Genomic DNA, 71,302 nt, shown 5'->3' on the forward strand with positions numbered 1-71,302 from the left:
CTTCAATGAGGGCAACGGGCTGGTGGCCGAAGCGGTGGAACCAGGAGAGGACGATGAGCCGAGGAGGTTGCCGAGGTGGAGAGATTGAGCATTGGGGTTAAAACCACAGTAAACTTTGAGAGCTGAGGAGAAGAGGAGGAAACAGCGGTGGCGGTGGCGGTGTCGTGGAGGTCAGGGCTGGTTAGGGATTCGATGAGGCCGCGTTGCTGGAGGATTTCAATGACGTTGTTGTTGTTGTTGAGGCGAGGAGGAGAGGATTGGGATTGTGTGGAGGAGTGGTAGCTGCAATAGGTGTAGGATTCTGAATCGGTGATGCGTTAGGGGAACAAATTTTTTTTTTTTTTTTCAAATTTTTTTTATTTTCTTTTAATTCTGAATTAAAAATAAAAATAAAATACAAAACGGCGTTATTTCAGTGGGTCTAACGGCAACCACTAACAGAAATGTAACAGAGCCTTACATTGACAAAAATTGACAGTTAAAGGACTGAATTGACAAAACTGAAAGTTAAAGGACTGAAATGAAAAAAAGTGAAAGTTAAAGAGTCAATTTTGCATTTTTACCTTTTTTTTTAGTTTTTTTTATGTTTTAGGAGGAGAGAGATATAAAAGAGTAGCAAAATACAAATTTACTACTATTTTTAACAGAGGTGGGTAACATGAGACAAATGAAGCTTATCTTAAGCGAGTAAAGTGTCAATTTTTAAACCACAGGTAGACAAAGTGTTTTTCGAGTATATCACAGGTGAACAAAGTATAATTTGCCCTAAAAATAATCTCTAACTCCTATGTAAAACATTGTCTACAAAATATGACAACTATCACATTAGTTACTCAACTTAGGAAAGAAAACCGCTCAATTTAGGCATGACTACCTCCCTTATTCGAGTTGTTATTATTTTTTTCAAATTCAAAATGTAAAAATCATAACTTCTCAAAATAACTTCCACAATCCTATACAATCTCATCCTCTTTGAAATTCGTATGTACTCATACTTCTTTAACGTGCAGTCCTGGCCAAGAGTTTCCAAACACTGCACAGTCACTCAAACGTACATCAAGAACATCTATTTTCTTTAATGTTGATAATTCCATCGCTGTAGATTCAAAAACTCAAATCCGAGGTTTTTTGTTTTGTGATTTTTTTCGCGGGTTTAATCATTAATAATGCTATATCGAAAACCATAGGTCACATTTTAGTTTTACGTTGTTATTTTTATGCACTCTGTAGATGGCTTTGTTGGTTTAGGTTCAGGGTATGTATTTTATAGAAACAAAGGAAGTAGAAAATTGTTTCGGTACGGTCAAATATGAATTTTTTTTTTTAATAAAAAAAATTTCCTTTTGCTGGTGTTAATATAGGTGATATGGTCCATATAGATAGAACAATGTTGGCTTAAATTGCATTTCTCTCTCTCTCTCTCTCTCTATTTTGGTATTTGACTTCATCTACATGAATGTGACAAATCACCAAGGAATTTCCTGAGCATCCAGGCAAAAACTTTGCCATTAATTGTCGAGAGCTTTTGAACCGAGGACTGGTTTACCTTCTAGAAAATTTCATTCAAATGGCATCTAAAGATCGGTGTCCACTATGCCCCAGTGCAAGAAAATGCATAAAATTTGTTTGGAGGGAAAGGATCCGGACCCAAATAAGTTCTACTGACACAATATTTGTCACTGCAAGCACCAGTAAGTTGTGTAGTGCACGAGCCGGGAGCACAAAGAGAGTATAATTTTCAAGGAGGATTTCTCTTCTTCTTCTTTTTTTTTTTTTTTTTTTTAAAGAAATAAAATGATTTTAGACATCCTACATTTGTAGACTTCTTTTCTGATTTTTTTTTTTAATTTTTTTCGAGATTTTGAGCCTGTCAATTTATCTTGGTTTTGTAATGGTTTCTTATCTAATTAATACATTATAAGATAGTCTAATTTGTTACTAGAGTAATTAATACACTCAAAAATTGCATAAGTTTCATCACACTCATTTTTCTCAAAAAAAAACCAAATAAGAAATCTCATTATCACACTCCTCTATCTCTTTATTGTGGGAGGAATTTTACTATATATAATTATTTGTTATTATTATTATTATTATTTTTGAAGTGATGTGTTTTTTTTTTTATGTTAAAGTTATAATTTTTTTTTTTTTTTTTTACAAAATTAGGAAGTAAAAACTTGGGCTACTACAAAAGCCTGGTATTTGTGAAGCATAGGAAAATAGGCGTCAACATCTATGGGTTCAGCACAACTCAATTGCACTAGCGGGCGCATTGTACTCTAGCTATACAACAGTCACAGTGTATATCAACGCCATGGAATTGCAAGTGATCACAAATAATTTCAATGTTATTTCGATTGTTTTAGTAGATCTAGATGCATATTATCAGTGGAAAAATGTGTAAGCCTCAAATCATATTATACATTTTCATTTGATGTAAATTTTTATAATTTATTTTTTGATATTTCGCTATTAAAAAAACTAGCATCTACACATTTGTTGCATGTGCTCAAATCAATCTTAACGACTCTTCTATTTTTTTTTTTAAGGGACAGCTTTTTTAAGTATACTAATTTAGGATTTTTGCATTTTCTAATCATTAAAATCCTGTAGTATGAAAATTTTATTTCAATCACAAATGCATAAATCTTATCACACTTTTAAATAATTTTGGTGACTGAAAAATGCAATAATATGCATATTATTAACTCTTACCTCAAAATACGGAAGACTGCTCAAAGGGTAGTAAAATATAATAATGTATTGATGGCGATATAAAAATAAATAAATAAATGTGTACTGACTCCTGAGAGGGTTTTCTACTTTCATTGGCGGGAATCTTGCCCCTAATTTTTGTGATTAAATTAAAATTAAAAATCTTGGCGCTAATTTGTTTGATTATAACAAAGCAGAGACAGCCGAACCAAAGACTGAAATTGAAATTGGGTTAGGGTTAGGAATGTCAGACTATCTCTCAGAGGAAGTGGTGGTGGAAATTCTTCACAGAGTTCCCGTCAAATCCCTAATTCGATTCAGGTGCGTTTCCAAATCATGGAACTCTCTAATCACAACCTCTGCCTTCATCAAATCCCATCTCACTCGATCAATTCCCAAATCCTCCAACAAATTAATTGTTAGGCACTGCGTTGATAGTCCCCATGTAGAGCACTACAAGTTAATTGACAACAACAATGACTCCTCATCTGATCAAATTCAACACATTGATTTCCCACTCACGAGTCGTCGTATAAACCATTTCCTGTTAATCGGTTCCGCGAATGGCTTGTTCAGTCTTTTTGAACAAGATCGCTTTGTTCTTTGGAATCCCTCTATTAGAAAATTTATAACCCTTCCAAAGCCTTGCATTACTGTCAAGAAGTACGGCCGTGTTACATGTCGTTCAGCATTCGGGTTTGATCCGCGGACTAATGATTATAAGGTGGTGAGGATTGCATTTCAATGTAGAACTGATACCTCTGAAGAGGCCAAAATACCTCTTGTTGAGGTTTACTCTCTTAGTGAGGGCTCTTGGAGAATAACAAGTGCTGGGGACTCTTTTTCACCCGGGATTAGTTTTGACGATTGGGGGCAACCATCAGCTTCTTTAAATGGGGCTGTCCATTTTGTAGCGAAGGATAGGGACAATAAATGGTGTCCATTAGTTTCGTCATTTGACTTGGGAGATGAGGTTTTTCGCGAGATGTCTGTGCCAAATGGTGCACTCACTGGGATTGATTATTTTCATACCTCAGTAATTGGGGGATCTCTTTCTCTATTATGTCATGATACTCATAAAAACACGGTCAACAAATTCTGTTCCATTTGGGTGATGAAAGAGTATGGCGTTGTTGATTCTTGGACTAAACTGTTCACTGTTAATCTCAACGGAGGACTTTTAAGGGTATTAGGTGTCCAGAAGAATGGTAATATATTAGTGGAGGCAAAACTACCACATCATTGGGGCATCGCTTCGTATGAACCTAAGAGCGAACAAGTTAAGAATTTGGGAATTGGTGGGAGGCCATACTATTTTTGTGTTGATAATTATATGCAGAATCTAGTCTTACTTGACAAACTGAATGATGCGGTTTCCAAAAGGGAAGCGAGCAGGAAGAGGAAATGCAGGTATAAGCTTGATTCAACTCAAGATACTGTACTGCTTTAGGATGTTAATTTGTTATCAACTTGCTATAAAGAGTGGTTAGAGCTGTTAAATGCAATTTTGTGGTTGTTGTTGACGATGAGCTTAAACATTTGCAAGCTGGAAAAATTAAATATAAAAGAAAGACTGATGTTATTATCTTTTTCTATATGCTGAACTTGTCACAGCTAATCCATATTCAATATCAAAATGTGTTTTACACTTACTGTTTCGTTAGACTTGCTTAGATTTTTCTGATATGATCAGCCATTGCTTTCTGATTTTGTGTTTTGTACATGACATGTTATTTTGCACTGTTGTACATTCAACAAAGTATAAGATGAAACTATAAAAATAAAAAGAGATGGGCCAAACATTTAAAAGTTTTTAGAACCATGTAACTGTAGCTAGAGTCATGACATTTTGTTAGGGGTTTTGATTGATTAAATGCATCACATTGTATTGAGTGTGGGAGTTGCATCAGGGTGGCCCCTAGTGACAACCCCAAGGTTTGTTGCAAAGATGTAATAAATATGGGGTTTGCCCAAAAATAAGTATTGTTTTGTTTAGCTGAATAAATGATATAGAATTAGCTTCAGCGCTGCATTTATTGATTTTGGTTGTGTGTTGATATGGAAAAGATTATTTATCCACATTGGTGTCTAGATAAATGTACTTTTGATAAGAGTGATCATTCCTCCTTTTGATAAATATTGCTTATTTCAACTTGCTAGTTTATTTTTTACCTTTTCAAAGATTTCTTTCCAAACTGGTTGTGTCGTAAAGGACAAACCTGGAGTAATCCCAAATATACCGTAGGTAGAGTCACCACCCTAAAACCCAAAACCAAGCCTAGCTTCATTACACACTCCACTTCTCCTGTTGGTACAAGCTCTGTTTTACTTAGATTAACCCTTAATTCTGAGACTGCTTCAAAACAGAGAAGGAAAACATCATATAGAGCCAAGTTGATCAGAATTTACGTCACAAATAGCATTGTATCATGAGCAAACAAAAGGGGAGAGCTGTCCATAACCCCTTCACTTCCTCCCTTAACTTGAAATGCAGCTAAGTACCCACCCTTCACAGCATTGTTTTAACATCCTATTATGTACTTCCAAAACCAAAATTAAAAGAAGCATGGAGAAAGGGTTTCATTGTCTTGGTCCTCTTGAACTATTAGAAAAGAAAAGTGTGGTTCTATTTACCATGGTTGACAACCAAATTGTCCAAATAGAAAACCAAACCCACTTCCTCCTTCACCAAAATTGAGTCTATCTAACAGATATATGAAATAACCCTAGCAAAAATAATCACATATCATTTTAGTGTACAGTTTACAAATTACTCTAAAAACACTGCCATCAAGTTTGCTTTCAAAGACATTTATTGGAAATAAACATCAAATAAGGGATTTTCCAACCTTTAATGAAAGCATTTGGATCTAACACAAGACACCTATCATTCACTTTTTTGAATTTAAGTGACATAAGCATTAAAGATTTCTCAAACTTGTAGTCATTATAGAGCTTCATTTCTACAAAACCCACTCAAGCCTCTTCAATAATAATTTTCTTTTTTTGTCTCACTGTTCTCTAACACTTAGTCTCTGGCCACAATCTTTGGTAGCCAAACTTTTCATGTTACTATTCTTTCTCTTAATAGTTGCATTGCACAGGGTTTAAGTGATAGCATAGTGGTAGTGCCATCCTTTGCGGTGCTTGATATCTCTGGTTTAAACCTCACCTCCTTCTCCCTCCCCCCCAAACTATAGATCTAGGCTGGAGATTACTCGATACACAATTCTTATGAGCAAGGTCATGTGTCCGAGGTTTACTCAAGAGGGGTTGCTTGAAGAGGTTCCTTGATTTTAAAAAAGAAAAAAGGATTAAAAAAAAATTGCACTACTTCTTGGTGCTTTTCTTTAAATTTTGGTCCCCAAAACGACAGGTACAAAAGCCAATCCACCACTCTCTAATCCACATTTTTCTTTTCTTTTTTAAATTTGATTTCACATGTCTTTATTCCTAATATTGTTTATTGACATTATTTGATTTTCCAAATTTTTATATGCTTTTCAGGTACCTATTTTTCCCAGGTTTTCTTTCCTCTTTTATCAATTACTTTGACTTGGTTTCATTGGGTTTTTGAGATTTATTAAGTTGATAGAGACATATGTGTGTTTGTGCTTGTGTTTCGGATTGGGGTTCTAGTTATTTTCTGGCAGGGTCTTGTATCTTTTTTTTCTTAAATAAAGCTTCTATTTGATTACTCTTCATGCCCGAAGGATTTAGAGGATTCTCTCTCTAGCTTCACCTTTTTTAGATAGAGGTCATTCACGCTTAAATTTGATTCTTCTTCATGCCCAAAACATTTGGAATAGGTAAAGTTATCCACCTCATTGCTTCATATGTTTGTAATTTTTCAGCTTAATATGCAAGAAATTTGAAAATGTAGACATCTTCATAACTTCCTTTTTCTCTTGTTTAAATGATTGATTGTGTGGATTTTCTATAATGGGTTGCTTTCTAATATGATATTTGTTGATTTTACTAATTGTTCAAATCATTTTTTGTATTTCAACCATCCAAGCCTTTTAGTGTATCTATTGCTACCAAATTTCCAGGTTGACTTCAGATGAAGAGCAGAGAGTACACCTGCTACAAAAGGCAAGACACCAGCTACAAGAAACAATACAAGAAGAAGAGAGTTTATGCCAGCAACTACAGCCAATAATACATCAACAGGAAACAATACTACATCAACTAGAGACAATACTAATGACTCTACAAGAGGCAATGATACACGATGAGAGAGAATGTCAGCCACAAGAGGCATCGCTATGTCAACAAGAGACATTACTGCAGCAGCGAATGGATAAAATAGCCTCTTTAATATCAAAAGTGGAGAAAATGGATACTGTAAAATCAGAATGGGTCTTTATAATTCAACAATTAAGGGGCCAGGTTATTACTTCGGTGAGCTTTTGTTATAAATATATTATATATTTTTTAATGTAAATGTATTACTTTATGCAGTATATAGAGTTGAGTTATATTGTTAATTGGAGTTATTTATCATATATTATAGGCTGAAGAAGAGACAATACTACAACAGAAGATGGAGAAAATGACCTCTTTAAAATCACAATTGGAGAGAATGGCCACTATAAAATCAAAAGTGGTATTTTTGATTCAACAATTCAGGGGCCAGGTTATTACATCGTTGTGCTTTTGTCACAAATATATTGCTTTTTTTTTTTAATGTAAATGCATTACTTTATGCAGTATTTAGAGTTCTGTTATAATGTTGATTGGAGTTCTTTATCTTATTTTTTAGGCTGGGGACATGTCTAGTGGTGCTGGAGATCAAAGTTCAACACAAGTACAACAAAGATCCTCTTCTGCAGGTCAGGAAATGTGACCTTGCAGGGGGAATGAGATTTTTTTCTTCATATTTTGTTATTATTGGGAAATTATGGTCTTGATTTGACACTCGTAAAATTTGTGATCGATATGAAAGGTTTTGTTTTATATGTTTAGAAGAAAAAAAAAAGTAGTTTTCAATGAATTTAGTAAATTATGTATTATGAGAGGATTATTATTTTAGATGGGTTTCTTGAAAGGTGATGTGTTTCTTGAAAAATTGATAAGAAGAATGGGTTTTTTCATGAATAATGGATATCAATTGTAAAGGAATGTCTCTATTGCTACTTTATTTTGTTATCTAAGATATCTTCAGACAATATAAAGAGGCCTCAGGTTAGATATGGTAATCTGTGAGAAGAAAATATATATTTTTAAGTAAAAATATATTAGTTGAGAGTCACGATGTAATCATAACCTTGCAAGGTGTTTGAGAGCACTGGATCAATATGAAAAATACCTCTTACTATACTACCCTCATTGAATTTGAAGATAAAAATATAAAAAGTAAAAAAGTGTTTGTTGAAATAAAAGAAAGGATATGGAAGAAGCTTTAAAAGCGGAAAGAGAAGCTACTCTTTCAAGCCAAGAAAGAGATACTAATCAAGGTAGTGGCCTTTGTCATTTTCCATTCCCAATGAGTTGTTTCAGTTTTAGGCTCACTGAGGAATTATGCAAGACTTGTGATTTCTAAGATGTGAAAATTCTAGTGGATTAGTATTGACAAAGAAAGGAAAATAAACTGGTTTAGATGGGACAAAATGTGGGTACCCAAGTCACAAGCAGGAATTGGATTTAAAGTACTTCGTGAGTTTAAATTAGCTTTACTAGCAAATAGGGTGGCAGTTATAATGAGTGATAGCCATTCACTTCTTCATTGAGTAAATAAAGCTAGATATTCTCTAACAAGCAAATTTATGGAGGCGAATATGAATGGAGCTAGTTTCATATGCTTGGAGAATTATCTTTGAGGCCACGAATGGTGCTCAGTATAGGTATGAGATGGGTGATGGAAGGAAAGTGATGATTTGGAGTGACAAATAGCTTCCCACCCCAATGCCTTATATGCTAGTCTCACCAGTAAAGCTCCACCCCGAAGCTGTAGTGAGCTCACTGATTGATCTAGATGAACATAGCAGCAGAGTGGAATCAAAGATTGATAGACTACATCTTCATGCCACATAGATGAAAAGCAATAAAGGAAATTCCGTTGAGCTATAGGTTACCTGAAGCTAGATAGATTTGGATGATGACTCTTTAAGTGGTAGCTACATACTCAAAGTGTGTATTCTATGTTGATAAAGGAGAAGGAATGCTGAAACTAGAGGGGGAATAAGTGGACACAAGAACAAGAAGTTACACGTGGAAGAAGTAAATGTAAACTCCTCAGATCGGTTAGAGCTCTTTGTCATAATAGCTTGGATAATCTAGAAGCATGGAAATGAGTTGCAAGGGGCAATAAGAGAAAAAATATTCTTTCACAGTAGTTCAGATTCATTATTTCACACATATCCATAATTGATTGGAAAGCCACTTTTTAACATATCGAGCAGATGTGGAATAGTGGATGTGTGAGAATCAAAACCCTACAAATGAAACCCCAAGTCAATGAAAAAGTTAAGCAGGAATAACAAACAAACACATAGTGGGAAGCTCCATTGGAAATGGAGTCTATAAGGCCAACTTTGATGGGCCATCTTCAAAGATGAAAACAAAGTTGGCATTGGGGTGATTATTCGAAACAGTGAAGGCCGAATGATTGTAGCTCTTAGTGAAAGGCACACCAATGTGGAAGATGCAAAAGCAGTGGAGGCTATGGCAGCAGGAAGAGAGCAATGCTCTGATCTTTGCGAAAGAAATAGGTGTATCAGAAATTGTCCTGGAAGAGAATTGAAAACCATAACAGTGGCTCTTTACAAAACGGGAAGATCACTCAAAGGGACTAGTTATAGACGACATTAATGAGGAGATGAAGTGCTTCAAGTGGTCATATAGACATACACTTAAGAAGGGAAACAATATAGCCCATGCACTTGCACATCGAGTGGAGCAAGAGTTGGTGTGGTTAGAAACTATTTTAGATTGTTTTATCATATAATAATGCTCCATACAAAACTTCTTTTATAACATTTTTCACAATTTATTGATGTGGATGATATATTGATATAATTTTCATAATTTATATTGAATAAAATGAAATCTGACTAGTAATTTCTAGTTTTTCTTATTAGCATGGGTTTAGTTTCACAATAAAAGTGGTTTTAGTGCTGGACCAAGGTGAAAGTGATGAATCACAACAAATTATAACAAAATTTCCTTTTTTAAAAAATCAATAATTGTAAAAATAAAGTTGCAAAAAGCCTAAATTCACAAAAATTTTCACAATTGCTAAGGTGACAAGTTCTTAATGGTAGGTGATAAAGTGGTGTTAGTCATGAATCCATATGAGAACTATCAAAAATTCACCAAGTCAACTGCTATGAAAAATACTATGAAAATTATTATACTTGTAACATTATTAAATAAGTTGTGAAAAATATTATTTCTCTCTTGAAAAAGGATAAATGACAACATGTAAGGACTATAGATGCAATGATTACCACCTATTCTATTCTAGATTTTTGGGGAAAATGACATTTTACTACTTTAAACTATACTCCTAAATACACTTTGCACCCTAAACATTTCGAATGCACATTTTGCACTTTAAACTATGATTTTTGTTACACTTTGCATTCTGACATTAATTTTATTGTTAACTTGGATTGAAAAGTATGACATCACGTGAAAAAACTTAATTGACCTTTCCTAGTACTTTAAAAACAAAAAATAAGTTACACTTTATCACCCTAAAATAAACTTATGATTACACTTTGCACCATAAACTTTGAATTTCCATTCAACTTAATAGCAAGCTTAATGTCGGGAGCAAAGTGTAACAAATGTTATAGTTTGGAGTGCAAAATGTGCATATGAAAAGTTTAGGGTGCAAATGTAATATGGGCTATAATTTAGGGAGTTAAAATGTAATTTCTCCAGATTTTTGCCTTGAGGAAGTGGAAAATGAAGGTTCTAATTATTTTCTTTAGTAATTTGTTCTTTTTCTTGTTCAATAAATTATACTATAAGGGCATTCACACCAGCTTGTGTAAAAATTATTGTTTATTTTGTGAAAAATAATTTGTCCTTTTATTTTAGTCAATCATTTTTCAAAATACTCACACCTAATTATCTATTCCACGCTCTATTTACACACAATATGCATAATTTAGTTTCTTTCTTCACCCTTGAGAAACACAAATAAATAAATTTAAAAAAAATCGGAAGATGAATAAAAATAATTAAAAAAAATCATTTTGCATAAGCAATAGTGACTTGTATATTTCATTCTTAGAGAGAGAGAGAGAGAGAGAGAGAGTTGGACCAAAATGGTATCACATAAAATGTCTAAAGCTAAGGCTTATCATTCATTATTACTATGCTTATGTTGAGCTTACACCAAGGATCATATCAACTTTTTCTTTCCATCCATTATATATATATATATATATATATATATATAGTTTCCAAGACAAGGTTGAGGAGCCCAATTCCACTCCTACTTGAAGAAACACATGTCATTTTCATCAGTTTCAAGAATAAAGATAACATACCCATTTCGGTCCAGTTTGAACCAATACAATTCATTATTCCAATTTGGTCAAATGCAGTTGAATTCAATCCATTTTGATTCATTTGGTTGATCTTACTTTAATATATTCAGGGTGAGTACATACTAAAAGTCTGTTTGAGATTCACTTATTTTGTTGAAATAGTACAGTGAAACCTACAAATAGTACCAAAAAGTGTAGTGAGACTCATAAATAGTAGCAAAAATAAACTGATTTTTTAAGCTAGAGCCAAGAGCATGCTAAGCGTGAGTTTGGATAGAGTTGAAACTTGGTTTCAGCTACATTTGCGTCCAACTTAGTGGGTCCTGTGCACTGTTCACAGGACCCATAAGTATTTTTTTCAACAAAATTTTCACTAAAATTGGGTCCCACGATACTATTCACATATTTAAAAATTATTTTCCTACCGTCTTTTCAGTTTTCAACGATAAGCGGTATTCAAACAGACCTTAAATATGCGTTTGGGTTAAGATTAAAAATTAAAATTATTTCATTATTCAGCTTATTTTTGTTACTATTTATGGGCCTCACTGCACTTTTTGACTTTATTCATGGAACCCATTGTACTATTTCAACTAATTTTTACCTTTATTTATAGTACTTTTAGTAATAATTTTTTAATTTCAACAAAATAAACGGTATCCAAACACACCCTTAAGAGTATAAATGATGCATAGATGAGGATATAAAAATAAAATAAAATAAATAAACGTGTACTATGTACGTTATAGGGTTTTCAACTTTCAATGGTGGGAGTCGGGATTTTCTTAAAAAATAACCATAAATCCGAAACTATATTATTAATTAGGCAACGTTTTAAACTATTTTCGTTTCTAATAATTCAAGTCTAGAGGACTCAATTTTGCCATTTAAAAATGCACTTAGAAATCGAGTGTGAGAAACTCAAGTTTAAAAATCGAGTGTCTCACACTTGATTTTCAAATGACAAAATCGAGTCCTCTAAACTCGAATTGTTAAAAACGAAAATAGTTCGAAATGTTGCCCTTACTATTTTATTAGTAAGGGATTTGGTTTTTTTTTTTTTTTTTTTTTTTTTTTTAAAATCCGGCGGGAGTCTTGCCCCCCAATTTTTGAGATCAAAGTTAAAAATCTTGGCGCTAATTTGTTTGATTATAACAAAGCAAAACAGTGCAAAAAGGAAACAAATAGAAACAGTCGAACCAAAGCTTGAAATTGAAATCGAAAATTTCAGAAAAAGCTTGAAATTGGGCTAGGGTTAGGAATGTCAGACTATCTCCCAGAGGAAGTGGTGCTGGAAATTCTGCACAGACTTCCCGTCAAATCCCTAATTCGATTCAGGTGCGTTTCTAAATCATGGAACTCTCTAATCACAACCTCTGCCTTCATCAAATCCCACCTAACTCGATCACTTTCACTTTCCTCCGACAAATTAATTGTTAGGCAATGCGTTAATAAACCCTATCCCTTTGTAGAGCACTACAAATTAATTGACGATACCAATGACTCCTCATCTGATCAAATTCAACACATTGATTTCCCACTAAGGTGTAGTCGTTTTATATGCCATTTTAATTTAATCGGTTCCGTGAATGGATTGTTCAGTCTTTTTGAGGAAGACCGCTTTGTTATTTGGAATCCCTCAATTAGAAAATTTATAACCCTTCCAAAACCTTGCATTCGTGTCAAGTCAGTTGTTCATGAAGCATTTGGGTTTGATCCGCGGACTAATGATTATAAGGTGGTGAGGATAGCTTTTCCACGTAGAACTCAATCGTCTGAAATGGCCAAAATACCTCTGGTTGAGATTTACTCTCTTAATGAGGGCTCTTGGAGAATAACAAGTGCTGGCAACTCTTTTTCACCCGGGTTTAGTTTTGTTGATCGGGGGCGACCATCAGCTTCTTTAAATGGGGCTGTCCATTTTGTAGTGAGGGATTGGGACAATAAATCGGATCCATCAGTTTTGTCATTTGACTTGGGTGATGAGGTTTTTCGCATGATATCTGTGCCAAATGGTGCATTCAGTACGAGTGATTATGTTCATACCTCAGTAATTGGAGGTTCGCTTTCTCTTTTATGTCATGATTCTTATACTTACGGGCATGCAGTGAACAACTGCTGTTCCATTTGGGTGATGAAAGAGTATGGCGTTGTTGATTCTTGGACTAAACAGTTCACTGTTAATCTCAATGGAGGACTTTTATTAGGTCTCCAGAAGAATGGTAATATGTTAGTGGAGACAAAACTACCACTTCATTGTGAGATCTCTTCATATGATCCTAAGAGCAAACAAGTTAAGAATTTGGGAATTTGTGGGATGTCATACACTTTTTTTGTTGATAATTATATGGAGAATCTAGTCTTACTCGACAAACCGAATGACAAAGTTTCCAAAAGGAGAGTGAGCAGGAAGAGGAAATACAGGTATAAGCTTGATTCAACTCAAAATTTCAGCATTTACTTTCCTCAGTTCTATCTTATTCTTGGCATATACTAGAAAATGTCTTCAGATCTCAATTTACTGCTTTTGGATCTTAATCTCTTATCAACTTGCTATAAAGAGTGGTCAGAATTGTTAAATGCAATTTTGTGGTTTCGTTGATGATGAGCTTAAACATTTGCAAGCTGGAAACAGTAAATAAAAATGAAATACTGATGTTATTATCTTTTTCTATACGCTGAACTTGTCACAACTAATCCATATTCAATATCAAAATGTGTTTTACACTTCATGGTTCATTAGACTTGCTTAGATTTTTCTGATATGATTAGCTGTTGCCTTCTGATTTTGTGTTTTGTACATGACATGTTATTTTGCACAATTGTACATTCAACGAAGTATAAGATAAAACTATAAAAATATAAAGAGATGAGACCAAACATTTAAAAGTTTTTAGAACCATGTAACTGTAGATAGAGTCATGACATTTTGTTATGGTTTTAATTGATTAAATGTATCACATTGTATTGAGTGTGGGAGTTGCATCGGCATGACCCTAGTGGCAACCCCAAGGTTTGTTGTAAAAATGTAATAAATATGGGGTTTGCCCAAAAATAAGTACTGTTTTGTTTAGCTGAATAGATGATGTAGAATTATTTTCAGCACTGCATTTATTTATTTTAGTAGTGTGTTGATATGGAAAAGATTATTTACCCACATTGGTAGTCTAGATAAATGTACTTTTGATAAGAGTGATCATCCCTCCTTTTGATAAATATTGCTTATTCCAACTTGCTACTTTCTTTTCTACCTTTTCAATGATTGCTTTCCAAACTGGTTGTGTTGTAAAGGACAAACCTGGAGTAATCCCAAATATACTGTAGGTATAGTCACCACCCTAAAACCCAAATCTAAGCCTAGCTCAGTACACACTCTGTTTATCCTTTTGGTTCAATCTCTGTTCTACTTAGATTAACCCTTAATTTTGAGACTGCTTCCAAACAGAGAAGGAAAACATCAGATATAGCCAAGTTGATCTGAATTTACGTCACAAATAGCATTGTATCATGAGCAAACAAAAGATTAGAGCTTTCCATAAATCCTTCACTTTCTTCTTCAACTTGAAATGCAGCCAAGTACTCACCCCCCACAGCCTTGCGCAACATCCTATTATTTACTTCCATAACCAAAATTAGAAGAAGCATGGAGAAATGGCCTCATTGTCTCAGTCCTCTTGAACTATTAGAAAAGAAAATTGTTGTTCTATTTACCATGATTGAGAACCAAATTGTCCAAATAGAAAACCCAACCCACTTCCTCCTTTCACCAAATTTGAGCCTGTCTAACAGATATATGAAATAGCCCTAGTTAACATAATCACATATCATTTCAGTGTACAGCCTGCAAATTACTCTTAAAACACTGCCATCGAGTTTGCTTTCAAAGACATTTATTGTAACTAAAGACCAAATAAAGGATTTTTCAACCTTTGTTGAAAGCATTTGGATCTAACACAAGACACCTATCGTTCATTTAAGTGATTAGCCAACACCTTTTTTGTTTTTGTTTTTTGTTTTTTTTTTTTTTTTTTGGGATTAGGTAAGGAGATTATCCAACACCTTCGCCATTAGCATATAGATGTTTCCAACCAAGCTAATATCGTGAAAATCCTTGATATTGACACCATCTATTTTGTTTTTGGAATTTAAGTGACATAACTAGCATTAAAGATTTCTCAAACTTGTAGTCATTATAGAGCTCCATTTCCACAAAACCTACTCAAACCACTTCAGCAATAATCTTTCATAAATATTAATGAAAGAATGATGTTATTATCTTTTTTTATATGCTGAAAATGAGTTTTATTTGTTCCGTTTCATTAGGCTTGCTATGATTTTTCTGATATGTTTGTCATTGCCTTCTCATATTGTGTTTCATTCATGACATGTTTTGCATTCAATCTAAAAATGTGTTGTACTATTTCTGTTTCGTGAATTTTACATTGATGCAAAACAATATGTCATGTACTACATGCTCAGTATACTTCCTGCATACTTGGGTGACTCTTTTTTCTGATTTATATATTTTTATTACTTTATCAAGAAAAAAAAAAAAAAATCATATACAGAACACAGTATAAGAAATTGACATATGATTTGAGGTATTCTTAACATATTTAAGTTATATCATTGAGCTCTAAACCCATAACAAGCGTCATGACACTACCTGCAGTTATGTGGTTTAAAAAAAACATTTAAATGTTTGGCCTGAATCCATACATTGTGGTTGGAACTAGTCTTCCCTCACCTCTTATGAGTCTCTAGTGGTTGCTGCCAGCACCGTGTTCGTGTCATGATAAAGTTCACGTAACTTTTTTACAAGTGGTGTGGGTCCCTTATAAACTTTGGACCTGTTGAAAGAAGCATTTTTGTTTGGTTAAAATTCATAATATACTAATATCAAATATATGCACAACAAAGTATGATATATCCTTAAGAGTTAACATATTTGACACTTTCTCCACTTCCTCTAGCTGATTGTTGTATATACGTTCAATTGTTCATTACTTTCTAATTTTGTTTCTGGACAGGGAATTCTTGTACTAGAACTAATGGACTGTTAATGCACTTTGGCTTTGTTTGTTTCATGTATAATCAAGGGAAAGAAAATGAATTTGAGAATTTTTTTTCTATTCATTAGATGGTAGGAACTTAGGTCAATCGTGTAACAAAAAAGGTTTAAAATGTCAGAAAATAATGGAGAACATTTTCCCTTATTTTATTCTTGAAAACATTGTCCTACTAGTGTAACATGGAACCTTTAGGTTATTAATGTGCCTTGAGATGCATTACGAAAAAGTTTTTAATGAATGAAGATTATCAATGCGTTTATTTTCTGAATATCAACTATCATTTCCAAGCAAATTGAAAATTGAAGAAAACAGTGTTGGTGAATAGTGAAGTAGAAGTGGTTCTTTGTCACTGTGACCTTGGGTTGCTTAAAACAGTTATTTGGTGGTTCATTTTATGTCTAAACATATAGTTTTCTTGTTAATAAGAGCATTTGTTCTGGTTTGCTAATAAAAACCTGATTGGTTATATGTCATTATATCCCTTTAATTATTTTTGTTTTTAGTGCTGCTCACTTTTTTCTGGATTGAGGTTATTAAGGGGTGTGAATAAACCTCTGGATAAGGATAGTTGCAAATTTAGAAGTAATTGTTATTGATGTGAATGACATTGGCTCTCATATGAAAAGAATAACGGTATTTATTATTATTATTTAGGTTAAAGTTCAAATTACACCTCCTAAGTTTGGTTCAATTGTTATTTTGGTCTCTGAATTTTTTATTTTTAATTTCAATTTCATACTTCTAAGTTTGCAATCACTATTAATTTGGCCCTTATGTCCGTTGCTGTTTGAGATTATGCCATTAGTGACACTAAAATGAAGTTTTTATTTTTATTTTTATTTTTATATGATTTCAACAACACCTATAATAAAAAAACCTTAGTCCCACATCCAATTTTGGAAAAAAGCGGGAGAAGGTAAGCAGGGTGGGAAAAATATTATTTATCGAAAGTTGGCAGAATCACCTTGATAAAGAGCACACTATCTAGTTTACCTATCTATATTCCCCATTCTAGTAAGTGTTTCTCATCGTCTTGAGAAATTAAAATGGGATTATTTGTGGGGTGGGTTAGGGGATGGTGTCAAATTTCATTTGTTCAACTGGAAGACAGTTTGTGGCCAAGAACCTTGTAGCTTAGTGGCATTGCTTTGTCTCCTTTATGAGGAGAACCATGGTTCAAATTTCCCCTTCCACTTGTACCAATTGAATAATCAAAAAATGGAAGACAATTTGTAAGCCATTCAGAAATGGGGGTTTGGGTGTCAAAGTCTTGTACGTTTTAATAATGCATTGCTGTTTTGGTGGGTTTGATTATGGAGGTTTTTAGCAATGTGAGCCAATATATGGTTATCTATAACGTTATTTGGTCCTTTTAAATATGAATCCCATTCATGGATGTTTTCTGAGTTGGAATCCACTATTCAGATATTGGTAAATTTATTATTGGTTCTCGCTTGTTGTTTTGGATACAAAACTTCAATTTGGGTTCTTCAATTGCAATTTTGGGTTAATTTAGATGATCTATTAGGATAACAAGTTTCAAATCTGAGCTTTTGGATATGGGTTTTAATTGCATGCTTGGTTTTATCAATGGATGGGGTGATTTTATCGGTTATTTATTTATTTATAATGTGGATTATAAATTGCCTTATTGGATATGGTTTATGGTTGTGGATTAGAAATTGCCTTATTGGGTATGGTTTTTATTTGATACGGCTTTGCATGATTTTCTTTTTCTCAAGTTCACTGTTGGCTCCACCATTTTAGGAGTGAATCAAGTGATTGATAACAGTGTAGTCAAAGGTGAGCCAGGTGCTCGCCTGTAGAGCCTAGGCGAGCAAGGCGACCGCCTTAAGCCATGAAATAGGCGCTAAGGCGAGAGCCTCAAGGTTTTTTTTTTTTTTTTTTTTAAATTTTTTTTATAGAAGTTTGTTGTGAAACCTATTTTTAGACTATTAATTTCAAAAGGCATGTTATAAAACCTATTGTTAGTTAAATTTATTTACAAATTTGTTTCGTTAGACTTATTGTTATATTGAAGCTTATCGTAAAATGTATTGTTAGAACTAACTAATAGAGCCTCAACCATGTTAATCCTATTTTCAAATAGTTTGATAGACCTAATTTCTTCATGCTACACATTGAAAAACACTTCATTATAATATATCACACTAGGTACATATGATTTGAGTTCTATATATATAATAAATATATTAAGAATTTGGCGACTCGCTTTACTGGGGCTAGCGCCTTTTTGTCGCCTCACACCTCGAGCAATACAAGACCTTGGCGGCTTAAGTTCGCCTTTCGCCTTTGACTACCTTGATTGATAATTGGTTACATAATATTTTGTATTCCCATTTTATGGTGTACAGTAAGAGTTAAACTGGTATTGAGAAAGAAAGGGAGAAGGGTGTGCTTTTCCTTTTCTCTCTGTTTTTACTTTTGCTAAAATATAGTGTATTTGAAACTTTCTTTGATTGTTCTGTTTTGTTACTTAGGAGCTTTAGATTCTTCTATATTTCATTTCTATTCTTATATTAAGTGGTACTTGACTACTTGGCATTTTGTGATGGATCACAGGTTAAGTATTGTTGGGTTACTGATTACGTGTGGGGATTGTTATTTAAGTTCATATGTTCATTATACTGTAGTGGCAAGTGGACAATTAACATCCTTCATTTGAAGTTCATTTGCTGCTGAATTTTTTATAGGGAATGTGATATTGCTGTACTTTTTTGGCTATCCTGTGGCTTTTGGAAAATATTGTATTGTTAAGAATTATAAAAGGATGTTAGAAGGTTAATGACATCGTTCACATTCTAAATGTAGATAATGCAACTGATTATTAGTTTGACTTTTGGCCACTCATCATCTAAATGGTTGATAAATTTAAAGGGAGTTATAGAGAAGTGGCCTTTTTTTTTTAGGGTCTTACAATTAGTATTGTGGATAATTAGTATTTTATCAAAATTGGTAATTATGCATATCTTATAATGAATTTGTTTTTACAATAAATATATTCGGTTATTATATGTTTTGCTATAAATATGCTTGCTTAATAAATGAAGGATGAATAATTCTGTCTAACAATAATGAATTTTTCTTACATTAAATTAATATGCTTAGTTATTATTGTCTTGATTGAAATATCATATTTCTTACAATTCATTTGTCTTGGCATAGTTTAATAAAGGTGGTATCAGAGAAAGAGAGACGAGATAAAGAAACAAGCCATGAGCTCGAAAAGAAAATGTTACATCTAGAGCATGATATAACTATTTTAAAAGCAAAAGTGATGGAAATTTCCACTCTAAAGTCAGAAATGGCGGCTTTAAAATCACAGGCCTTACGGTTTGTTCAACAATTGAGTAACCAGGTTATGACTACATTATGCTTATATACATATATCATTATCCTTTATTCTCATGTTTCTTCATAATGTTTTAAGTCATGGAGTTATTTATTTATTGGTCATTTTAGGTTCAAAACATGATTAGCAGTGTTGGAAATGTGGGTTCAGCATAACTTGGACAAAAATCCTCTTCTATTTGCCAAGAATTGCCGACTTGTGGTAATGTTCGTTACTTGGAAAATGTTGGACTTGTTTGATGGTAATAAAATATGCAAATAATTTATATGGGAAACTTTCTTATTATTTGTGGTGTTTGTATTGTGTTTTGGAATTATTATTTTTATAAATAAAACCATTAATACATGTTTTTATTTGTGTTGCAGATGAGAAATATAAGTTGAACAATCACTGTGGAGAATTTTATGTTGAACTTTGGAACTTTCATAATTCTAGTCGTGTATTTTAATAACTTGTAATCATGTTATTTTTGGAACAAATATGTTAATTTTATACATGAGTATTTATTAGCTTTGATATTTGGAGCATTGTGTGTTTTAAGTTTAATTGTTAGATTATTGTGGTGCACACTGATGCTATTGAGATAGAGCACGACTCCGAAAAAAATGGTGCCAGTTGGATTAACGTACCGATTGTGTATGAGGATAATTTGATAGATTCTAAAAAATCTTCTCTGAGGCATTGGAAACGCATTCTTAGGAGTTCAAATAACAAAATTGTAAGTATAGTTACTCCTAAACTTCCAAGTTTATCAAAGCGAACATCTTCACAATATGGTTCTTTGGATTCACACACTCACAAGAAACAATTGTTGAGTAAGGAAAGACTTAGTTTATTGCATACTTTAGGTGAAGGTAATCCTTCACCACTACCGCCACCATGAAGATTTTAAGTCTCAATTACTGAGGGCTTGGGCTCCCAGAGGCAGTTCAAGAACTTCACCGTTTGGCGAATGAAGAAGGTCCCAAAATTCTCTTTTTGTGTGAAACACATCTTAACATGGATGGTTTTCACAGATTAAAGAGGACTTTATAGGTGATGGATGGTTTTGTAGTCCCAAGGATTGGTTTGGCTGATGGTTTGGCTTTGTTGTGGCAAGATGGTGTGGATGTAGATATTCAAACATCTTCATCTCACCATATTGATGCTCTGATAAAATAGGACGGTATTGTTTGGTGCCTTACAAGTTTTTACGGACGTCCAGAAACTTTAAGAAGAGGGGAATCTTGGGATTTATTAAGGCAACTTCATGCTTCTTTTTCACTCCCCTGGCTGGTGCTTGGCGATTTTAATGAAATATTATTTCCTGATGAGTACTGGGGTAGTGGCAGTAGGCCATACAATTAAATTGCTGAATTCACAAGGGCAGTAGAGGATTGTTTATTGATGGATTTAGGTTTTAAAGGGCCAAAATTCACATGGTGTAACAGGCGTTTCGAAGGGAATTAAGTATATGCACGATTGGATCGCGGACTGCATAATCAAGAGTGGCTTCAGTTTTTTCCACAGGCAAGTTTATCTCACATCCCGTTTGGGTTCTCAGATCACATGGCATTTATGGTGAAAGTTCAAACCACTTCTCAAATGAAACCTACCAAAAAACACAAGTTTTTTTTTTCGTTTTGAAGCATTTTGGATGAGAGATCCTAATTGTGAAGATATCATCAAATCGAGTTGGGATTTAATTTTTTGGGGCACTCCTATGTTCGAGCTAACTCAAAAAATCAAATCGGTTAGAATGGCCTTGCTGCAATGGGGTGGTGGAAATGCTAGGAGTCTCTTTAAGTCTATTGAAGTGAAAAGATACTTATTGGCCAATCTTGAAACGGAATGCCAAGTAGAACAGTCCAATCAACAACTTTCTCAAAGACAAAATTCTACTAGAGCTGAACTTAATGAGCTCATTGCACAAGAGAATATTTACTGGCATCAAAGGGCAAAAGTCTCCTGGTTTCAGGAGGGTGACAGAAACTCAGTTTTTGTGGTCTCTCAGAGAAAACGACATAATGAGATCACTAAACTGAACGATTCTTCTAGGAATTTCTATTCTAAACAAACAGACTTGGGGAGAATTGCAGTTGATTATTTCCAAGAGATGTTTACAAGTGTTTCTACAGGATCCTATTCTCAAGTTATTCACCATGTTCATGAAGTGGTCACCCCGGAAATGAATAACATGCTGTTGGAAGAATTTACTCAAGATGAGGTAAAGAAGGCGTTGTTTCAGATGAATCCAACAAAAGTTCCTGGTCCCGACGGTATGAACCCTTTATTTTTTCAAAAATATTGGCACTTTGTTGGAACTGATGTGTCTGAGGCTGTTCTTGATTGCATAAATTCTGGAAAATTTTTACAAAACATCAATTTTACACATATCACTTTGATCCCAAAAAAGAAAAATCTGGAACTCATGTCTCATTTTCGCCCCATCAGTTTATGTAATGTCATATTTAAACTTGTCTCAAAAGTCCTGGCCAACAAACTGAAAAGAATTTTGGGAAGAATTATCTCTGACTGTCAAAACGCGTTTGTAGCTAAGAGAGTGATTACAGATAATATCCTTATTTCTTTTGAGATCTTACATTACATGAAGTCAAAACGCCAAGGAAATATAGCACACATGGCTCTCAATTTAGATATGAGTAAAGCTTACGATAGGGTGGAGTGGGACTATTTAAAAGGCCTTATGTTAAAAATGGGATTTCATCAAAGGTGGGTGGATCTGATTATGGCGGGGATATTATCTGCCTCATATTCTGTTTTGGTTAATGGGGTTCCATTGGGATTTGTCAAATCTTCTAGGGGCATAAGACAAGGAGACCTTCTCTCTCCCTACATATTTTTGTTATGCTTTGAAAGTTTTTCTGCTCTTCTTAAAAATGCAGTCCAACAAAGACTTCTACATGGAGTAAGTATTTCTCATAATGGACCTCAGATTACACATCTTCTATTTGCAGACGATAGTCTATTGTTTTGCAAAGCTTCCACATCTGAGTGTCACATAATCAAGGAGATTTTGCAGATTTATAAAGTAGCTTCAAGTCAGAAAATTAATTGTGAGAAGGGTTCAATTTTTTTCAACACCAACACTCCTTTGTCAACTAGAAATGAGATCAGAATGCTACTCAATACTTCATCCACAGAACCCTTTGAAAAATATCTTGATTTGCCCCCAATCATTGGTAGATGTAAGAAACAAGCTTTTGTTGAAATCAAACTTCGTATCCAATCCAAACTCAGTGGGTGGAAAACTAAATTATTATCTCAGGCAAGAAGAGAAGTCCTAATCAAGTCCGTAGCCCAAGCGATACCTGTATATGCCATGAATTGTTTCTTATTGCCAGCAGGTTTTTGTGATGAAATCAATTCAATGATGAGGCAATTCTGGTGGGGGTAGAAAAATGAAGAGAAGAAAATGCATTGGTTGAGTTGGAAGCATATGTGCTTAGCAAAGAAGGATGGAGGTCTTGGCTTTCGTGACTTGAAGAGTTTCAATTTAGCTTTACTTGCCAAACAGGGATGGAGGTTAATGTAGTGTCATGACTCGCTCCTTTTCAAAGTATATAAAGCTAAATACTTTCTACATACATCCTTTCTTGAAGCCTCAGTTCCGAATCACTCTTCTTTTGCATGGAGAAATATAACTCGTGGGACTGATTTGCTCATTCAAGTCAGCAGATGGAGAGTGGGTAATGGTTCTTTGATCAATATATGGACTGACAAATGGTTGCCTTCAGAGACAAACCAGAAAGTATGTTCGCCTAGAATGGTTTTACCAGCTGAGGCCACAGTACCTGATCTTATGGATTTCTCAACCCCACAATCGAGGAGGAAGGATTTCCTCATTGATTCTATTTTTTTCCCTTTTGAAGCCTCAATCATTAAAATCATCCCTCTCAGTATTCGAAGACCTGAAGACACTCTTATTTGGACCAAATCCAGATCGAGAAGGTTCTTTGTTAGGAGTGCTTACTTTCTACAATTGGAAATTGAAAAACAATCCAATGCTTCTTTGGCTTCCACATCAGATCATACTAAGATTCATTCCTTTTGGAAAGGTATTTGGTCTTCTACAATTCCTCCAAAAATTAAATCATTTATTTGGAGAGCATGCAATGATAGCCTTCCCACTAGGACAAAGCTCTTTGATAGGAAGATCTCCAACTCTTTCTCATGTGCCCTCTGCAATGATGAAGTTGAGACAAATAGCCACCTGTTTTTGGAATGCTCTTTTGCACAATCTGTTTGGTTGCAAAGTCAATTTTGGAATGGTCTTCAGCTACCATAACCGATCAGTTTTATTGATGCAATGGAGGCTGGCTTAAAAAACTTGAATTCTGTAGATTTTGACACTCTTTGTATCGCATGTTGGATGATTTGGAATTGCAAAAACAAGCTAATAGTTGAGAATAAAACTACTTCATCAAAGGATTTATGGGCTCGGGCTGAACTTTACAGGTTAGAATTCATGGAAGTGCAGCAAAAACAAAATCGGGTTGCTGAAGTGCAGAAAATGAAGTGGCAGCCACCAAATTCTGATTCAATCCATAAACTCAATCTAGCAATTTCCCAATTGAAGAAGAACACCATTGTGGGTTTTGGTTTTCTTATAAGGAACAATAAGGGTGAAGTTTTAGCGGCATCATGTCATCATCTGCAGAATAATATAAACCCCCTCTGTACAGTAGCTACAGTGATCAGATTGGCCCTTTTGCTTTGTCAAAATACTAGTTTCTATAACATGATGGTGGAATGCAACTTTGCGGAACTTGTGGACCTCTTGAATTTGGATAGAATCTACTATTTAGAAGTTGCTTGGATCATTGAAGACATTGGTTTAATTAGAGATAGTTTTTCTTTTATATCTTTTCATAGTATCTTTGCGATGTAATCGTGTTGCATTAGCTTTAGCTAGTGCTGCAAAAGAGAATGAGGAGGCCATTGTTTGGTTAGAAGAATGCCCCTCTTTCCTCTTCCCCATTGTACAAATTGATTTAATTGAATAAAATCTACTATCGTTTTCTCTCAAAAAAATTGTTAGATTATTGTTTAGTATTTGCAATTGCGTTACTTGGACAAAAAATGAAAGGAAATAACTAATAGGGATAATTACACATAACCCACCTGTGGTTAGGGCGAAAATCACTTTGTCTACTCGTGGTTTGAAAAGTATCACTTAACCCACCTGTGGTATGTTTTCGTCAATCTCCGTAACCCACCTCAAGCCCAGCCGTTACAAAAACACCTTTTAACACCAAAACACAACATCACGCGAATCAAAACACCCAAAACTCAGAAACTTTTCAAGAGAGAGACTTGTGGTGAGATCAACGTGTTCTTCATGGTTTTTAGATCTCTTTTTCAGCTTGTCCCGGCCCGGCGGTTTCATGTCGTCACGGTGGCTCAAACTTTATGTCTCTCTCCTCCCAAAACAAAAAATAAAGCAAAAATGCAAGAGAAACAAAATCAAAAAGTGGTATTTATTTCTCTCTCCATTCACACAAATTTTAAACATGAAGAACATACCCAAAAAAAATTAAAAGCCTAACCCCATTGCCTCCCTCAACCCAAGAGCCGCACTCCTATCCTATACCAGTGAAAAAAAAAAAAAAAAAAAAATCCTCAAAACCCACAGCACAGTCACACAGACTTTCCCACAACTCCTGTTTTTCTTCAGTTTTCATAGAAACAAATGGTTCCAAACCTAGCATCACTCACCTGCAAATCCCTACTCTCTTTCAGTTTCATGGGGTTTTCTTGCAGACCCATTTCGCATTCCACCCGAATTCCCACAAACCCAGTTCAGATTAGTGGGTTTCGTACTTGTTCTTCGTGCCACTCTTACTCTCACCCATTGAGTACTAGCCATGGAGCCGAGTTTAAGAATTTGGGTCGTTCTGAAATGCGATTTGGGCAACTGGGTTTTGATCATTTTCTAGTTTCTACAGTTTCGAATGGTGGGTCGGGTGGCTATGGAGGTTCTGGTGGGAGAGGTGAAGGTAGTGGTGGTGGTGATGGTGGTGCTGGCAACAGTTTATGTTGTTAATGGTTCCCAAATGTAGTTTATGTTATGCTTTTTGGTTTCCAATCCTTTTTTTTTTTTTTATAAATTTGAGGAGTTAGCCAAAGGGTTGAGGGAGGCAATGGGGAAAACTTCTATCTTTCTTTTCTCTCTATTGTGAACCCATAACCACTGGCCACCGTGATTTCTGCCAAAAAAAATAAAGCACACCGAAATGCAAAAACCAACAAAACCCACAAATGGTGATACAAAACCACCAAATGGAGAGCCACAACTCATTAATGGCGAGAAAATTTGTAACCACTTATGGAGAGCCAGAACCACCGTGATGAGATGAAACCACCGGGCCTGGACAGGCTGAAAAAGAGATATAAAAACCACGAAGAACACGTTGATCTCACCACAAGTCTCTCTCTTGAAAAGTTTATGAGTTTTGGGTGTTTTGATTCGCGTTATGTTGTGTTTTGGTGTTAAGAGGTGTTTTTGTAACGGCTGGGCTTGAGGTGGGTTACGGAGATTGACGGAAACATACCACAGGTGGGTTAAGTGATACTTTTCAAACCACGGGTAGGCAAAGTGATTTTCGCCCTAACCACAGGTGGGTTATGTATAATTATCCCTAACTAATAATTTGTTGAGAATTATTGTGATGCTCCTATTATATAATAAACTAGCATGTAACTTATGCAAATGCATGGATGCATTTAAAATTAAATGCGATTTTTATTATAAAAATATAAATAATTAGTCAAATTACAAAAAAAAAAAAGAGCATGTAAGTAGTTGTAATACATGTATACGTATAGATAAATTTAAAATTAAACACAATTTTTATCAATAAAATATTAATAATTAGTCAAATTTTTTTTAAAAAAAGTAAACATAATTAATTAGTCATTTATTTAAATTCTTACCTAAATTTAATACTACTTACGATCATTTTTTTTTTCTAATTTTTAATAAGATGGATGTGTGGTGATCTTTGTTGTATGATGATTTTTATTGAGTATATGTAATTGGTTTTTTTTTTTTTTTAGTTCATTAATATTATATTTTTAGTATTTTGCACCCATTAACTCACTTGATACAAAGATTCAAAAACTTAAGTGGACACATGGTACAAACTTAAGTGGATAATTATGATGTGGGTCCCACATAAATTTAGACACATGGTGCAAAATTAAATTCTAATTGAACTTTCTCTAAATTTTTCCATTAATAAATGATTACATATATAGATGATAAATTGCAGTGAAAAAAAAAATTGCTAACATTGACTTGAGTAAATGGCATAAGTCAATTTAAATTTACATCCACTTTTTCTCTCCACTTTCCGTGATTTGGGTGGGATGGCAAAAATGTCCCAAATTGTGTAATCGTCTTACCTATGCAGATTTTCCTCCTTTTGAATAGGTGACGCAAAAAGATAGGTTTTGCTTATCTCACCTTGTCCTACCCTATCTTATATTGAGAGTGTATTATTTATATATATATATATATATATATATATATATATATATTCTATTACCATCTCCAAAACGCTTGTCTTTCTTCTCTCTAAATACATTTGGGGACAAAGAGGGGGGGAGGGGGGGCTAGGACAGATCATAGCTCTCTTGACTTTCCAAAAATTCCCCTTGTTTCTTCTATTTTTGGTAAAAATATAAAAATTTAGATAATGGCCTACTAGTTGTGACTAATACATCATTTTTGTTTCCTAAAATTACTTTTATACCATACATTACTCATTTATCTAAAGTGCATTTAAAGTTTTTTTTTTTTTTTTGAGAACAGTATTTAATGTATTTCATACAAATGGAAAATTTTATAAATTATGAAAGTACTTTTTTTTCCCTCTAATTAGTAATTACTCCTATGCCATAATAGCTCATTGAACCAAATAAATTTATGAGACATCCAAGAAATATATAAAAAAATATTTTTAATATAAACTTTTATTTTTTATTTTTAGAAAAAACCATAATTGTGGATTTCATGGTTAGGACTTAAGAGTTAAGAATCCTTTAATTTTTATTAATGTTATATATATATATATATATATTTGACGTAAATACTTTATTAAATTTTAGTAAAGGAAATTATATTTTACCACTTTAACTATACCCTTAATTACACTTTGAACTATAAACTTTTCGAATGCATGTTTTGCACTTTAAACTATGATCTTTGTTACACTTTGTTCTCCGACATTAAGTTTGTTGTTAATTTATATGGAAAAGTATAACACCATGTAAAAAGAGCTAATTGTTCATCTTTTCAATTCCATAAGAACAAAGCAAAAATTACACATTTTTTTTTTGGTTAGAAAGGGGTATTTATATATTAGATGCAACAAGGTTATTACAAAATGTGTTAACTTTGTCACTAGCTAATAGAAACTCCACCACAGGCGGTGGTTCTACAAAAACTACAAAAGGAAAATTACGTCTAGCCCCTATTCTAGCTAAAGCATCTGCGCAATGATTTGCTTCGCTATAGATGTGCTCAACCCATTTGTTGGGGACGGCTTTCAGAAGAGTCCTGCAGTCAGTCAAAAGAGGATCCATTAGCATATTGGAAGAATCACTATTCATTAGTTGAACAACACTCTTAGCATCCAATTCCACAATAAGACTATTAAGATTGAGATCTTTAGCCAAAATAAGACCATCTCTTAAGATCCACAACTCTACCATAAAGCTATTAGTGCAGCCAACACTTCTAGAAAAACCAGCAAAAAATTACACTTTACCGCCCCATTATGGAAGCCAAACAAAAAGATATCAATAATCATGAGTTTACTGTAATTTGGAAGAAAATATTTTAGGATAAATCATAAAAAAGAACAGTAGTGGGCTTTAGCTTTAACACACTAGCTCACCAGACCGGAAACTGAGCAAAATACATTCTCTGTCTACTTAGCCATTCAAAAAGAAGCAACAAAAAAAAAACGCACACATTCACATTTTTTTGCTGAACTGAACCATAAATATAGGAATGAAATGAAAGTGACAGTGTCTTGAAGAGCTGAAGAAGTCAAAGTTCTCTGTTCAGAATCCATTTTAGTTTTACAAAATTTTTCAATTTGGGTGAAAGAGAAAGCAATGTCTTTCTGTCCCCCAGAAGAAGTGGTTCAAGAGATTCTGAACTGACTGCCAGTCAAATCCCTAATTCCAAATCACGGTCCACGGAACTCTCTAATCACAGCCTCTTCCTTCGTCAATTCCCACCTCACTCGATCACTTTCACTTGTTCCCAACTCCAACACACTAGTTGTTAGGAGCTGCACCGCTTCTGAATCCAAGGTAGTAGAGAGCTACAATTTCATTCACGATGACAATAACGATGACTCCTTGTTAAACCCATTTCAGAATATTGAGTTTTCATCAACGAGTTTCTCTATGTTAATTGGCTACGTGAATGGCTTGTTCTGTCTTTATGAACAAGACCGTTATGTTCTTTGGAATCCTTCTATTAGAAAATGTTCCACCCTTCCCAAGTCTTCCCTTACACTCATACGCAGCCACCATTGTTGTCGTTCTGCATTCGGGTTTGATTCACTATCCAATGATTATGTCATGCTTTATTATGTCAGGGGAATAAGTGCTATGATGTTTGTTCCATTTGGGTGATGAAAAAGTATGGCATTGTTGATTCTTGGACTAAACTTTGCAATATTAATCTTACTGGAGGAATCACGAGGGTATTAGGTTTCCTGAAGAGTGGTCATATGTTAGTGACAACAGCAAGAGCGCTTTCTGTTGGGTTTGCTTCATTTAACCCTAAGAATCGAGAAGTTATGAAGTTGGGGATGTATGGGGCAACAATAGATTATTGTGCTAATAATTATGTGGAGAACCTTGTCTTACTTGACAAACCAAATGATGCAGTTTCTCAAAGGGGAGTGACCCGGAAGAGGAAAGTTACACGGAAGAGGAAATGCAGGTAAAAGCATAATTAAACTCAAAATTCTATCATTTACTTTCCTTCTATATTATTCTTTGTGTATACTGGTATTTTTTTGTGGCTATAAGTAATCATTAAGTTTCAAACCTCAATATACTGCTTTTGGATGTTAATTTGTTTTTGAATGGCTAACAAGATTAGTCAGAATTATTAAATTCAATCTTGTGGTTGTGGTTGATGATGGGATTAAATATTTGCAAGATGGAAGCAATAATTATTAATTAAAGACTTATGTTATTATCTCTTTCTATATGCTGACCTTGTCAAATCTAATCCATATTCAATCTGAAAATGTGTTTTACTCTTTCCATTTCTTTAGTATTGCTATGGTTTTTGTGATATGTCTGTCATTTGCCTTCTGAGAATGTGTTCTGTACATGACATTGCTTTGTGTTCAATCTAAAAATGTGTTTTACTATTTTTGTTTCATGACTTTACGTTGATGCAAAATACATTATCGGAAAATGACTTATGATTTTAGGTATTCCTGATGGTCGTTTATGAGAGGACCTTGAATACTGTATTTAAATTATATCATTGACTCTAGTTCCAACTCTAAACCCATAACAAGATGTCATGACACTACCTGCAGTTACATAGTTAAAATTTTTCAAAATGTTTGGCCTGAACCTATACCTTGTGGTTGGAACTAGCCTTCCCTACCTCTTACAAGTCTTTATTTTTTAGTTGTTGCTGCCAGTGGCGTATAATGATAAAGTTCATGTAACTTTTATCAAGTCATGTGGGTCTCTTATGTTCTTTGGACCTGTTGGCAGAATCATTTTTGTTTGGTTAAAATTCATAACATATTCATTTATCCTTAGAGTTAACATAGTTTGACAGTTTTTCCGTTTCCTCTAGCTAATATTGTTTTATATATGTTCATTACTTTCTAATTTTGTTTCTAGGCAGGGAATTCTTGTACTAGAACTAATGGATTGTCATTGCACTTTGGCTTTGTTTGTTTCATGTATATCACGAGAAAGAAAATCAATTTGAGGGATATTTTCTATTTATTTGATGGTAGGAACTTAGGTCAATCAGTGAAGAAAAATTCGTAAAAGGTCAGAAGATAATGGAGAATGTTTTCCCTTATTTTATTTTTGAAGACATTGTCCTACCGGCATAAATTGGTACTTCTAGCTTATTAATGTGCCTTGGCCCTTGAGATGTGTTAAGAGCCTTTTTTTCAAAAAAAATAAAATAATAAATGAATAGTATGCGTTTATTTTCTGAATGTCAATTGTCATTTCCAAACACATTGAAAATTGAAGAAAATGCGGCTTTAGTGAATAGTGAAGTAGAAGTGACTCTTCATTGCTGTTACCTTGGGTTGCTTTAACCTGTTATGCAGTGATCGATTCTCTGTCTAAACATACAGATGTCTTGTTAATAGGAGCATTCATTTTGGTTTGTTTTAAAAATCTGATGTGTTGGTTATTTGTCCTTGCAGTAATTATTCATTCATTTTTTGGTTGAGGTTATTGAGGGGGCATGGATTAACCTATGAATAAGGATAGTTAAAAGTTAGGAAATAAGTGTTAAATGACATTGACTCTCATATGAAAAGAACATTTAATGAAGCACAGAGGAGCTGTGAGATGACATCAACACAACCGAAACATAATTCCTTAGTCCACGTTTTTGTGTAGGCGCTGTTTTGTGACCCTATATGTTGGCAAAATATTTTGAATGCCTAGTACTAGTTTTTAACAGATATAGAAGCCAATCCACCACTCTCACTGATCTGGCCTTTTCTTTCTTTAAATTTTGATTTCATTCTGACTTTCTTCTAAATTTTGTTTATTGATTTATACATTATTTTGATTATCCAGTTTTTATGATTAGGTTCAATTCTCACTGGACAATTAGGTTCTTACAGCGTTTTCTGTAGTAGCGATCATCCAAATTATCTCTCTCTCTCTCAATTGACTCTCTCTTTCACAACCTTTTTATCACTTGACCTAATGCCCTTTTTTTTTCTCTTTTTCTCAAGGTCACGGTCCCTTCAATCGGACCAAATCAGTGCTGCGAATCCTTAGGGTTGTGGCCAGGAAGGCGTCATCCTTAGCGACTGCAAGTTTAAAAATAAATAACACTTAATTTAAATTCATATATCATATTACCAACAAGCCCAAGATCTCAGGATGTTACTCTTCAAGCTATTATAACATGGAAAACACATAATGGATGTAGATAAATATCCCACCCCAGAAAAGAAAAAAACAAGTCCTGCATTAGAATGGGAAAACTATGTTTTGATTGTATCAAAATGAGATGGCCAAAAATAAGTTCATCCATTTAAATTGTAGACTGCGGTATGTGAACACAAGTTATTTATGCAGTTATGCCATCAGAGACGGTGGTCTCAATTGAAAATGGCTATGTCAAGACTTAAAAGTTTATCTAATCTTACATCTGGGAATTGGCTTGAGCATACGCTTGGGCTTATCAGAAGAGTCAAATATTGCACTCTTGTTTGGCCCAATGTAACAATAGTCAAACTTATAAGTTTACCTCGTTAATTGACATGTTCTTTTTTACTACTTTTATGAATGATAATTTTTTGTCTTCCACTGCATTTTTTTGTTCCATCAACTTGAATCAACTCACTCCTTTTCATTGGTGCATTGATTGTTTTCCTTTGAACATGACCAAACCATCTCAAACGTCATTAATTTATATATATATATATATATACACACACTGGTATGCACTAAAACACAACAATATAATGCAAGTTTAAACAGTTAACCCCTACCAACTCTTGCCGCTTTATTTATTTTAAGATGGTGAACAATGTAACCGTGCCCCCCCCCCCCCCCCCCCCCCCCCCCCCCCCCCAACCTCTTCTCTTGCTTTTTACATGAACTTATTTAATAAAAATTTGATATTTAATCATTAAAGCAAATCAAACTAAATCGACATCAAGAATACCTTGACCATGTTACAAGTTCGACGTATATTAAGTGTTTCAGAAATGTTTAACGCGTAATCTTGTAAAGAAAGGCATTAGGATCAAAGAACTCTACTTCAGTAAGCATAAAAATGAGCATGCGGTGCAAAGCAAAGACTCCAAAAGTACTCAGAGAAGAAAGTCCATAAACATAAAAGAAAGGATTCACTTTCATCCACGAATGATAACTTATGAGCTACTCGAGATATCTAAACCATCATGTATACAAAATGCAGTTCAAGAGCAACCAAAAAAAATCACAGAACCCGCTTAACGTCTGTCATGAAATTACATGTGGGGTTGGCCTTGATTAATCCAATAAGGATTCAAAGTCAACCCCCCAAAAGTTTTGGGACTAAAGCTTAGTTTTTGTTGCTGTTGTAATTAAGGTTTATTGATTGAAAGGTATGCAGAAAGGATAGGAAATGGCATAATGAACTTCCTACCATGCTCAATCACTTGATGTAACTCCTTTTACATTACTTTAGAGATGTGTGATATTGATTAACACATTATGGGAATTTCATGTTAATTAAGAATTTTATCATTAAATTTTTTTTGTAAGAATTTTTTAAAATTTAATTTAGTCCTTTATGAATTTTTTTTTTGGCTCCCTCATTGTATGCTAGCTTCCCCAAATCCAAAGTTCAGGCTCCATCTTGGTGGTGGTGGTGGAATTAGTCACAATCTAGTGGTGCTTGTCGCTATCAGAGATTTGAGTTTTCTATCTTACCAAAATAGAGAGAAAAGAAGGGGAAATTGGATGTGAATTAAAGATGAGTTATATACCCTTTATCCAAGTTATTGTTGGTTATTATTATTTTCTTTTTACTACAAATTATCATTTCTTATATGGTACAAGTATAAATAGTAATTCTCTTAGAAAGTATCATTTATTTCCTTTCCCATTTCCTCTCAACTAAACAAAGCAAAGCTATATTCATTTTTTTTCATTCTACTTTTCTATTCCTTCAACCAAACACACATCAAGAAAAATACAAATATTTTCTTTCCAATAACATGATTACAACAAGTTGTTCAAATACACATGAATACAAATGATAACATGATTACAACAGGGTTTTTAATTTTTAGTACAACAAGTTGTTAAAATACACATGAAACAAATATGAAAATTTCCAAGTTCAGCAATAGGTTATAATCTTTTCAGATTATTATTTATTAGTTACAAAATACAAATTGCTCCATACTGAATGATTGTTGTGCTAAACCCACAACTTATATTTCTTACCTACAACACAAAGATAAAATTTATTAGTATCTTATTTATAAAAAATAATAATTTCAAACATAATTTAAAAACCACAATAACTTAGCTTATAATATAAATTAATTGCATATTTTATCACTATAAACAAGTCCAACATTATTAATTTCATAATTCATTACTATCAAACAAGATATATGATATTTAACTCAAGACATAACTAAGCATATTTATTAATGTAAAATAAATTTATTATTGTGAGACATAATTATCCATCCTTCATTTATTAAGCTAGCATATTTATTGCAAAAAATTTAATACTTGGGACATATACACTGTAAGATAAATTTATTATAAGATATTCATATTCATTATTAACAATTTTATTGAAATACTAATTATCAACTATACCAATGGTTAGATACTAAAAATACGGTCACTTCTCTATAACCCCTTCCAATTGAACAACCATTTAGATAAGAAGTGGCCCAAAGTCAAACTAATCATATAGTGCATTACTGCCTACATATAGAGAGAGTTTTGAAAATCAATTCGAATTGTTTGTATGTACCTCATTTTCATAGCATTCCAATCCGCTTCAGACGAGGCAGCAATCGAGGCCATAGCCTGCCACGTCATCAACCACAACCATAAGAAACCAAAACACAAACGCAAACAGAGCAAAATTCATGAGGCTCCAAAGAAACCCAGAAACCCATCAATAATTCGAAATCCAAACTGGGGAAAAGGGAAAATCATGAAAAACAGCTCCACGCACATCTCCGGCGACCTCTGTGGCGGTGAGCTTCGGTGTGTGGTGTGGTGGAGGTTTGGGCAAGCAAAGGACGGCACGGCGAGAACTTTTTCTGCTCTGGCGATCTGTGTGGCGGTGGTGGAGGTTCGGCGTGAAGGAAGCACTGGTTTTCTTTCTTCGTTCTCTGCTTGGAGGCCGTTTGGAGAGGCTGAGAGTCCACGTGGCAGGAGTTTATTGGCTGGCGTAAAACACTGAAGTGATAGAACGTTTTCTCTTGTAAAATATATATAGAGCGGAAATAGAAATAGAAGCAGAAACCAGCTAAGAGCCCAGCAGCTTGATGAACGAGTGAGAAAAATGGAGCTGTCGTCTGAGTGGAAATCTCTCTTCCCAATATCATCAGTTTTCAAACCTCCACTTCTCCTCACAGATTCAGACTCAGACTCAAAACCCATATTGGGTCCACTCTTCTTCAACCCTAAACCCAAAACCCTTTCTCTTCTCTTCACCTCTCCATCTCTCCCAAACCTAAACCACGCCGCACCACCTTTCCTCCAAACCCAAACCCAAACCCACAACCTCCTCTCCTTCCTTCGCCTCCCTCTTTCCAACTCCCTCCTTCTCTTCTTCCCCACCGGTCCCAACTCCGACCGACTCGGCTTCTTGCTTCTCTCTATCAAAGCTTCCCGTTTCCACACCTGGGGCGCCAAAGACGATGACGTTTTACACGAAAGTACCGGGTTCCAGTACCGCATTCTCAGGATTGCGGTTAACCCCAACCCCAACCCCTTTCCAGGTAATAATCATAATCATTCCACTGTTGTTGGGTATTTGCTGGCTTCTACATTGTGCTCTGTGCATTGGTTTGTTGTTCAGGAAATTCATAATTCTGGTAAATTTCCCAGAGTTTCTTGTTTAGGTTCTAAGGTTTTTAAGACTAGTTCTGTTGTGTATGCTTGTTGGAGTCCACATATACCCGAGGAGAGTGTAGTTTTGTTAGAAAGTGGTGCTTTGTTCTTGTTTGATTTGGAGTCTTGTTTTAGAAGAAGTAGGACTTCCAATTCCAATGCGCGTTTTAGAGGGACTAAGTTGCCTATATCGTGGGATGCTGATGCTGATGCTGATTCCGGGAACTGTAAATGGTTGAGCTGTGAATTCAGTTGGCATCCTAGGATTTTGATTGTTGCCCGGTCTGATGCTGTTTTCTTGGTCGATTTGAGGTTTGATGGGTGTGCTGTGAGTTGTTTAGCTAAGGTTGAGATGCTGAGGATGTATACTTCGGTTCAAAATGAACGGTTTCTTACGTTTACAATGGCGGGATCTGATGGTTTCTGTTTTGCATTGGCCTCGGATAGTTTGTTAGTTCTTTGTGATGTGCGGAAACCAATGATGCCGTTGTTGCAATGGGCTCACGGTCTTGATAATCCGTGCCATGTTAATGTATTTAGATTATCGGAATTGAGATCAAACTCAAGGGATGATAAATATAGCTGGGCTTCTAAATCAGGTTTTTGTATAATATTGGGATCTTTTCGGAATTGTGAGTTTAATCTATTTTGTTATGGACCTACTATACCAACCCCGAGAGGATCCATTGTTTCTGAAGTTTCGAAAGTTTTGAAAACCCATTATGCATGGGAGCTTCCTTCAGATCTCTTATTGTCGGGTCATGAGTGTCAATGTGGAAGTTGTCTTGTGAGAGAGGAGAATTTGAAGGATGATCTTCCTGAATGGATTGATTGGCAGCATAAGAAGGAATTGGCTTTGGGTTTTGTCATTTTAAACAAAGGTCTATCAGCAATGCTTTCTGAGTCGAATGAATTTGGTGGTTTTACATTGATAAGACTTATGTCATCAGGGAAGCTTGAATCACAAAGCTATTGTGCCTCGTGGAAGTTGAAAGAACTTCACACAGAACGGTTCCATTTTAAAAATAATTCCCTGTATATTATGGATGATGAGGAGTACAAATTTCCTAGAAGATTTAAGTACGTGAAACTTGATAAACTCTCTGCATATTTGAATGGTAGTCTAACTGAAGTCCTGGTTTCAAAATTGAAAAAGCCTTGCAAGGGTCCTCGAGAAAAGGAATCTTTTAGCTCAGAATCTCATGAAATCTTGTGTGAGAAGTTGAAGGCTTGTGGGTTTGGTCGATTGAGGTCGCCTCCTGCAGTTTCTGTTGTTTTTAATGACATCAGCTCGCCAGCAAGCATACATGAGGTTGCTTTGAGAAGGTTGTGGGCAGGCCTGCCAATGGAACTCTTACAACTGGCCTATTCCAACTACTCAGAGTTCCTTGAGGTACTTTTGGACCAGAAAAAAGTATCTTTGGAATTTCTAGTTGTCCCTGACCTACCTCAATTGTCTCCTTTCTTCCTAAGAAGGCCTTCATGCCGTAGCAATAAGTGGTCACACAAAGTGCAGCGAGATGATGCTCTAGTGGGTCCAGTACTTCCTCTTCCTATTTTACTTACACTTCATGAGTATCGTAATGGCCACTCAGAATCAGAAGAAGTAGGTGTATTTTCATTAGAGAAGGAAATTAGCCTGCAATGTGATGAAATCAAGCAGGTGGCCAGTGAAATGGCCTTGTCAGATTCTAGTTGTGAGCTTCATAGTGACCAAGCTGTCTCCCTTGCTGATGAAAGAGAAGATATGTGGGACAGTTCTCAAAAACCAAAACCTTTCTGTTTATACCATCCAGTTGCATTTAAGTGCTCTACCATGGATCGCGTACAGGACAATGTCTTTAAGGATGAAAAATTTGATAACCTGATTTTTAAAGTGCCTGAGAAGAAGCATGTTCCTAATGGCTTGGTGGAAACTGTTGGACCAGAACTGTTTGATGATCTCTGCCCTGCTGATTTGAGATTTGATACTTCTGCCAAGAACTTCGGGCCAAATGAATTAAAGATATACAAAGTTTTGAAGAAGAAATGGTCTAAATGGCAAGACGGATTTAATTTATATCAGCAATTTTGCACAGAGTCTAAATTCCAAAAGCAATCGGCATGACAATTAGATTTTCTCCCCAAATTTTGTAAACATTCCCCTCCCAAGTTTTTTTCTCCCATCTCTTCTTCTTCTTTTCTTTATTTTTTTTTTTCCCTCCTTTTAGTTTTATTTAGGAAGAATGAGGAAAAGATTATATGTGATCTGAAGAAACTTCAGAAACTGCTTTTGTACAGAATACATCAAGAAAGATTTTTTAGTTTTCTGAGAATCGGAAGATGATTTTAGTGATATGATGGCAGCTCTGAAATTTTTTTCATTGTTATGATTCTGTAAGTTCCTACCTTTTTATGTAAAAATATGCCAGGCCATGTCAGTTGGTGTACAGGATATCTTTTCTCTCTTTCCTATGATATTTTAAAGGTCTGGAGCTAATTTGCTTCAGTGAGCTGTATTGACTCACTTGTGTTCTGTTTTATTCTATTTCTTAGTGAATTAAATGAACACCAGCATGCTATACTTGAAGAATTAGCGGAGGAGGAAATAAATTCCTCAAACGGTAACTCAGCTGAAGGAAATTGATGAGACTTTTTTTTTGGTTGTTGTTGTTGTATGTCCTCATAGTGTGTATAAGATGCTTATCATTCATTTGAACTTGGATACCTGTCATGACTATATGAATGGTGTAAGTTTCCACTATAAACTAAGTCTAGGCATAATGTAATTGTGTGCATAAACCACTGTTGTAGCTTTCTTACATTGCATACTGCATATCTTATACTGCTTTATGTGAGAGCAGATGAGAAGCTTAAACCATTTGTGCGGGATTCTTATTATAGACCACTTTGTTTCATGGGCATAAGCCTCCACTCGGGTTGTAAAGAGGTGGGGTTTAAGGTTTAGTTTTCAGCATCCAAAGGAAAAATAAAGACAGTTAAAAACCACCACTACATGGAACCATTGTTTTGAGAAATCTTCTGTTTGGTTCAGTGGGTGTCATCATTGAAACTGACCTTTGTCTCTTTAATTTTTGCATACTAGCAAGTATTAGTAGCATGATTGGATTGAAGCAATCAACTTGCATTCATATTTTGAATAATTTTGCTCAAATTACCAAAGATCAGTTGGGTGAATGTTTGACTAGAGATTGTTGGCTCCTTTACTCACTCTTCTGACTGTAATGAAGATCCTGAAATGGATAACAGGCTTTACCAGCAGCTATCTACTGGTTGAACTTACAGGTGACAGCAAATTCTTGAACGTATAACGGGTCCTAGGTTTATTGTTGAACTATCTCTATTCGTGTTGATCCTGTTGTTCCTGAACAAAACCATCGGCTGATAGCTGACCAAGGTGATTTTGATGAAGATATCTGGACTAAGCCTCAATGAAACAGGATTGCTGCCTTTTCAAACTTCAGACTTTTGTTGATAAAAGGTACACAATCATTCCCTATACATTTTTTTCCCATTCTCAATGTATTTGCAGGCTCAATGTTTGCTATTGAATCCCTTATTTTTTGGTTTCAGCTCCTATTTTTGTACGCACATACTATTGTTGTATAGAACTAGTAAAAAGATATCTTTAATCATGAGTTTACTGTGAGTTTACTGTAATTTTGAAGAAAATATTTTAGGATAAAAAAAAAAAAAGAACAGTAGTAGGCTTTAGCTTTAACACACTAACTGACCAGACCAGAAACTGAACAAAATACATTCTCTCTGTACTTAGCCAAACAAAAAGAAAGAAAAAAAAAAAAAAAAAAAAACGCACATATTCACATTTTTTTGCTGAACAGAACCATAAATATAGGGATGAAATGAAAGTGACAGTTCTTGAAGAGCTGAAGAAGTCAAAGTTCTCTGTTCAGAATCCATTTTAGTTTACAAATTTTTTTAAATTTGGGTGAAAGAGAAAGCAATGTTGGACTATCTCCCAGAAGAAGTGGTTCAGGAGATTCTGAACAGACTACCAGTCAAATCCCTAATTCAATTCAGGCGTGTTTCCAAATCATGGAACTCTCTAATCACAGCCTCTTCCTTCATCAATTCCCACCTCACTCGATCACTTTCACTTGTTCCCAACTCCAACACACTAGTTGTTAGGAGCTGCACCGCTTCTGAATCCAAGGTAGTAGAGAGCTAAAATTTCATTCACGATGACAATAAGGATGACTCCTTGTTAAACCCATTTCAGAATATTGAGTTTTCATCATTGAGTTTCTCTAAGTTAATTGGCTATGCGAATGGCTTGTCCTGTCTTTATGAACAAGACCGTTAAGTTCTTTGGAATCCTTCTGTTAGAAAATGTTTCACCCTTCCAAAGTCTTCCCTTATTCTCATACGCGGCCAGCATTGTTGTTGTTCTGCATTCGGGTTTGATTCACTATCCAATGATTATAAGGTGGTGACAATTGATTTTCAACATACTGATCAGAATGATCAGTCTGAGAGCAAGCCAGCTTTGGCTGAGGTTTATTCTCTTAAAGAGGGTTCTTGGAGAATAACTACTACTAGAGTCCCTTCTCCGCCTTGAATCATATTTGATTTCAGTTTCCCAGCAGCCTTTTTAAATGGGGCTGTCAATTATACGGTGAACGATTTGGCCAATGGCCGTGTACCAAGGATTCGTGATTTGGCCAATCGCCATGGACCAAGGATTCGTCCATCAGTTTTGTCCTTTGATTTAAGTAATGAGGCTTTTCGTGTGATGTCGTTGCCAGTAGGGATGATACATTCATATGCATTGGACACTTCAGTGATCAGGGGAGCACTTTTTATATTATGTCATGCTTTATTATGTCAGGGGAATAAGTGCTATGATGTTTGTTCCATTTGGGTGATGAAAAAGTATGGCGTTGTTGATTCTTGGACTAAACTTTGCAATTTTAATCTTACTGGAGGAATTACGAGGGTATTAGGTTTCCGGAAGAGTGGTCATATGTTAGTGACAACAGCAAGAGCGCTTTCTGTTGGGTTCACTTCATATGACCCTAAGAATCGAGAAGTTAAGAAGTTGGGGATGTATGGGGCAACAATAGATTATTGTGCTAATAATTTTGTGGAGAACCTTGTCTTACTTGACAAACCAAATGATGCAGTTTCTCAAAGGGGAGTGACCCAGAAGAGGAAAGTTACATGGAAGAGGAAATGCAGGTAAAAGCATAATTCAACTCAAAATTCTATCATTTACTTTCCTTCTATATTATTCTTTGTGTATACTGGTATTTTTTTGTGGCTATAAGTAATCATTAAGTTTCAAACCTCAATATACTGCATTTGGATGTTAATATGTTTTTGAATGGCTAACAAGATTGGTCAGAATTATTAAATTCTATCTCGTGGTTGTGGTTGATGATGGGATTAAATATTTGCAAGATGGAAACAATAATTATTAATTAAAGACTAATGTTATTATCTTTTTCTATATGCTGACCTTGTCAAATCTAATCCATATTCAATCTGAAAATGTGTTTTACTCTTTCCATTTCTTTAGTATTGCTATGGTTTTTCTGATATGTCTGTCATTGCCTTCTGAGAATGCGTTCTGTACATGACATTGCTTTGTGTTCAATCTAAAAATGTGTTTTACTATTTCTGTTTCATGACTTTACATTGATGCAAAATACATTATCGGAAAATGACTTATGATTTTAGGTATTCCTGATGGTCGTTTATGAGAGGACCTTGAATACTGTATTTAAATTATATCATTGACTCTAGTTCCAACTCTAAACCCATAACAAGATGTCATGACACTACCTGCAGTTACATAGTTAAATTTTTTCAAAATGTTTGGCGTGAACCTATACCTTGTGGTTGGAACTAGCCTTCCCTACCTCTTACAAGTCTTTATTTTTTAGTTGCTTCTGCCAGTGGCGTATAATGATAAAGTTCATGTAACTTTTATCAAGTCATGTGGGTCTCTTATGTTCTTTGGACATGTTGGCAGAATCATTTTTGTTTGGTTAAAATTCATAACGTATTCATTTATCCTTAGAGTTAACATAGTTTTACAGTTTTTCCGTTTCCTCTAGCTAATATTGTTTTATATATGTTCATTACTTTCTAATTTTGTTTCTAGACAGGGAATTCTTGTACTAGAACTAATGGATTGTCATTGCACTTTGGCTTTGTTTGTTTCATGTATATCACGGGAAAGAAAATCAATTTGAGGGATATTTTCTATTTATTTGATGGTAGGATCTTAGGTCAATCAGTGAAGAAAAATTTGTAACAAGTCAGAAGATAATGGAGAATGTTTTCCCTTATTTTATTTTTGAAGACATTGTCCTACCAGCATAAATTGGTACTTCTAGCTTATTAATGTGCCTTGAGATGTGTTAAGAGCTTTTTTTTCAAAAAAATAAATAAATAAATGAAGAGTATGCATTTATTTTCTGAATGTTAATTGTCATTTCCAAACACATTGAAAATTGAAGAAAATGCGGCTTCAGTGAATAGTGAAGTAGAAGTGACTCTTCATTGCTGTTACCTTTGGTTGCTTTAACCTGTTATGCAGTGATTGATTCTATGTCTAAACATACAGATGTCTTGTTAATAGGAGCATTCATTTTGGTTTGTTAATAAAAATCTGATGTGTTGGTTATTTATCCTTGCAGTAATTATTCATTCATTTTTTGGTTGAGGTTATTGAGGGGCATGGATTAACCTATGAATAAGGATAGTTCAAAGTTAGGAAATAAGTGTTAAATGACATTGACTCTCATATGAAAAGAACATTTAATGAAGCACAGAGGAGCTGTGAGATGACAACAACACAACCGAAACATAATTCCTTAGTCCACGTTTTTGTGTAGGCGCTGTTTTGTGACCCTGTATGTTGGCAAAATATTTTGAATGCCTAGTACTAGTTTTTAACAGATATAGAAGCCAATCCACCACTCTCACTGATCTGGCCTTTTCTTTCTTTAAATTTTGATTTCATTCTGAATTTCTTCTAAATTTTGTTTATTGAGTTATACATTATTTTGATTGTCCAATTCTTATGATTAGGTTCGATTCTCACTGGACAATTAGGTTCTTACAGCGTTTTCTGTAGTAGCGACCATCCAAATTCTCTCTCTCTGTCTCTCTCTCTCAATTGACTCTCTCTTTCACAACCTTTTTATCACTTGACCTAATGCCCTTTTTTTTTCTCTTTTTCTCAAGGTCACGGTCCCTTCAATCGGACCAAATCAGTGCTGTGAACCCTTAGGGTTGTGGCCAGGAAGGCATCATCCTTAGCAGGTGGCATTGGCAGGTAATTATCTTAGACAATTTGTGGTTTTTTGAAATAATGGGTGAAATGGGTTTTGGTGTTCTGTGTTGTCCGAGATTATTTTGGGGTGTAATTGTGGTTTTGCTTTCAAATTTGGACTTTGAATTTTGGGTTTTGGTGGGTTTGATTGTGAATATTTTGAGCAATGTGTTCCGATATTTGGTTATCTACATCATTATTTGGTCCTTTTAACTTATATGAATCTTTTCATTGATTTTTTTCCTGAGTTTGAATCCGTTGTTCAGATATTGGAAATTTTATTTTTGAGTCTAGCTTCTTGTTTTTGATACAAAACCTCAATTTGGTGATGGGAATATGTACAAAATTCCCAGACCTGTGAGATGCAAAAATAGAGAAAAATATACGCAAAAAAAAAATAATAATAATAATCACACACAAGACAGTATTTATGTGGTTTGGCAAATTGCCTACGTCCACAAAGTTGCAGGGATTTCACTATTCTTAGGGAAAAATACAAAAGGGATTTCACTATTCTTAGGGAAAAATACAAAGTGTGGTAGTATAGTTTTTCTCTTTAAAAAAAAAACGACATCAAAACCCTAATCTCAAAAACAACAGTTTTTATATCCGCTCCATGGACCAAGCCTCAGAAAATCTCCCATTAAAAACTGTAACAACATTATTTCGGGTCGGGTCATAATCCGGATCAAATACAACTAGGCTCTACAAAGCACAACATTTGGGTTCATCTTCAATTTCAATTTTGGGTGAATTTGGATGATCTACTAGAATAACAAGTTTTAAAATTGAGCGCTTGGATATAGGTTTTGATCGATTCTCTGTTTTATCTATGGATCTGGTAATTTTATGGGTTTCCATATTATGGATTGTAAATTTGTTTTATTGGATATGATTTTTATTTGATATAGTTATGCATGATTCTCATTTCTCAAGGTCACTGTTCCAGTTTCTCCTCAACCATTTCATGAGTGAGTGACTAATTGGTTAAGTAATATTTTGTATTCCCATTTTATGGTCTATAAGAGTTAAACAGGTATAGAAAAGGAAAGGGAGAAGGGTATGCTTTTCTTTTCTCTCACAGTTTTTTTCCTTCGCTACAATCTAGTGTATTCAAAAGTTTCTTTGATTGTTTTGTTGTCTTGCTTAGGAGCTCTATAATTCATTTTCTATTCTTATATCAAGTGGTACTTTTGTAGTGGAACGGATTATGTCCAGTTTTTCTACTTGGCATTTTGTTGGGACACTGTTTATGAGTGGGATTGTTATTTAAATTCACTAGTGGTGGCCAGTGGAGAATTAACATCCTTCATTTTGAAGTTCATTCGCTAATGAAATTTTTTAGAGGGAGTTTAGTATTCCTTTAAAAAAAAATTTGCTGCCTTTTCCCATTTGGAAAACATCATGAGGTCAAGAATTATAGAAGGATTTTTGAAGGATAATGAAATTGTTCACAATGTTGGTAAAAGCACGCTAAAACTCAAAGCTCGAAGTCCTAAGGCTCCTCCGTTTTTTGCCTCAAAAGCTAGGCTCATTCAAAGAAGCGCACTTTAGGTGCTTTTCAGTGTTTATTTATTTATATTTTTCAAAAAACTAAACCAAAACTGGAGTAAAACTATAGGATCTTGACATTATTGATATAAACCATTAATTTGGCATATTTTTAGTGTAACTTATCAAAAAAAAAAAAAAAATTGAGTGTAACTTGTCCTGAAACCTACAACCTCGTTCTTCTCTACTGTTATTTTTATTTTTTCTTGATTTTTTCTCCTTGAAATAGTAACCTGCCTAGCTTCTTCTTCTAATTCTTTTTTTCCCCCCTTCTGGATATTTGCTTAGTACCAATTACCATATTGCTACGTCCTCATATTCTTACCTCATTCATGCAAAAAATAAAAAGTATGATATAATATATTTGTGGTAATGGCTTAGTTATTTCAGTGGTTGATGTTGAACGTAATAGACTAATTCTTATAGACTTATAGTCATTAAGTGATTAAATTATTAACTAATAGTATTCATTAGTCAAAGGAAATTATGGGTATCGGAGATTTAAGAAAGGATATTACATGGAAGTGGAGTATTCATATACAGCTGATCAAAAAAATAAAATGACTTGATTGCAATTTTTGTGTTATATGAAATTTTTTATTTCAATTTATATGATAATTTGATTGTTTCACTTCTCATTAAGAATTATTCTTTAAAATGTTTGCTTCACTTTAATCAAGCGTGCATTTGCGCTTTGCGCCTAGGCTCCAAAAGGTCTTTGCGTTTAAGTGTGCTCCTCGCTTTTACCAACACTGATTGTTCATTATTGTAGGTAATGCACATGATTAGTTTGACTTTGGGCCACGTCTCATCTAAATGATTGTTCAATTGGAAGGGGTTATAGAGAAGTGACCATATTTTTAGTATCTTACTATTAGTATAGCGGATAATTAGTATTTCATTAAAATTGTTAATAATGAATATCTTATAATAAATTTGTCTTACAATATATATGTCCAAGTATTAAATTTTTTGCAATAAACATGCTTGCTTAATGAATGAAGGATGGATAATTATGTCTCACAATAATAAATTTATTTTACATTAATAAATATGCTTAGTTATGTCTTGAGTTAAATATCATATATCTTGTTTGCTAGTAATAAATTATGCCATTAATAATGTTGGACTTGTTTGATAATGATAAAATATGCAATTAAGTTATATGAGAAGCTAAGTTATTGTGGTTTTTGAATTATGTTTGAAATTATTATTTTTTATAAATAAGATACTAAGAAATTTTATCTTTGTGTTGTAGGTAAGAAATATAAGTTGTGGGTTTAGCACAACAATCATTCAGTGTGGAGCAATTTATATTTTGTAACTAATAAATAATAATCTGAAAAGATTATAAATTATTGCTGAACCTGGAAATTTTCATATTTGCTTCATGTGTATTTTAACAACTTGTTGTACTGAAAATAAAAAATAAAAAAATCTGTTGTAATCATGTTATCATTTGTATTCATGTGTATTTGAACAACTTGCTGTAATCATGTTATTGGAAAGAAAATATTTGTATTTTTCTTGATGTGTGTTTTGTTGAACGGATAAAAAAGTAACATGGTAAAAAATGAATATAGCTTTGCTTTGTTTAGTTGAGAGGAAAAGTGAAAGGAAATAAATAATACTTTATAAGAGAATTACTATTTATACTTGTACCATATAAGAAATGATAATTTGTAGTAAAAAGAAAATAATAATAATCGACAATAACTTGGGTGTATATATGGCTACCAAATTTAAGGACAACTTTAGACAAATAGATTATGTGTGTATATATATATATATATATATATAGTTTTAATTGAATTACAAGACTCTTCAAAATATTATTATTTTTATAAATTTATAATTATAATTATAAAAGTAATAAATTACAAAATTCTTGAAACAATAAGTGCATGGACACAACAAAAAGACATGTTGTAATTTGTACAAAATAAAAAAATGACACTAGTATTGGACCAAGGTGAAAGTAATATTGTTCTAATCACAATAGAATATATTAACAATTGCGAAAAAACAAAGTTTAACACTACCTATCACACCAAGCCTCCCAAGATCAAATATTTTGGTGCCTCTCTCCATCAGGGGAATTTATAGTTAAATCAGCCTACAATATTCTAAGATCAGTAGCTCAAGTCCCCCATCAACATCTAAGTAGTAAAGACTGGAAAGATATTTGGAAGCTCAAAGCAAATGCAAGACTCAAACATTTGTTGGGGAAAATAGCTTGAGAGTTCTTCCAACTTGTGTAGTTATAGACAACAGGTTCTCCATTCCCTCTATTGATTGTTGTTTGTGCAAAAATGCCCCGGAAACTCTTGATCACATATTCCTTCAATGTGATTGGGCATCCCAAATCTGGCTCCTTGCTCCATGGCCTCTCAATCTTCAAAATATGGGTAACATTTCCATCTTTGTCTAGATAAAGATAATTCTAAATCCTAAAGGTCTGCTTGGTTTAGATGATTGTAATGTAAAGTATTTTCAGCTATATGCTCTAATAGTCCTAGACCAAATTTGGATGACAAGAAACAAAACCAGGTTTGAAGGAAAGAGTTCCAATCCTTTGGAGCTTTCTAGGCAAATTTTGAGACCATATGAAGAACATAAACAAGCTTGGAAAGACAATCTTCACAGTCCTATAAGGAAAGCGATATGGAAGCCTCGTCCATATGGTTGGGTTAAATTAAATTTTGATGTAACTGTAAGAGAAGAAAAAACTTCTCTAGCTATAGTGGGCAGGGATGATAAAGGAGAATTGTTGTTTGCTTGGGCAGAACAAATTGAACCAGGTAGTCCTCTGGTGGGTGAAACTAAGGCAGCATTTTGTGCCATTAAGAGAGCCATTGAAAATGGATTTCTAAAATCATAGTGGAAGGTGATGCTTGGAATGTGATAGATAAGTAATGCAGGAAAGACACCTCACTGGAGTATTGTAGAGGTGGTTACAGATATTTTGTATTTTGTAAAGTGTTTTGATGCTATTGTATTTTTTTTTTTTTTTTGTACGGAGAGGGTAATATTCCAACCGATCTTTTAGCTCAATGGGCTACTTTTGTCAATTGGGTAGGATGAATTCCCATCTCTAAGGTCACTTTCCTAATTTCTGAGGCTGTGGAGACAGATGGCTTCAGGCCCTCCATCTTTTGTACTCTGTTAGTCATAAATAAAATATTTATTCAGCAAAAAAAAAAAAAAAAACACTGCCTATCTCTTACGCCATTTCCAAGTGTTTCAAACCGGAAATTTCAGAAAAGCTTGAAATTGGGCTAGGATTAGTAATGTCAGACTATCTCCCCGACGAAGTGGTGCTGAAAATACTGCACAGACTTCCCGTCAAATCCCTAATTCGATTCAGGTGCGTTTCTAAATCATGGAACTCTTTAATTACAACCCCTTCTTTCATCAATTCCCACCTTTCCTACAATTCCTCCAACTCCGACAAATTAATTGTTAGGCACGGCGTTGGTAAACCCTATTTAGAGCACTACAAATTAATTGAAGATAACAATGACTCCTCATCTGTTCAAATTCAACACATTGATTTCCCACTAGCGAGTAGTCGTTTTAGGTTAATCGGTTCCGTGAATGGATTGCTCTGTCTTTGTGAACTAGAGCGCTATGTTCTTTGGAATCCCTCTATTAGAAAATTTATAACCCTTCCAAACCCTTGCATTACTGTCAAGTCGCACGGCGAAATTGATCATCGTTCAGCATTCGGGTTTGATCCACGGACTAATGATTATAAGGTGGTGAGGATTGTATTTCAAGATGGAACTAAAACGTCTGAAGCAGCCAAAATACCTGTGGTTGAGATTTACTCTCTTAATGAGGGCTCTTGGAGAATAACAAGTGCTGGCAACTCTTTTTCACCCGGGTTTATGTTTAATGATGCGGGGCAACCATCAGCTTCTTTAAATGGGGCTGTCCATTTTGTAGGGATAGATAGGGATGATAACTTTTGTCCATTAGTTTTGTCATTTGACTTGGGTGATGAGGTTTTTCGCATCATACCTGTGCCAAATGGTGCATTCCGTCCAACTGGTTATGTTCTTACCTCAGTAATTGGGGGATCGCTTTCTCTTTTATGTCATGATAGTCTTAAGGACACCAAGCAGTGCTGTTCCATTTGGGTGATGAAAGAGTATGGTGTTGTTGATTCTTGGACTAAACAGCTCACTTTTGATTTCGAAGAAGGAGTGTTATTAGGTCTCCAGAAGAATGGTAATATATTAGTGGAGACAGAACTACCAGTACTAATTCATTGTGAGATCTCTTCATATGATCCTAAGAGCAAACAAAGTAAGAATTTGGGAATTTTTGGGAGGCCATTCAGTTTTTGTGTTGAAAATTATATGGAGAATCTAGTCTTACTTGACAAACCAAATGACAGTTTCCAAAGGAGAGTGAGCAGGAAGAGGAAATACAGGTATAACCAGATTTAACTAAAAATTTCAGCATTTACTTTCCTCAGCTCTATCTTTTATTCTTGGCATATACTAGAAAATGTTGTGTGGCTGTAAGTAAACATTTTCAGATTTCAGTATACTGCTTTGGGATCTTAATTTCTTATTGACTTGCTATAAAGAGTGGTCAGAGATGTTAAATGCAATTTTGTGGTTGTCGTTGATGATGAGCTTAAACATTTGCAAGCTGTAAACGGTAAACAGTAAATATAAATGAAATACTGATGTTATTATCTTTTTCTATACGCTGAACTTGTCACAACTAATACATATTCAACATCAAAATGTGTTTTACACTTCCTGTATTGAGCATGGTACATTTAATTGATTAAATGTATCACATTGTATTGAGTGTGGTAGTTGCACTGGGGTAATCCTAGTGACAACCCCAAGGTTATTTGTAAAAATGTAATAAATATGGGGTTTGCCCAAAAATAAGTACTGTTTTGTTTAGCTGAATAGATGATGTAGAATTAGCTTCAGCACTGCATTTATTTATTCTGGTTGTGTGTTGATATGGAAAAAATTATTTACCCACATTGGTAGTCTAGATAAATGTACTTTGATAAGAATGATCATTCCTCCTTTTGATAAATATTGCTTCTTCCAACTTGCTAGTTTCTTTTCTACCTTTTCAATGATTGCTTCCCAAACTGATTGTGTCGTAAGGGACAAACCTGGAGTAATCCCAAATATACTGTAGGTAGAGTCACCACCCTAAAACCCAACACTAAGCCTAGCTTCATTACACACTCTGCTTATCCTGTTGGTTCAAGCTCTGTTCTACTTAGGTTAACCTTTAATTTTTAGACTGCTTCCAAACAGAGAAGGAAAACATCAGATATAGCCAAGTTGATCAGAATTTACATCATAAATAGCATTGTATCATGAGCAAACAAAAGAGAAGAGCTTTCCATAAACCCTTCACTTTCTCCTTCAACTTGAAATGCAGCCAAGTTCCCACCCTCCACAGCCTTGCGTAACATCATATTATTGACTTCCATAACCAAAATTAAAAGAGGCATGGAGAAAGGGCCTCATTGTCTCAGTCCTCTTGAACTATTAGAAAAGAAAATTGTGGTTCTATTTACCATGATTGAGAACCGAATTGTCCAAATAGAAATCCAAACCCACTTCCTACTTTCACCAAATTTGAGACCGTCTAACAGATATATGAAATAGCCCTAGTTAACATAATCACGTCTCATTTCAGCGTACAGCCTACAATTTACTCTAAAAACACTGCCATCAAGTTTGCTTTCAAAGACATTTATTGGAAATAAACATCAAATAAGGGATTTTTCAAGACACCTTATTGAAAGCATTTGGGTTTAACACAAGACACCTATTGTTCATTTAAGTGATTAGCCAACACCTTTTTTGTTTTTGTTTTTGTTTTTTTTTTTGGATTTGGTAAAGAGATTAGCCAACACCTTTGCCATAAGCATATAGACATTTCCAACCAAGCTAATATGGTGAAAATCCTTGATATTGACACCACAAATTTTGTTTTTGGAATTTAAGTGACATATATAACATTAAAAATTTCTCAAACTTGTAGTCATTATAGAGCTTTATTTCCACAAAACCCACTCAAACCACTTCAGCAATAATCTTTCATAAATATTAATGAAAGATTGATGTTATTATATTTTTATATGCTGAAAATGTGTTTTACCCATTCCATTTCATTAGGCTTGCTATGATTTTTCTGACATTTCTTTCATTGCCTTTTGATACTGTGTTTCATTCATGACATGTTGTTTTGCATTCAATCTAAAAATGTGTTTTACTATTTCTGTTTAATGAATTTACAATGATGCAAAACAATATGTCATGTACAAAATGGCCAGTATACTTCCTGTATACTTGGATGACTCTTTTTTCTGATTTATTTATTTTTATTACTTTATCAAAAAAAAAAATAATAATAATAATATACAGAACACAGTATCAGAAATTGACATATGATTTGAGGTATTCCTAATGGTCATTATGAGAGGACCTTTGCATACTATATTTAAGTTATATCATTGAGATAATCCCATAACAAGCGTCATGACATTACCTGCAGTTATGTGGTTAAAAAAGAACATTTAAATGTTTGGCCTGAACCCATACTTTGTGGTTGGAACTAGCCTTCCCTCGCCTTTTATGAGTCTTTAGTGGTTGCTGCCAGCACCGTGTTTGTGTCATGATAAAGTTCACATAACTTTTTAACAAGTGACGTTGGTCCCTTGTAAACTTTGGACATGTTGAAAGAAGCATTTTTGTTTGGTTAAAATTCGTAATATACTAATTTCAAATGTATGTACAACAAAGTATGATATATCCTTAAGAGTTAACAATGTTTGACACTTTCTCTGCTTCCTCTAGCTGATATTGTTGTATATACGTTCAATTGTTCATTACTTTCTAATTTTGTTTCTGGACAGGGAATTCTTGTACTAGAACTAATGGACTGTTATTGCACTTTGGCTTTGCTTGTTTCATGTATAATCAAGGGAAAGAAAATCAATTTGAGGGATATTTTCTATTTATTTGATGGTAGGAACTTAGGTCAATCAGTGAAGAAAAATTTGTAACAAGTCAGAAGATAATGGAGAATGTTTTCCCTTATTTTATTTTTGAAGACATTGTCCTACCAGCATAAATTGGTACTTCTAGCTTATTAATGTGCCTTGAGATTTGTTAAGAGCTTTTTTTTCAAAAAAAATAAAAAATAAATGAAGAGTATGCGTTTATTTTCTGAATGTCAATTTTCATTTCCAAACACATTGAAAATTGAAGAAAATGCGGCTTTAGTGAATAGTGAAGTAGAAGTGACTCTTCATTGCTGTTACCTTTGGTTGCTTTAACCTGTTATGCAGTGATTGATTCTATGTCTAAACATACATATGTCTTGTTAATAGGAGCATTCATTTTGGTTTGTTAATAAAAATCTGACGTGTTGGTTATTTATCCTTGCAGTAATTATTCATTCATTTTTTGGTTGAGGTTATTGAGGGGCATGGATTAACCTATGAATAAGGACAGTTAAAAGTTAGGAAATAAGTGTTAAATGACATTGACTCTCATATGACAAGAACATTTAATGAAGCACAGAGGAGCTGTGAGATGACAACAACACAACCGAAACATAATTCCTTAGTCCAAGTTTTTGTGTAGGCCCTGTTTTGTGACCCTATATGTTGGCAAAATATTTTGAATGCCTAGCACTAGTTTTTAACAGATATAGAAGCCAATCCACCACTCTCACTGATCTGGCCTTTTCTTTCTTTAAATTTTGATTTCATTCTGAATTTCTTCTGAATTTTGTTTATTGATTTATATATTATTTTGATTGTCCAGTTTTTATGATTAGGTTCGATTCTCACTGGACAATTAGGTTCTTACAGCGTTTTCCGTAGTAGCGATCATCCAAATTCTCTTTCTCTCTCTCTCTCTCTCAATTGACTCTCTCTTTCACAACATTTTTATCACTTGACCTAATGCCCTTTTTTTTCTCTTTTTCTCAAGGTCATGGTCCCTTCAATTGGGCCAAATCAGTGCTGTGAACCCTTAGGGTTGTGGCCAGGAAGGCGTCATCCTTAGCAGGTGGCATTGGCAGGTAATTATCTTAGACAATTTGTGGTTTTTTGAAATAATGGGTTAAATGGGTTTTGGTGTTCTGTGTTGTCCGAGATTATTTTGGGGTGTAATTGTGGTTTTGCTTTCAAATTTGGACTTTGAATTTTGGGTTTTGGTGGGTTTGATTGTGAATATTTTGAGCAATGTGTTCCGATATTTGGTTATCTACAACATTATTTGGTCCTTTTAACTTATATGAATTTTTTCATTGATTTTTTTCCTGAGTTTGAATCCGTTGTTCAAATATTGGAAATTTTATTTTTGAGTCTAGCTTCTTGTTTTTGATACAAAACCTCAATTTGGTGATGGGAATATGTACAAAATTCCCAGACCTGTGAGATGCAAAAATAGAGAAAAATATACGCAAAAAATAAAATAAAAATAATCACACACAAGACAGTATTTATGTGGTTTGACAAATTGCTTACATCCACAAAGTTGCAGGGATTTCACTATTCTTAGGGAAAAATACAAAGTGTGGTAGTATAGTTTTTCTCTCTAAAAAAAAAAGACATCAAAACCCTAATATCCAAAACAACAGTTTTTATATCCGCCCCATGGACCAAGTCTCAGAAAATCTCCCATTAAAAACTGTAACAACATTATTTCGGGTCGGGTCATAATCCGGATCAAACACAACTAGGCTCCACAAAGCACAACATTTGGGTTCATCTTCAATTTCAATTTTGGGTGAATTTGGATGATCTACTAGAATAACGAGTTTTAAAATTCGGTGCTTGGATATAGGTTTTGATCGATTCTCTGTTTTATCTATGGATCTGGTAATTTTATGGGTTTCCATATTATGGATTGTAAATTTGTTTTATTGGATATGATTTTTATTTGATATAGTTATGCATCATTGTCATTTCTCAAGGTCACTGTTCCAGTTTCTCCTCAACCATTTCATGAGTGAGTGACTAATTGGTAAAGTAATATTTTGTATTCCCATTTTATGGTCTATAAGAGTTAAACAGGTATAGAAAAAGAAAGGGAGAAGGGTATGCTTTTCTTTTCTCTCACAGTTTTTTTCCTTTGCTACAATCTAGTGTATTCAAAAGTTTCTTTGATTGTTTTGTTGTCTTGCTTAGGAGCTCTATAATTCATTTTCTGTTCTTATATCAAGTGGTACTTTTGTAGTGGAACGGATTATGTCCAGTTTTTCTACTTGGCATTTTGTTGGGACACTGTTTATGAGTGGGATTGTTATTTAAATTCACTAGTGGTGGCAAGTGGAGAATTAACATCCTTCATTTTGAAGTTCATTCGCTAATGAAATTTTTTAGAGGGAGTTTAGTATTCCTTTAAAAAAAATTTTGCTGCCTTTTGCCATTTGGAAAACATCATGACGTCAAGAATTATAGAAGGATTTTTGAAGGATAATGACATTGTTCACAATGTTGGTAAAAGCACGCTAAAACTCAAAGCTCGAAGTCCTAAGGCTCCTCCGTTTTTTGCCTCAAAAGCTAGGCTCATTCAAAGAAGCGCACTTTAGGTGCTTTTCAGTGTTTATTTATTTATATTTTTCAAAAAACAAAACCAAAATTGGAGTAAAACTATAGGATTTTGACATTATTGATATAAACCATTAATTTGACATATTTTTAGTGTAACTTATCAAAAAAAAAAAAAAAAAAATTGAGCGTAACTTGTCCTGAAACCCACAACCTCGTTCTTCTCCATTGTTATTTTTTATTTTTTCTTGATTTTTTCTCCTTGAAATAGTAACCTGCCTAGCTTCTTCTTCTAATTCTTTTTCCCCCCTTCTGGAAATTTGCTTAGTACCAATTACCATATTGCTACGTCCTCATATTCTTACCTCATTCATGCAAAAAATAAAAAGTATGATATACTATATTTGGGGTAATGACTTAGTTATTTCAGTTGTTAATGTTGAGCGTAATAGACTAATTCTTATAGACTTATAGTCATTAAGTGATTAAATTATAAACTAATAGTATTCATTAGTCAAAGGAAATTATGGGTATCGGAGATTTAAGAAAGGATATTACATGGAAGTAAAGGATTCATATACAGCTGATCAAAAAAATAAAATGACTTGATTGCAATTTTTGTGTTATATGAAATTTTTTATTTCAATTTATATGATAATTTGATTGTTTCACTTCTCATTAAGAATTATTCTTTAAAAATGTTTGCTTCACTTTAATCAAGCGTGCATTTGCGCTTTGTGCCTAGGCTCCAAAAGGTCTTTGCGTTAAAGTGTGCTCCTCGCTTTTACCAACACTGATTGTTCATTATTGTAGGTAATGCACATGATTAGTTTGACTTTGGGCCACTTCTCATCTAAATGATTGTTCAATTGGAAGGGGTTATAGAGAAGTGACCATATTTTTAGTATCTTACTATTAGTATAGCGGATAATTAGTATTTCGTTAAAATTGGTAATAATGAATATCTTATAATAAATTTGTCTTACAATATATATGTCCAAGTATTAAATTTTTTGCAATAAATATGCTTGCTTAATAAATGAAGGATGGATAATTGTGTCTCACAATAATAAATTTATTTTACATTAATAAATATGTTTAGTTATGTCTTGAGTTAAATATCATATATCTTGTTTGCTAGTAATAAATTATGCTATTAATAATGTTGGACTTGTTTGATAATGATAAAATATGCAATTAATTTATATGAGAAGCTAAGTTATTGTGGTTTTTGAATTATGTTTGAAATTATTATTTTTTATAAATAAGATACTAAGAAATTTTATCTTTGTGTTGTAGGTAAGAAATATAAGTTGTGGGTTTAGCACAACAATCATTCAGTGTGGAGCAATTTATATTTTGTAACTAATAAATAATAATCTGAAAAGATTATAAATTATTGCTGAACTTGGAAATTTTCATATTTGCTTCATGTGTATTTTAACAACTTGTTGTACTAAAAATAAAAAATAAAAAAATCTGTTGTAATCATGTTATCATTTGTATTCATGTGTATTTGAACAACTTGCTGTAATCATGTTATTGGAAAGAAAATATTTGTATTTTTCTTGATGTGTGTTTTGTTGAACGGATAAAAAAGTAACATGGTAAAAAATGAATATAGCTTTGCTTTGTTTAGTTGAGAGGAAAAGTGAAAGGAAATAAATAATACTTTCTAAGAGAATTACTATTTATACAATTATACTTGTACTATATAAGAAATGATAATTTGTAGTAAAAAGAAATTAATAATAATCGACAATAACTTGGGTGTATATATGGCTACCAAATTTAAGGACAACTTTAGACAAATAGATTATGTATATATATATATATATATATATATAGTTTTAATTGAATTACAAAACTCTTCAAAATATTATTATTTTTATAAATTTATAATTATAATTATAAAAGTAATAAATTACAAAATTCTTGAAACAATAAGTGCATGGACACAACAAAAAGACATGTTGTAATTTGTACAAAATAGAAAAATGACGCCAATATTGGACCAAGGATATGGACAATATGTCCTGTGCATTAGTTTTGTCATTTGACTTGGGTGATGAGGTTTTTCGTGTGATATCTGTGCCAACTGGTACCAGTACGACTGATTATGTTCGTATCTCAGTAACTGGGGGATCGCTTTCTCTTTTATGTCATGATCCTCTTGAGAACACCATGAAGTGCTGTTCCATTTGGGTGATGAAAGAGTATGGTGTTGCTGATTCTTGGACTAAACATTTCACTGTTGATTTCAATAGAGGACTGTTATTAGGTCTCCAGAAGAATGGTAATATATTAGTGGAGACAGAACTAGCAGGACTACTTCTTCATCAGATCTCTTCATATGATCCTGAGAGCAGACAAATTAAGAATTTGGGAATTTCTGGGAGGCAATTCATGTTTTGTGTTGAAAATTATATGGAGAATCTAGTCTTACTTGACAAACCAAATGACAGTTTCTAAAGGAGAGTGAGCAGGAAGAGGAAATACAGGTATAACCAGATTTAACTAAAAATTTCAGCATTTACTTTCCTCAGCTCTATCTTATTCTTGGCATATACTAGAAAATGTTGTGTGGCTGTAAGTAAACATTTTCAGATTTCAGTATACTGCTTTCGGATCTTAATTTCTTATTGACTTGCTATAAAGAGTGTCAGAGTTGTTAAATGCAATTTTGTGGTTGTTGATGATGAACTTAAACATTTGCAAGCTGTAAACAGTAAATATAAATGAAATACTGATGTTATTATCTTTTTCTATACGCTGAACTTGTCACAACTAATACATATTCAACATCAAAATGTGTTTTACACTTCCTGTATTGAGTGTGGTACATTTAATTGATTAAATGTATCACATTGTATTGAGTGTGGTAGTTGCATTGGGGTAATCCTAGTGACAACCCCAAGGTTTGTTGTAAAAATGTAATAAATACAGGGTTTGCCCAAAAATAAGTACTGTTTTGTTTAGCTGAATATATGATGTTGAATTAGCTTCAGCACTGCATTTGTTTATTTTGGTTGTGAGTTGATATGGAAAAAATTATTTACCCACATCGGTAGTCTAGATAAATGTACTTTGATAAGAATGATCATTCCTCCTTTTGATAAATATTGCTTCTTCCAACTTGCTAGTTTCTTTTCTACCTTTTCAATGATTGCTTTCCAAACTGGTTGTGTCGTAAAGGACAAACCTGGAGTAATCCCAAATATACTGTAGGTAGAGTCGCCACCCTAAAACCCAAAACTAAGCCTAGCTTCATTACACACTCCGTTTATCCTGTTGGTTCAAGCTCTGTTCTACTTAGGTTAACCCCTAATTTTGAGACTGCTTGCAAACAGAGAAGGAAAGCATCAGATATAGCCAAGTTGATCAGAATTTACATCACAAATAGCCTTGTATCATGAGCAAACAAAAGAGGAGAGCTTTCCATAAACCCTTTACTTTCTCCTTCAGCTTGAAATGCAGCCAAGTACCCACCCTCCACAGCCTTGCGTACCATCCTATTATTTACTTCCATAACCAATAAAAGAAGCATGGAGAAAGGGCCTCATTGTCTCAGTCATCTTGAACTATAAGAAAAGAAAATTGTAGTTCTATTTACCATGATTGAGAACCAAATTGTCCAAATAGAAAACCAAACCCACTTCCTCCTTTCACCAGATTTGAGTCTGTCTAACAGATATATGAAATAGCCCTAGTTAACATAATTACATATCATTTCAGTGTACAGCCTACAAATTACTCTAAAAACACTTCCATCAAGTTTGCTTTGAAAGACATTTATTGGAAATTAACATCAAATAAGGGATTTTTCAATCTTTTTTGAAAGCATTTGGGTCTAACACAAGACACCTATGGTTCATTTAAGTGATTAGGCAACAACTTTTTTGTTTTTTTTTTTTTTTTTTTTCTTTTTTCTTTTTGTTTTTCTTTTTTTGGATTAGGTAATTAGCCAACACCCTTTCCATAAGCGTATAGACGTTTCCAACCAAGCTGATATGGTGAAAATCCTTGATATTAACACCACCAATTTTGTTTTGGGAATTTAAATGACATAAATAGCATTAAAGATTTCTCAAACTTGTAGTCATTATAAAGCTCCATTTCCGCAAAACCCACTCAAACAACTTCAGCAATAATCTTTCATAAATATTAATGAAAGATTGATGTTATTATCATTTTTTATATGCTGAAAATGTGTATTACTCATTCCGTTTCATTTGGCTTGCTATGATTTTTCTTATGTTTGTCATTGCCTTCTGATATTGTGTTTCATTCATGACATGTTTTGCATTCAGTCTAAAAATGCGTTTTACTATTTCCGTTTCATAAATTTACATTGATGCAAAACAATATGTCATGTACAAAATGCCCAGTATGCTTCCTGTATACTTGGGTGACTCTTTTTTCTGATTTATATATTTTTATTACTTTATCAAAAAAATAAAAAATAAAAAATAATCATATACAGAACACAGTATCAGAAATTGACTTATGATTTGAGGTATTCCTGATGATCATTATGAGAGGACCTTGCATACTATATTTAAGTTATGTCATTGAGCTAAACCCATAACAAGCATCATGACACTACCTGCAGTTATATGGTTTAAAAAAACATTTAAATGTTTGGCCTGAACCCATACTTTGTGGTTGGAACAAGCCTTCCCTCGCCTCTTATGAGTCTTTAGTGGTTGCTGCCAACACCATGTTCATGTCATGATAAAGTTCATGTAACTTTTTAACAAGTAATGTGGGTCCATTATAAACTTTGGACTTGTTGAAAGAAGCATTTTTGTTTGGTTAAAATTCATAAGATACAAATTTCAAATTTATGCACAACAAAGTATGAGTTAACATTATTTGACACTTTCCCCACTTCCTTTAGCTGATATTGTTGTATATACATTCAATTGTTCATTACTTTCTAATTTTGTTTCTGGACAGGGAAATCTTGTACTAGAACTAATGGACTGTTATAGGTTTTGAAAATTGAGCATTTGGATATAGGTTTTGATCGTATTCTCAGTTTTATCTATGGATCTGGTAATTTTATGGGTTTCCATATTATGGATTATAAATTTGTTTTATTGGATATGGTTTTTATTTGGCATAGTTATGCATGATTCTCGTTTCTCAAGGTCACTGTTCCGGTTTCTCCTCAACCATTTCATGCGTGAGTGACTAATTGGTTAAGTAGTATTTTGTATTCCCATTTTATGGTGTACTATAAATGTTAAACAGGTATAGAGAAAGAAAGGGGGAAGGTAAGCTTTTCTTTTTCTCTCGTTAGTTTCCTTTGCTACAATCTAGTGTATTCAAAAATTTCTTTGATTGGTTTGTTGTCTTGCTTAGGAGCTCTATATTTCATTTTCTATTCTTATATCAAGTAGTACTTTTGTAGTGAATTACGGATTATGTTCAGTTTTTCTACTTGGCATTTTGTTGGGACACTGATTATGTGTGGGACTGTTATTTAAATTCACTAGTTCATTATACTGTGGTGCCAAGTGGAGAATTAACATCCTTCATTTTGAAGTTCATTTGCTACTGAATTTTTTTTAGAGGGAGTGTTGTATTTCTGTAATTTTTTTTTGGCTGCCTTTTGCCATTTGGAAAATATCATGAGGTCAAGACTTATAGAAGGATTTTTGAAGGATAATGACATTGTTCACAATGTTGGTAAAAGCGCGCTTAAGCTCAAAGCGCGAACTCCTAAGGCTCCACCATTTTTTGCCTCAAAAGCTAGGCTCATACAAAGAAGCACACTTTAGGTGCTTTTTGGTGTTTATATTTTTATATTTTCCCAAAAAAAAAAAAAACCAAACTGGAGTAAAACTATAGGATCTTGACATTATTGATATAAACCATTAATTTGGTATATTTTTAGTGTAACTTATCAAAAAAAAAATATTTTTGAGTGTAACTTATCCTGAAACCCACAACCTTGTTCTTCTCTACTGTTATTTTTATTTCTTCTTGATTTTTTCTCCTTGAAACAGTAACGTGCCTAGCTTCTTCTAATTCTTCTTCTTCTTTTTTATTTTTATTATTTTATTTTATTTTTTTACCTTTTGGATATTTGCTCAGTACCAATTTCCAGGTTGCTACGTCCTCATATTCTTACCTCATTCATGCAAAAAAAAAAAAAAATGATATAATATATTTGTGATAATGGCTTAGTTACTTTAATGGTTGATGTTGAACATAATAGACTAATTCTTATAGACTTATAGTCATTAAATGATTAAATTAGTAACTAATATTATTCATTAGTCATAGGAGATTATGGGTATCATAGATTTAAGAAAGGATATTACATGGGAGTGAAGTATTCATATCTAGCTGATCAAAAAAATAAAATGACTTGATTTCAATTTTTGTGTTATATGAAAATTTTTATTTCAATTTATATGATCATTTGATCATTTGTTTGTTGTATTTTTCATTAAGAATTATTCTTTAAAAATGTTTGCTTCACTTTAATCAAGTGTGCATCTGCGCTTTGCGCCTAGGCTCCAAGAGGTCTTTGTGTTTAAGTGCGCTTCTCGCTTTTACCAACACTGATTGTTCATTATTGTAGGTAATGCACTATATGATTAGTTTGACTTTGGGCCACTTCTCATCTAAATGGTTGTTCTATTTAGATGTTCAATTGGAAGGGGTTATAGAGAAGTGACCATATTTTTAGTATCTTTCCATTAGTATAGTGGATAATTAGTATTTCATTAAAATTGTTAATAATGAATATCTTATAATAGATTTGTCTTACAATATATATGTCCAAGTATTAAATTTTTTGCAATAAATATGCTTCCTTAATAAATGAAGGATGGATAATTATGTCTCACAATAATAAATTTATTTTACATTAATAAATATGCTTAGTTATGTCTTGAGTTAAATATCATATATCTTGTTTGATAGTAATGAATTATGCAATTAATAATGTTGGACTTGTTTCATAGTGATAAAATATGCAATTAATTTATATGAGAAGCTAAGTTTTTGTGGTTTTTGAATTATGTTTGAAATTATTATTTTTTATAAATAAGATACTAATAAATTTTATCTTTGTGTTGTAGGTAAGAAATATAAGTTGTGGGTTTAGCACAACAATCATCCAGTGTGGAACAATTTGTATTTTGTAACTAATAAATAATAATCTGAAAAGATTATAACCTATTGCTGAACTTGGAAATTTTCATATTTGTTTCATGTGTGTTTCAACTTGTTATAACCCGTATTCATGTGTATTTGAACTACTTGCTGTAATCATGTTATTGGAAAGAAAATATTTGTATTTTTCTTGATGTGTGTTTAGTTGAAGGAATAGAAAAGTAGAATGATAAAAAATGAATATAGCTCTGCTTTGTTTAGTTGAGAGGAAAAGTGAAAGGAAATAAATGATACTTTTTAAGAGAATTATCATTTGTACTTGTACTATATAAGAAATGATAATTTGTAGTAAAAAGAAAATAATAATAATTGACAATAACTTGGATAAAAGGCTTATTACTCATCTTTAATTCACATCCAATTTCCCCTTATTTGAAGGTGGGTGGCCTGCCCCGCCTAGAACAGTCATGTTTGAGTGGGCTTACACACATTCGCTCACTTACGCTGTCCCCCTTCAGCTCACCCTTTTCTCTCTATTCTGGGAGGATTATATCCCCCCTCCCCCGCTCTTTTTCCATTGTTTCCCTTCTCACTCCAATCAAACATAATGGTTTATGAAATACAAGAACATGAACTATAGTGCATACCACTTGCTTGTAGAAACCTCGAACATGATTGTGTCTCTTTACTTCGTCACGTTATGGTCTCTTAATTTTGGGCAAGTTTGGACCAAAAGATTTCAAGTATTCTCTCCTTTTTTTGATATAAAAAAGTTGTGAAGTTGTATTAACTTTTGACTAGGCTATTCCATTTCTTGCCCATGAGATATTTCTAAAACTCCATGGACAGTTAGGGTGGTAGTTTGAACTTAAGACCTTATTTGCCTTTTTATTTATTTTAAAATTTTGATTATAAGGATTTCAATGATGGGTTGTTTTCTAATATGATATTTTGTGGTTCTTTCTGGATGTCAAATTCATTCTCAACCATCTAAGCATTTTGGGTGTATATATAGCTACCAAATTTTAGGAGGACTTCAGAAAAAGAAGATTATATATATATATATATATATATATATATTATATACACACACATATACACTACTACTATTTAAAGAGCTTCCTCTATTTGGGTCCTCATTTTTTTGGTTCAAAAATGCTCCTACACTTATGTTTAAGTAGAAATAAAACTAAAAGACAATTTTGTAAAAATACAATTCTAACTCCTACTAGAACATTGCCTAAAAAATAGAGTTACTCTCCAGTTAATTTTCAAATTATTTTATCTACTTTGAAATTAGATTCTCAAAATAAAAATTATATATAAAATAAAAACGCAAGTTTTTTTTTTTTGCTACAAAATAAAAGTGTAATATTTGTTCATTTTTTGAAACTAGCCTCATGACATTCTTTTTTTTTTTTTTTTTTTTTTTTGAGAAGAGCCTCATGACATTCTTTGTTGTATTAGTAGTTCTAAATGCGTAATAATAATGAGAAAACGTATAAACCTCAAATTAGAATGAATGAAAAATTATTACAATATAAAAAATAAAGTCTTATTGCACGCACAAAGCGCGTGTGATAAGGCTAGCATATGTATAAAGTATTAATTGAATTACAAGACTCTTCCAAACTATTATTATTTTTTATATAACTTTAGAATTATATATAATTATAAAAGTAATAAATTACAAAATTCTTGAAACAATAAATGCATGGACACAACAATATGACTTGTTGTAATTTGTACCCAAAAAAAAAAAAAAAAATGATGTTAGTATTAGACCAAGATGAAAGTAAAGCTTAGTTTGAGATTTTGAATACATTGGTCCCCACTTCCTTTGGCTAATTAATTAGAACTAAAATCCTGTTTTCAAACCTTGATTTGAAAGGATGTGATAAGCAGATTTGGTAGCGTCCAACCTAAATTGTAATGTAGCATTGCTCTCTCTGGAAGCCGGGTCTTCCCTTGGGCAGTAGAATTGTTTGTCCCTTCTTTCTGAAGGAGAGTTTGTCTCTGCTGCTCGAGAGTTCTAGGGTCTAAACTCTAACTTCTCCAACACTGTAGATTTGTTTTGTCCAAGAAGGTGTTGTTAGGTTCGTTCCTTCTTGTGAAGGTGTTGTTAGGTTCTTGGGGGTACCACGTGTATTCCTTGGCTTATGGGGTTTTTGTTCAAGGGTTTTGGGAAACTGTTTTTACAGGTTGTGTGTTGGGAAATTCAATTAAACTCTATGGAAGGACCAGCACAGTCATGGAAGCGCCTCTCTCTGTCAATAAGAGAAGGGCCAGAATGCTGCATCACGGCTTACCACACAGAGTCGTCCACCGAGCTGGAGAAAGAAGCAGACGGTGAACGTTACAATCAAGGAGTTTTTCCACAATCAAGGTGTAACGCAAATTGTGGCCCAGGATTCTATGCAGCAAGAAAAAAGTCTGATAACAATGGCCTTACCTTCCCTAACTGCGATATCTCAGGCCATCCCATGGTGACTGTTGGACTTACAGAGGTTGAAGGTGAACGTAACAGCTGCACTGAAGAAGTTAATGCTAAGACAGCCACTCACAGGTCTGATTGTAACGCCAGGTCAGGTATTAACATCCATAACTTGGGTCCTGACTTCACGCATGGAAGTAATAGTGGGCTCAATATGGAAGTTAATGTCGTGGTCAATAAGGGGAGTAGTAACGTGTCCAACTTGGGAAGTAATTCAATGAGTAACGGTTGGAGTGATACGAATCTCACTAATCATGGTAGCCCGTAATTTTTGCTGCCATTATCTCCCACAATTAATGGGATGTTAAGCTGTCCTAAGGGCATTGATATGGAGTTAAATGCGGGGAATGATGACAGCTCACGAATTATTGCTCCTATTAACTCTAATTCCCAGCAATCCCAACGGCAAGTGTTTAATATGGTTAATATTCCAGGCAAGGAAAAAAGCGCAACAACAACAATGAAGGGTAATGAATCAGATCAGTCCAATCAGCCTCCACATCGTGCCATTTGGAAACCTCCTCCATGGCCGATCTTGAAGGTGAACTCTGATGATGCGATTTTCCGGGAACAAAATTCTGTGGATGTTGTTTTGGATATGGGAGGTGGATTAGTGTTGTTTTGGAGATCGATTATTGATGTAATTGTGGAGGGTTTGGGCACAAATTATATTGATACAATGTTTCAAGAAGAAGATAGGGCAGGGATTGGAGTGATCATCCGAGAATGCCAAGGAAAAGGCTTGGCACACATGGTCGGAATCATCCCTCTCCCCCTAACTGTCATAGAGATTGAAACTTTGGCTATATCGAAGGCTTTACAGTTTGATGCTGATATGAGTTTGGAAGATGTCACCCCAGAGGGAGTTTCAGAGATTGCAATGAACGCTTTGAATGCAAATTCGCAGTCTTTGGAATCCTTTGGTTTACTTAGTCATGATGTTAAATGTTTTGCAAGTTTATTTCATTGTATTAGGTTTTCACATGTTCGTAGAGAAGGGTTGTTGTATTCTCACATTAAGAGAAATGATAATGGGGTTGCTCATAGTCTGCCTAAAAATGTATTATGTATACCAGATTTTCAAGTATGGATGGAAGATGTCCCATCTCATATTGGTTCGATTTTACAATTGGATGTAGTTGAATTTTATTAATAAAGTCCATCGGTTTCTTTCTCAAAAAAAAAAAAAAGAAAAAAAAAAGATGAAAGTAATATTATTCTAATCACAATAGAATATATGAACAATTGGGAAAATACAATGTTGTAATATGCCTAGGGCCACAAAAATGTTATCAAAATATTTCACAATTGTCAATTTTCGAGATGACACGTTATTAATGGTATATGATAAAATAATGTTAATGTTGGGCGTCAATGTAAACTAATTAAAAAAATTGCCAACTAAATGTTGTGAAAATTATTTTCTATAACATTATTCAAATTTTTTTTTTTAAAAAGACTACTAACCTTTCTATTTTGGAAAGTGATAAAGTTAAGATAAAGGCCGACTGAAATATGTAAGGAGAAGTGTAGTTGTAGGTCCACAAATTATTTCACAATTTTTTTAACAACAATTTCAACGTGGCAGGCTATGAGTGGTCAATCATCTCTTACATATGGACTCACTATTTTTTCTTCATCAATCACGTTACATTACAGTTATGGCAAAAAATTGTAAAAAAATTTGTATTACCAGAATTTTTCTAAAAGAATAGATGGAAATGACTAGTAAATTTAAAATTTTGGGATGAAACTTTGACGGATATATATAGAGTGATTTTTGGGTTGGCCGAAAAAGACACATTTTGTTTTGCTGAACTAAAACCAAAAATATAGGGATGGAAGTGACCGTGTTTAGACGAGCTGAGACAGCATAGTTCTTTGAACACTCATCCAACTAGTTTACACCATTCCGAAGTGTTTCAACTCTCAAACTTTTCAACTGGGTGAAGAGAAAGAAGAAATGTCAGACTATCTCCCACACGAAGTGGTGCGTGACATCCTGCTCAGTCTACCCGTGAAATCCCTAATCCGATTCAGGTGCGTTTCAAAATCATGTAACTCTCTAATCACAAGCTCTGACTTCATCGATTCACACCTCACTCGATCACATTCACTCCCCTCCAACTCCAGCTCCAACTCTTACAACACACTAATTGTTAGGGACCTTGCTACTTGTTAAGAATATAAAGTGTGAGAAAGACTGAATAGTCTGTATATTGATGTGTATAAAATAATGTACAATAGAGAGCCTTATATAGGCTAGATATGTGTGCAGTATAAGTAAAAGGAGTAAACTACAAGTACAGTATATTGGGCTAAGCCCAATGGGCTAAACTAGTCTAAGCTATACACTAACATCCCCCCTCAAACTCGAGGTGGCAAGGAGGAAGCCAACTGGAGTTTGGATATAAGATCTCGAAGACGACCAGGCGGGTGAGTCTTGGTAAAGATATCAGCAGGCTGGTCAGCAGAGGAGATGGAGAATAACTGGAGATTTCCTTTCTTAAGATGCTGGCGAGTGATGTGGCAGTCGATCTCAATATGCTTAGTGCGCTCATGGAAGACATCATTATGAGCAATGTAGATAGCACTACGATTGTCACAATAAAGAGGAGTGGCAGTGGGCTGTGGAGCATCCATGTCAGCCAAGAGCCAGCGAAGCCAAACAAGCTCACAAGTGGTGTCGGCAAGGGCACGATACTCAGCCTCAGTACTAGAACGGGAAACCACATCCTGCTTCTTGCTGCGCCACGAGACCAGAGAAGTACCTAACAGGAAACAGAAACCTGTGATAGAGCACCGATCAGTCGGATCACCTGCCCAGTCAGCATCTGAATAAGCATGAAGCTCGAGAGAAGATCGAGAGGAGTAATGCAGACCATGATAAAGTGTGCCTTTGACATATCGGAGAATCCGAAGAACAGCAGCATAGTGGACAGAACGAGGTGCATCCATGAACTTACTAACCATACCCACGGCATGTGAAATATCTGGACGAGTAACAGTGAGATAGATCAAACTGCCAACCAACTGACGATAGCGAGTAGCATCGGATATAGGTTCACCGTCCAAGGGTGTGAGTTTTGCATTGTATTCCAAAGGAGTGGAAACAGTCTTGTTATCAGTGACACCGGCTTTGGAGAGAAGATCAGAAGCATATTTAGCTTGGGAAAGATAGTATCCATCAGAGGATGAGGTAACCTCAAGCCCAAGAAAATAGCTGAGAGTGCCCAGATCTTTCATCTCAAAATGCTGACTAAGGAAGTTCTGAAGAGAGCGGATACCTGCAGAATCATCTCCAGTAATAATCATATCATCAACATAAAGAAGAATAAGAGTGATACCAGCAGAGGATCTTCGAACAAAGAGAGCAGTGTCATGAGGACTCGAAGTGAAACCCTGCTGAGCAACAACTGAGCTAAACTTTTCAAACCAAGCTCGAGGAGCCTGCTTGAGGCCATAAAGAGCACGGCGAAGGCGGCAAACTTGATTGCCTGAGTGTGGATAGCCAGGGGGTGGTTGCATGTACACTTCTTCATGGAGGTCTCCATTGAGGAAAGCATTCTTCACATCCATTTGATAAAGAGGCCAACGGCGAACAGCAGCCACAGCAATGAGACATCTAACAGATGTAAGACGAGCAACAGGAGCAAATGTTTCCTCATAGTCAATACCATACTCCTGAGTAAAGCCCTTGGCAACTAGGCGAGCCTTGTATCGTTCAACAGATCCATCAGCCTTGGTCTTGATCTTGTAAACCCACCTACAACCTACTACAGACTGACCAGGAGGCAAATCAACCATATCCCACGTGTGATTCTTATGAAGGGCATCTAGTTCTTCATTCATAGCTTGCTGCCAAAGAGGGTCAGTATGAGCCTCACGATAGGTGTGAGGTTCATAGAGAGTGGCAAGAGCAAAAGAGCAATGATAATCAGTGAGATAAGGGGGAGGAATGCTTACCCGAGTGGAACGACGAAGTTCAGGACCAATAGGAGACTCAGGAGAGGGTGGTGCCACAGGATCCAAGACAGGCGGGTCATATGCCGGAGACAGAACCGGAGATGAGTCGTCTGGAGAGGCAGTCGATGCTGAAGAATCCTCCACAAGTTCAGGATAGAGAGGGAGGAAAAGATCAGTAAAAATGGGAGACTCTGAGGAAGAAGATGTAGGAAACTGCTGAAGACTCGTGAAAGGACGATGTTCCCAAAACTCAACATGACGGGAGACACGAAGGCGATGAGAAATGGGATCATAGCAGCGAAACCCTTTTTGAGACACACCATAACCAAGGAAACAACAGAGACGAGTACGAGGTTGGAGCTTTGTTCGTTCATGAGGAGGAAGAGAGACAAAGCAAGCACAACCAAAAACCCGAAGAGAGGAGTAGTCAGGAGTTTGACCATAGAGAAGCTCAAATGGTGATTTGTTGTGTGTAGTTGGTGAAGGAATACGATTAATAGTGTGCACAGCAGTGAGTGCGGCCTCACCCCAAAATCGCTCAGGAAGAGAGGCAGAAATGAGAAGGGTGCGGACAACATCAAGAATGTGACGATGTTTTCGTTCTGCACGACCATTTTGTTGAGAGGTGTAAGGACAAGACCGCTGAGGAAGAGTACCATGTCTGTCTAAAAAGGATAGGAAAGATTTATCATTATATTCTTGAGCATTATCTGATCGAAAGACTTTAACGGTGCGATTGAACTGTGTTTCAATCATTTTATGAAATGTTTGGTAAATAGACACAAGTTCAGACCTATGGTGAAGCAGATAAATCCAAGTATACCGAGAAAAATCATCCACAAATATGACAAAATATTTAGATCCCCCCTCAGTGGGAACAGGTGCAGGACCCCAAATATCAGAATGTATAAGATCAAAAGGGGCAGAAGAAAAGGAGTCACTTTTATTAAATGGCAATTTTGTTTGTTTGCCAAAATGACAGGAAGTACAATCAAATTTTGAAAACTGAACTGAACCTAAATGACCTTGAGAAGCTAACAATTGAAGACGAGATAAGGATGGATGACCAAGACGAGCATGCCATAGATCAGGTGAGGAGGTGGCAGTGGTAGCAGCTGCAGAAACAACTTGTGAAGGAATCTTCAAGTCATGAACCTCAAACATGCGACCAACCTTACGGCCTGTCCCAAGCACTTGACCCGTCCGGGGATCCTGCACATCCACACCATGATTAGTAAATAGAAGATCTACGCCTAATTCGCAAAGTTGACCAACAGAAAGCAAATTGAGGGATAACTTTGGAATATGAAAAGTGTCACTAAGGGATAAACAAGGAGAAGAGATTGTTCCTTTATGACTAACAGGCATAGGAGTTCCATCAGCAGTGTAAATGGTGATTGGATGTTCTAAGGGTGCCTTATCAGAAAATTGGGATTCATCAGGAGTCATATGGTTACAACATGCAGTATCAAAAAACCAAGGTTGTTTACCTGAGGTGACAGAAAGGGCAGTGGAAGTGTGGGATAAAACCTGTTGAACAACTGCCTCAATATCAGCCGTAGTAAGTGAGGAAGCCAAAGATGGACCTGTAGGAACCGATGGATCTGAAGGACATATAGCAGCTGCCTGAGGAAGAGAAGCTTTATTCTGCTCTTGCACAAATTTCTGTAGCTTACGACAAACAGAGATGTCATGGCCTTTGGCACGGCAAAACTTGCAGTGAGCACCTTTGGAAGACTGAGAGGTGGGACGCCCGGAGTTTATTCGCGGAGGAGCAGTGAATGCAACAATGGGAGGCTGTGGTGAGGGTGTAGCCAAGACATGATCAGATGATGTCATGTGATAAGTGGGCCGACGATTCTCCTCAGAAATGAGCTCCTTTACTGCAGCATCAAGAGAAGGAGTAGGAGACCGGCTAAGTAGAGAAGCCCTAGTAGGCTCAAAATCCTCACGTAAACCCATCATGAAGTGCATAAATCTACGGCGATCCCGATATTTGACAAAAAGCTCAATGTCCTTAGAACACACCAGTGGAGGATCTGCAGCAGAGAGTTGTTCTCACATAGTAGAAGTCTGAGAATAAAAATCAGAAATAGACTGACCTGTCTCTTGGCGCATTTGATAAAGTTTTGATTCAATGTGAAACTCCAAGCTTGAATCATTAGTGCAGTTATAACGATCGGCCAAAAATTTCCAAGCAGCCTCAGCAGTTTCAAGACGAGGAAGAAGATTATGAATGGAGGGAATAGAGGTATTGATAAACCAAGATAAGATCTTACTCTGAATACTCTCCCATTCTTCTAGACGTTCTTCATAATCATCTGTTATAACAGCAGTCTTGGAAGACTCTTCAGCAGCTGTGGCTTTGGACTTAGGGTTTGGTACTGGCATAGGAATTGAACCAGTCACATATCTCCACAGTTTACGACCCTTGAGAAAGACGGTCATATTCTGAGACCATGCATGATAGCTCGTAGGACCATCCAACATGATGGTGATGGGACGTATGATATCTCGTTCACTTTGTTGAGCCATAATGAAGAAAATGACCAAAAAGTGAGATTTAGATACCTCAAATGCAGAAACGGAGCCCAAAATCAGAATCTACGTGAAAAACTGAGCAAGACAGGTCCTGTTGAAAAATTTTGACTTAGTCAACGGTCAAGTCAAAGTCAACGGTCAGGTCTGGTCCAGTCAACGGCTGACGTGTGCTGACGTGGCAGGGTGACGTCACACTAGGGCTGACGTGGCAGTTCGCGGAACAAAGCTGGCGCGTGGGGCGCGTGTAAGCGTGTGTGGCGCGTGGAGGACGTCTGGTCTGGCGCGTGGAGCGCGTGAGGGAGAGTGACGGCGCGTGTCGGCGCGTGGTGGCGCGTGGAGCGCGTGCTCGTGAGGCAGAAACTTCAGGCGGCGCGTGGAGGCGCGTGTGAGGTGTTTTCTGGCCGTTCTTGGTTGGGTTTTTCTCGGGATTGTCTGTTCTGTTACTCAATGCCTTTGCTTTGACAGTTGGATGAGCAGAACAATGAGATCCGAGTGTTGCTGGGACTGTGGGCGTGACGGCGGTGACTGGCTTCTGACAGTGGCTACTGGATGAAGGCGAGGGCAGTGGAAGAACGCCAGAGATGTCCACAGGAACCAGAAAGTCAGAGGATTGGCTCTGATACCATGTTAAGAATATAAAGTGTGAGAAAGACTGAATAGTCTGTATATTGATGTGTATAAAATAATGTACAATAGAGAGCCTTATATAGGCTAGATATGTGTGCAGTATAAGTAAAAGGAGTAAACTACAAGTACAATATACTGGGCTAAGCCCAATGGGCTAAACTAGTCTAAGCTATACACTAACACTACTAAACCCAATGTAGAGAAGTACAGATTAATTCACAATGACTCATTTGATCGAATTGAACATCTTGAGTTCCCACTAATGACTCGTCGTCGTAGTCGTATTCACAACTGTACATTTATCGGTTATGCGAATGATTTGTTTTGCCTTTATGAAAAAAAAAAACGCTTTATTCTATTCTAATCCCTCTATTAGAAAATGTATTATCCTTCCTAAGCATTGCATTAAGATTAAGACAGATGGTCTTGTTCAATGTCATTCAGCTTTCGGGTTTGATCCACGGACAAATGATTATAAGGTGGTGATAATTGCACTTTCGTATAATCCGTATTATATGAAAAAGGAGCCAACTCTGGTTGAGGTTTACTCTCTTAGTGAGGGTTCTTGGAAAATGATTGATGCTAGCAACTCTTTTCCACCTAATATTCGTTTTGATGAGTATAAATGTCCG

General features: G+C 34.7%; 7 protein-coding genes and 1 long non-coding RNA gene across 12 annotated transcripts in view; 7 read left to right on the forward strand and 1 right to left on the reverse strand.

Annotated features, from left to right (window-relative positions):
* The first annotated feature begins 2,929 nt into the window (after positions 1-2,929).
* On the forward strand, positions 2,930-7,795 carry LOC115983787 (F-box/kelch-repeat protein At3g23880-like). Of its 2 annotated transcripts, none has more exons than XM_031106562.1 (4): positions 2,930-4,125; positions 6,768-7,119; positions 7,232-7,354; positions 7,481-7,795. In XM_031106562.1, the coding sequence occupies exons 1-4, from the start codon at positions 2,960-2,962 to the stop codon at positions 7,562-7,564; spliced, it is 1,725 nt and encodes a 574-aa protein (XP_030962422.1). In that variant the 5' UTR covers positions 2,930-2,959; the 3' UTR covers positions 7,565-7,795. The 2 variants fall into 2 exon arrangements, with proteins under 2 accessions (XP_030962422.1, XP_030962423.1); XM_031106563.1 differs by having other exon boundaries at positions 6,768-7,107.
* Positions 7,796-12,480: 4,685 nt separating this feature from the next.
* On the forward strand, positions 12,481-20,204 carry LOC115984762 (F-box/kelch-repeat protein At3g23880-like). The gene is made up of 4 exons (XM_031107772.1): positions 12,481-13,643; positions 19,478-19,670; positions 19,775-19,905; positions 20,030-20,204. The coding sequence occupies exons 1-3, from the start codon at positions 12,481-12,483 to the stop codon at positions 19,817-19,819; spliced, it is 1,401 nt and encodes a 466-aa protein (XP_030963632.1). The 3' UTR covers positions 19,820-19,905; positions 20,030-20,204.
* Positions 20,205-34,534: 14,330 nt separating this feature from the next.
* Positions 34,535-38,358, forward strand: LOC115986673. The gene has a single exon (XM_031109907.1). It carries the CDS (start codon positions 34,948-34,950, stop codon positions 37,603-37,605), a length of 2,658 nt encoding a protein of 885 aa, XP_030965767.1. The 5' UTR covers positions 34,535-34,947; the 3' UTR covers positions 37,606-38,358.
* A 453-nt stretch (positions 38,359-38,811) lies between these two features.
* LOC115986675 lies at positions 38,812-45,717 on the forward strand. Of its 2 annotated transcripts, XR_004090813.1 has the most exons (4): positions 38,812-38,979; positions 40,643-40,697; positions 42,714-42,804; positions 45,611-45,717. It is a non-coding gene; the product is annotated as an uncharacterized LOC115986675 (long non-coding RNA). The 2 variants fall into 2 exon arrangements; XR_004090812.1 differs by lacking the exon at positions 38,812-38,979 and having other exon boundaries at positions 39,342-40,697.
* A 1,718-nt stretch (positions 45,718-47,435) lies between these two features.
* Positions 47,436-55,478, forward strand: LOC115986674 (F-box/kelch-repeat protein At3g23880-like). Of its 3 annotated transcripts, XM_031109911.1 has the most exons (4): positions 47,436-47,719; positions 47,819-48,790; positions 52,347-52,437; positions 55,211-55,478. In XM_031109911.1, exons 1-3 carry the CDS (start codon positions 47,643-47,645, stop codon positions 52,390-52,392), a joined length of 1,095 nt encoding a protein of 364 aa, XP_030965771.1. In that variant the 5' UTR covers positions 47,436-47,642; the 3' UTR covers positions 52,393-52,437; positions 55,211-55,478. The 3 variants fall into 3 exon arrangements, with proteins under 3 accessions (XP_030965771.1, XP_030965769.1, XP_030965770.1); XM_031109909.1 differs by having other exon boundaries at positions 47,439-48,790; XM_031109910.1 differs by lacking the exon at positions 52,347-52,437 and having other exon boundaries at positions 47,440-48,790.
* A 464-nt stretch (positions 55,479-55,942) lies between these two features.
* LOC115984763 (F-box protein CPR1-like) lies at positions 55,943-56,383 on the forward strand. Its single transcript, XM_031107774.1, has one exon. The coding sequence runs from the start codon at positions 55,943-55,945 to the stop codon at positions 56,381-56,383; it is 441 nt and encodes a 146-aa protein (XP_030963634.1).
* Positions 56,384-68,574: 12,191 nt separating this feature from the next.
* LOC115984370 lies at positions 68,575-69,820 on the reverse strand. The gene is made up of 2 exons (XM_031107398.1): positions 68,993-69,820; positions 68,575-68,714 (listed from the first exon to the last, which is right to left on the reverse strand). Exons 1-2 carry the CDS (start codon positions 69,474-69,476, stop codon positions 68,677-68,679), a joined length of 522 nt encoding a protein of 173 aa, XP_030963258.1. The 5' UTR covers positions 69,477-69,820; the 3' UTR covers positions 68,575-68,676.
* Positions 69,821-70,858: 1,038 nt separating this feature from the next.
* The window catches only part of LOC115984368 (F-box protein At3g07870-like), a 4,917-nt gene continuing 4,473 nt past the window's right edge, over positions 70,859-71,302 (forward strand). The window contains exon 1 of the mRNA XM_031107397.1: positions 70,859-71,302. This exon is cut by the window's right edge and continues 560 nt beyond it. Within this exon, the coding sequence (XP_030963257.1) occupies positions 70,979-71,302 (324 nt within the window). The 5' untranslated portion in view covers positions 70,859-70,978.

Source organism: Quercus lobata, chromosome 4 (assembly GCF_001633185.2).
Source record: "Quercus lobata isolate SW786 chromosome 4, ValleyOak3.0 Primary Assembly, whole genome shotgun sequence".
In the NCBI taxonomy this organism is placed as follows: domain Eukaryota; kingdom Viridiplantae; phylum Streptophyta; class Magnoliopsida; order Fagales; family Fagaceae; genus Quercus; species Quercus lobata.

Excerpts from the sequence above, each read along its gene's own strand:
- LOC115984370 (XM_031107398.1), bottom strand. The coding sequence starts at position 69,476 with ATGCACTTCATGATGGGTTTACGTGAGGATTTTGAGCCTACTAGGGCT. Across the intron at positions 68,715-68,992 it reads TGCCCTTTCTGTCACCTCAG|GATCCCCGGACGGGTCAAGT; the intron begins GTAAACAACCTT and ends GTGGATGTGCAG.
- LOC115986674 (XM_031109909.1), top strand. The coding sequence starts at position 47,643 with ATGTCAGACTATCTCCCCGACGAAGTGGTGCTGAAAATACTGCACAGA. Across the intron at positions 48,791-52,346 it reads AGCAGGAAGAGGAAATACAG|GTCATGGTCCCTTCAATTGG; the intron begins GTATAACCAGAT and ends CTTTTTCTCAAG.
- LOC115984763 (XM_031107774.1), top strand. The coding sequence starts at position 55,943 with ATGTCCTGTGCATTAGTTTTGTCATTTGACTTGGGTGATGAGGTTTTT.
- LOC115984762 (XM_031107772.1), top strand. The coding sequence starts at position 12,481 with ATGTCAGACTATCTCCCAGAGGAAGTGGTGCTGGAAATTCTGCACAGA. Across the intron at positions 13,644-19,477 it reads AGCAGGAAGAGGAAATACAG|TTTAATAAAGGTGGTATCAG; the intron begins GTATAAGCTTGA and ends GTCTTGGCATAG. Across the intron at positions 19,671-19,774 it reads TTCAACAATTGAGTAACCAG|GTTCAAAACATGATTAGCAG; the intron begins GTTATGACTACA and ends TGGTCATTTTAG.
- LOC115983787 (XM_031106562.1), top strand. The coding sequence starts at position 2,960 with ATGTCAGACTATCTCTCAGAGGAAGTGGTGGTGGAAATTCTTCACAGA. Across the intron at positions 4,126-6,767 it reads AGCAGGAAGAGGAAATGCAG|GTTGACTTCAGATGAAGAGC; the intron begins GTATAAGCTTGA and ends CCAAATTTCCAG. Across the intron at positions 7,355-7,480 it reads TTCAACAATTCAGGGGCCAG|GCTGGGGACATGTCTAGTGG; the intron begins GTTATTACATCG and ends CTTATTTTTTAG.
- LOC115986673 (XM_031109907.1), top strand. The coding sequence starts at position 34,948 with ATGGAGCTGTCGTCTGAGTGGAAATCTCTCTTCCCAATATCATCAGTT.